Source organism: Emydura macquarii, unplaced genomic scaffold, assembly GCF_026122565.2.
Source record: "Emydura macquarii macquarii isolate MOO-44397 ecotype Brisbane River unplaced genomic scaffold, CSIRO-AGI_Emac_v2 contig_1288, whole genome shotgun sequence".
NCBI lineage: Eukaryota > Metazoa > Chordata > Testudines > Chelidae > Emydura > Emydura macquarii.
The window spans coordinates 1-70,057 of NW_027131425.1; the positions used below are offsets into that span (position 1 = coordinate 1).

Sequence of the window (70,057 nt, forward strand, 5' to 3'; positions counted from 1 at the left end):
CTGCTGGTGTGGGTCTGGGAAACTGCACACTGCTGCTGACGCTGTTTTGTGGATAACACGGGCCGACGAGAGGCTTCAGTTTCCAGGCAAGTCGCCATATCGGCCACAAGTTCCGTCTAGCCCAGAATCCTCCTCCTGACACGGCCAGCGCCAGATGCTTCCGAGGAAAGGAACAGAACAGGGCAAATATCGAATGACCCATCCTGTCATCCAGTCCCAGCTTCGGGCAGTCGGAAGCTTAGGGGCACCGGCAGGTTGGGGTTGCGTCCCTCATCATCTTGGCTAACAGCCATCGATGGACCTACTTTCCATGAACTTCTCATGCTTTTCTGAACTCAGTTATATTTTGGCCTTCACAAAATCCCTGGCAATGAGTTCCACAGGTTAACTGTGTTCTGCAGAGACGCACTTCCCTATGTTTGTTTTAATCCTGCTGCCTATTAATTTCACGGGGTGACTCCTGGTTCTTGTGTTATGTGAAGGGGTAAATAACACTTCCCTATTCACTTTCTCCACACCAGTCATGATTTTATAGCCCTCCATCATATTTCCCCCTCCCCTCTTGTTGTCTCTTTTCCAAGCCAAACAGTTCCAGTGTATTTTCACTCTCTCATTGTATGGAAGCTGTTCCACACCCAGGCAATTTTTCTCCCCTTTCTCCACCCCTTTTCAAATGCTAATAGACCTTTTTCGAGTGGCATTTACTTAAAGCTTAAGGGTCCTTCCTGCTTCATTCAGCAAACTCCCCACCCACCCGCCCTCCTCTTGCCAGGAGTGCAAGACATGGGCTGGAACTGTGGAATCCCTGCACTGAAGTGCTGGCTTTCATGACTGGGCTATTAAACCATCTGGTGCAGTGCTTCTCCGAGGGCACTGCACCGTGTCTCTCTAGCACCAGCCTCATTTATACGGACAGCTTTCCACAGCTCTACCCCAGGGAAGATTTATGTCTGGGGAGAACATTAGGCAGGGCCACATCGGAGTTAAATCCAGCTCACCCACCATGCGCACGGAGCTGCAGGGAGATTTATTCCACCTCTTCACAACAATCTGATTGTGCCAAATACAGCAAAATGGATTGACCTGTTCTCAGGTTTGGGGAGCAGTCACTGGGGAACAGCGCAATAAACCAGCAACTGCACACAGGGTGTCCTATAAATCAGAAGCAGACATTGATGTGCCGGGACCTGCACTTTCAAAATCAAACCCACATCAGTTCTGCTCTCGCTGCGCCTTCATGAGCGGATGACTCGGCGCAAGTCCAGGGCCGGGGTTTACTTTCGCTGCCTGTTTTTGTCAAAGCAGCGATTCCACATTGATAGACGGTTGGATCTTGGGGGCGGTGGGGGTGTAATGAAGGGGAAAAGGAGGGTGAAGTGCAAAGTCACTTGCTTGGAATCGGGAGATGCAGACTCAGTTCCTGGCTGTAGCCAGAGCTCTCCCCATTCCTCTACTATCCCCCAACCCTGCTGGGAGGCAGAGAAGTGTTGTTAACCCCATTCAACAGAGACTAAATGATCGGCCTAAGGTCAGACAGGGAGTCTGGGGCAAAGCAAGGATCTGTACGCAGACCTCCGGAGTCCCAGGCCCGCACCCTAACTGCTGGGCCATATTTCATCCCCTATAAACCCGTCATTTTCAGGAGTAGTCAATTCCACTTGTAAATTGAAGGGGCCTGTAAAGGGGAGGAGCCGAAAGTGAAACACTGCATTTGCAAAAAAAATGCATCAACACCAGCTGCAAAATGTGAAGTTAGCACCACTGATAAGACCCAGATGGAGAGGGGTCACCCTTCGCGAGCCCCCTGCAGGAGCCTGCTTCAATCTCAGCTGGAGTAGCAGGGAGCAGGCCCACACACCTAGGACTAGCCAATGTGGCCCCCAGGTTACTCCTGGGGGAATTCTGCCCCCCTGCCACTGCACAGAATTCATGCGCCCCTGCAGATTTTTTGTTTTCCTCCGCAGAAAATACATTCTGCTGCAGTTATGCCTTTCGCCCATGAGGGGCTGCTGTGGTGCCAGAACAGAGGGCAGCCGGCCCGTGGGCCATAGCAGGCTCCAGCCAATAGGGAGGATTCCTCATAACGCCCTGCCTGTGAGAGCAGGGGAGGAGGCACGGGCTATGGGGGGCAGGGGACAGGCCGTAGGACACACTGGGCTGCTGGGATCTCACATAGACTGGGGATCAGAAGGCTAGTGGGGGGGTGCAGACTGGGGTGGGAGCTGAATGGGAATGGGGGGTGCAGGCCACATGGGGACGCGGCCGATGTGCATGACTGAAGGGGCGAGGCCAGGGGTCTGTCAGGGTCTGCCTATTTCCTGGATCATTTTTCTCCTGTCTTGTTACAGACATACCTGCTGACAGGTGTTTTGAAATAAAATTACCCAAAGGATTGAAACTGGTGTGATTACGTGTTATTTTGACAGATAAACCATGCAGAATTTGCAGCAATGCAGACAATATCGTGGGGAGAATTTGTAATTTTCTGGTGCAGAATTCCCCCAGAAGTAACCAGGCGCACTGGGGACATTGCAGATTGTTAAATCCGTCCTAGCGCCTGGTTACCAGCTGCTGAAAAGCAACAACAATCCTGCAACACCAACACACCTGCGTGCATTGCCTCGCTATCACACGCTACCCTCCAACAACAACCCAACAGCGCGTGCAGCCCGATGCTAACGTACAACCCCACAACCAAGTGTGAGTGCCCACCACCCGCCTGGGTACACACAGCAAAAAAACATCCCAGTTACGGCGCCAGATTGCAGCACCCACCTCTGGGGGGCTAGAAAAATGCCATTGTAACCGCTGCTAATGCCTTGCTCAAGTCAAATGAATTGAATGAGGGCGCGTTCTAGGCTGCAACAAACCTGGTATTCCCGCCAGCATTTGAATAATGAAGTGACATGAACAATGTCCTTGGACGGAGACCAGCTTCCTCTGAAACCAGCCTGGCATTGGCTGGGGCTGTGAAATCAACAGCTGAGCAGTTATTACGGAGCCGTGTGGACTGCAGTGTGAAAGGGCCGTTCTAAGCATCCACTAACCACCCCCAGCCTTTGAGCAGGAGAGGCACAATGGCAGACACAGAGCATCTCGCTACCGTCCCCTGGAGGAGGATTTAGAAATGCACGCCTGGGAACACGACCCAGCCTTCTGAGAGATCCCGCACTACACTGGACAGGCTTCATTCTCCAGGGCCCTGCTCCACGCCCAGATAAAGCGGGAGGAGAACTTCGTGCCGGCGCTAATGACAACGCAATGCAGGCTCACAGCTCAGCAGTTCTAGCTCAGGGTTCCAGCGTTAGGCAACTCGCCCATCTCTGCCTGGAGTCCGTTTGTCCGAGGAACACGCTGTCTGCAAACCTGGTACCAAAGTTAACATCCCCCTTCCCCCCCCTTCTGTAACGCGCCAGCCAAGGGCAGCCACCCACCACTAGGCTGCCTCATGCTGAGAATCCAATCAACCCTGCAGAGAGCGGCAGGGCCTGCCACAATGGGCCGGTCAGGTTTCGGAAGGGGAGGCTGGCTCCACGTGACATGTCACTTTTAAAAGCCTTTCATGACGGTTTACACACAGCCACCCCAAAAGGAAACCTTAATTGGATTTCTCACAGACTGCGGTAGTGTCAGAGAAGGGCAGAAATGGAGGCTCTGACTGATCAGCCCAGGAACCCGCGTGCCACCATTTAATCTCCGCATCAATTATGTGACAAACTCAATTTCTCCATCTCATCTTCCTAATTATTTTTCTTTCACCCTCTCCATCTTTACTGACGCGGCCAAATGCATTAAGTGGATCATCACAGACACTAACAAAGCTGGAGCCAAATTTCCAGGCTTATAGGAACTGAAGGTCATCCTAGGTGGAAAAAGTTTACCCTTAAGTCACAGATTTGACCCACAGATTTAATGTTGAGAGACTATTCAAGGTTTGGGGCTTAGTTAGGTCTCCACCTTTCTCCTACGAGCAGTGGGATTTGAGGTAGCTCCAATCTCCTAGAGGTAAGGAGTCCCTCGGAGCAGGGAGCCGGCCGCCAGGCAAGCCTTGTCCCAGATCTTATCAGTGGGAGCGGGTCCCTCTAGCAGTCCTAGAAGGTGCTACTGTTATGGAAGGTCTTAATCAGAGAGAGGTGGTCCCTGGGGACGCTGCATGGAACCCCCAGAGAGCCATAAAGCTCAGACCATGACACCGGGGGCTTTCCTGGTGCAAGATTTCATGGGGGAGAAGCCAACAGTGTGACTGGGGCGCAGGGGAGATGAGTGCCCCTCCCCTGCAGCAGGCAGACTGCCACATCCTGGACCCGTGGAAGCTTTCTGGCAGAGCTTGCTTTCCCAGGTACAACACTGCAGTGAGCCAACCTGCAGGTCACTCACTAACCCCCTAACACCTTGGGGAGGCGTCCTCAGTGGGGGGAATCCAAGGCAGAGCGGGCGAGCGTCGCATCAGGGGAGAGTGACACTTGAGCTGGACGTTGAGCTCAAGCTGCCCATCTCGTGCTCACACCACACGTCCTCGGCAGTGCTGGCCCGCAGGTTACACGGCGGATGAAGTGACGCAGGAGCACAACTTGCAGCCCGGTGCGTGCAGTGGGGGTGGAAGATAACACAGCTCCATAGCAAGCCTGCATCCCCCACCTTCCTCAGAGAGCAACAGGCCTGTGCCCACGGCACTTGGAATCCCGCCTGCAGTGCAGGGAAGCGGAGAAGCCGAAAGGAGTCAAACGAATTGAGCTCAGCAAAGAGCCTCTGACGCTACCAGCAGCTGGAGGGGGTTAAATTAAGACGGGAAATTGAGAGGTGAATAGATCTTGCCTGGGCATGGGGGTACCCACTGGAGGGGCCGGGCAACTCACAGATTTGAGAGGGGTAAACATTCAGATGGGGAAGCAACCGTTGGTAGGTGGGGGACACATCCCTCCATCGTACCACCTGGAAAGAGATGCTAGCAACGAGGGTGGTATAAAACAGGATTACGCGCGGCAGAGACATGTAACACCACGGACCTTTTAGCCCAAACAGGTCAATTTCCTGCCACGGCCCCCCCCAAAGATGGAGGTCTACTAAACTACGTAAGTGTCTTTAAAGGCAAGTCACAGGGCTTCTGTCACTTAGGACAGGTCAGAGAGGCAGCGTGGTCTAGTGGATAGGACACAAGTGACCTAGGTTCTATTGCCAGCTCTCTGTCACTGAGCAGCCGTGAAATCTTGGGCAACTCAATTCACCTCCATGTACCTCAGTCTCCCTTTCTCCACATCTTGTATTGTAAGCTCTTTAGAACAGGGGCTAGCTATGTAATTGCACAGCACCCAACACGAGAGGCCCCAGATGAGATCTAGGTGCTAAGTACGCAGATGGAAAAGACCCTAGAAGTTATACTACAGAGAACAATCCTGCATTGGTGGGGGAGATGGACCCAGTCGGTCTGCTCCATTTCTAGAATCGTGTCCCCCCCCCCCCCACACACAGCTCAAGTCTGTGCTTTCACAAGCAGTCACTCAAAACCTAGTTTAAAAAATCCAAGCACCAGCACTGTGCTGAAGAGACTCGCAATGCGCTACTAATTTAATCCACTAAGTGCATTTCCAACCACTGCTGATGTGGCAGAGAATTTCCAGGCCTGGCTGCTGGAATCAGCGCGTCAGACTGCAGGAGCTAAGCACACCCAGAGCATCCCATCACTCAGACGCGTTAAGAGGAAGAACAGATTTTCCTTTTTGTGGAGGAGAGAACAAACAAGCGAATAAATACTTGATGTTTCAAAAAGCGAACGTTACAGAATAAACTTCGCTTGAGCATCAGGTATTAATTAATTGCTGTAAGTATCTAGGGCCTCCGCAGGGCGGTGGATTGATAGAGCTACTGCAAACATTTCTTAATTACTTATCTCCCGGGATCAGCAGCACAGCTCTCAAACGCCAGCCCCACACAGTTCTGGCTGAGCAGCAGATGGTGCAGAGAGCATTTCATCTGCAGGTGAATCAAGTGAAACACTGAGCATCCCCCTCCACAAATGGGGCAGCTGCCCAGATGTAACAGCTAGCACTTGTATAGCGCATCCATGTTTAATCACATTTCAGACGCTCGGCGCTGCCATCTGGGTGGTGACAAAGGGGTGGCCGAGAAAGGCCGTTAGAGTGGGGAACGGGCATGAAAAATAATGGCAGAACAATTAAAAGTAAGGAGAACGGAGAGGATGTTCTGAACAGGTCAGCACATCGAGTGCTGTCAGGCACTACAGAGCATTTGTCTGGAGAGGGGATGGAGTCTCAGGAGATTCCAGATGGGATGTGGAGCCTTTCATCTTTAGGTTGACATTTCCCAGTCTGGCTGGGTTGGTAGTTAACTCACGGGATCTCCCTTTGCACTGCAGTGGCAGAGAGGATAAAGGACCCCGGGCTCTCAGAGCACGTAAACCGAACGGAGTGAGGCTGGGAAGGATCGTCTGGTGGCACAGGAGCCAGGAATGCTCCCCCAGAAGGATTCCAAGGAGGAACTTCACAAGCCACCCAAGAGATCACTTTGCCCATGCCCTAAATGCAGCCACCTCTGGGGTAAAACAGGGCAGTCACTTAACAGCAAACATCAAGGCTGCAATTATAGAACAAAGCCATAAAGACCCTCGTTAACCCTACGAGGGGACGTTTTAGGGTTGGCAGAATGCAACAGTAGGCACAAAACAATGGCTTTTCAGCCAAAGCCCAGCTCTTGCATAGCTCACCCTGGGCCCCTGAATAGCCCCAAGACCCAGGGCTACAATTTGATGTCCTGTCAAAAAGACAGCACCTCCACAGTAAAGTGCCCCGTAGCACCAAGCTGGGGCACTGCTTCCAGAACAAGTAAAGGACAGAGTGATAAACAAACACCACTTCCTGCAGCACAGGGGGGTTCTCCAGAATTGCCCGTCCAAGCTTAGCAGAAAGTCCTTCCTAGGCAGAGCTGAACATGGAACCTTTCTGCCACTGGAAGCCTGCTTACTCAGCAGAGTCCAGAGCACACAGAGGAGGAGGAGGCGGTGGCTGTAGCAGAGTGAGAGACCTTTGATTCCCCTAAAGACGCAGCTGCATTTCCCAGCCCTTTACAAGGCGATCCAGGCATTGTTTAAGAAGGTTCCCAATCAGCCAGCTGGTATTTAAGCTGCAATTGAAGTTCCCCTTCACGCAGCAAAGCGAAAGAGTCATTGAGTTCCCTGGCAGAGCCTGCAGACAGCGAAGGGGGTTTAATCCTGTCCCCGCTGCTTCACCTCAGACTCCCTTTCAGCAGCCAATGTTTCCTGGGAGGCAGAGCTGGCAGCCTACATGGGGCTGCGTGAGGAATGCATTCGAGCAGACAGCCAGCAGAGTTGGCCAACTGTTCGCCACTCTCCTTTGGCCCATTGTGAAATCCCAGACCGCTAATTCCTTCAGCACCAATGCCCACAGAGGACGCTGGCGATTAGCAATGATGAGCAGCTGTCAGGCTGTCTCTGCACACAGTATGGTACATAAGTGCAGCCAGACGTGGAGAGAGGAAGGGGACTGGAGTGAAGCCTCAGCCAGTGGAAGCAGCAGAGCCAATAGGGCACGTTCCCACCAGGGCTACAGGGGTCCATCTACACGACCCAGGGGCTTTTCGGTGTAGGGCGGAGCCCCACGCAGCGCAGTACTCCAGAACAAGGGTGTGTATCCGTGTCGGAGGTAAGGCTGCTTCCCTCCCATGCCTTCTCCAGAGCGGCTGCACGGGGGGGATACAGCTAAAGCCGAACTCGACCAGGAAGGGAGATGCAAAATGCCCAAGTTATTGATACCACCTTCCATCTCCTAGGTGGCTACTTACAGAACTGCTGCTGAGATTTGCGATTGGTGAGGCAAGCCCAGGGCAGTGTAAGCATAATCACAACATTACTAAGGCATGAGAAGTGGAACAGAACAACCCACGTTACAAGTTCACGCATCTGATGGGGAACACATGCGATGAAGACGGGAGAGGAAGCCCCTCTTTCTCTGGGTTTGGGGTTAAGGTTTCCACCGGCCACCCATCCCATGGGCTGGGCGTACGCCTCTTTTACACCCCTTTCCCTTTCACCCACATGTCTGGGGCCAAATCTGGTTAAGTCTCAGCCCCCTGCCCACATCTGCTATACCAATATCAGGGTTCTGGCTGCCTCAGTAGCCACGCTGAGTCAGTGCATTTCACAGTGGTTTCAACACGTCGATGCAGTTCCAAATGCACCCAGACAGTACCTGAGAAATGCTCTTCAGCCCAGACCATTATTGCAGTTACTAGCTTTAATCACAAGATACATGTTGCTAAATCTAACTCTGCTTCAATCGCTCATGCAAACTCTTGATGCCCTACACTAACTGCTAGGCACCAAGCGTGCTGGCCAGCCTGTTTAAGACAACCCTCCACTTTGCACACGCCTACTGACATTACAGCTGTAATTCGTGAGTTCTTAAACATCTCAACATTCCCTAAAAGGCCAGGCCTGAGCCCAGATTATAAATTATCTCAGCTTAGGTCGGGTCATACTTTGAAGATCAGATCAATGTACACGCCTTCCGCAACTCACACTACTCCTTGTTTCATGATGGCCATAACTAAGGACCCGATCTTGAGAGGTGGGAACCACCCCTCGCTCACAATGAGTGCCAACACGAGTAGCGGGTGCTCTGACCTGACAGGATCAAACCCACCGTGGACAGGAAGAGAGGACTCTTCCAATGCCTCAAAATGAAAAAACAGAGCTGTTCCCAAAAGGCACCGGGGCTTTCAAACACACACATGGCCAACAAGCCTCCTAATGCAATGAAGTGTTAAAAATGCTCATGTCCATCCACGTCTGGCGTGTGTCACGTACCCCAGTGCTGGAGATTTCTCCCCTAGTGGTATCTGTAGGGCCAGCTCTAGCGCCCCCCGGGGCCGCTGTTATAGGGGGCATCATTGCCCCTTCCAGTTCCTTCTTGCCAACCACTCCGGCAGAGGGGTGGGAGGGCGGGTCATGGAATGGACAGGACTGACATTACGGAGAAGAACAATGACGACCGTCACTACCCGTTCTCTCTTCAAGGGCTTGCTCACGTCCATTCCATGTCAGGCAACTCAAGCAGTGCCTCTGGCAGTGGGCTTGGAGTTTATGATGTTTTCAGGACATAGTTGGGGAGAAAACACCCAACAGATACTGACATTTGCCTGTCTCACTCCTTCCCCCCTCCATCTCTTCCCCAGTCCCCGCTGTTCATCTCATTTAAAGGAGCAGGGATTGATTCCACGCTTTCAAGGGGATGGAAGCCGCTAACGGCTGTCCTAATGAGATTGTCAAGGCAGATGTGTGGCCCCAGCAGTGCAAGGAGGGTCTATTATTTAACACAGGTGATGACAAGCTGCTGACCTTGTAATTTGCCACTTTTCTGCACGCCCGCCATGTGTCAAAAGGAAAAGCGTTCTCTTCATCACCACCACAGGCTAGTGAGATAGGATTTGCACGTCAGTGAATGCAGATGAACCAACCAATTGGCTAAAGACATAGGATTTGCAGGACTGAATCAGATCGGGGCCCATCTAAGGAGTCTCCTGTCTCAGCGTTCAGTAACAAATACTTCAGAAAAATGGGCAAGAACTGCAGGGGTACAACCTATCCTTCCTCCTAACTCACGCCAACAAGCAGGTGGCGAATGTACCGAGGCATGACGGTTTAGATCCCTTCTTTGATCCTGCCTACTGGTCACATGATCCGCAATGATTATTGACTTTTCGTAAAACTGGTGGTACTCTGTTCTTGGCCTCAATAGACACCTAGTTACAGAGAAGTCTGCAGGTTAATTATGTAAAAAGGCATTTCTTTTCATCAACTTTACATCTTTGCCTTTTCAGTTTCTTTCGCTGACCCTTCTTTCCTATGGAGGGAAGGAAAAATAGGAGCACCCAGTTCATTAGCTCTACACCATTCATTGTTGTGTTACCAGTTTTGTTAGCTGTTTTATTACGGTTGACAAGAACCTGAACATCAGTCAGCAGTGTGCCCTGGTTGCCAAGAAGGCTAGCAGCATATTGGGCTGCATTAGTAGGAGCATTGCCAGCAGATCTCGGGAAGTGATTATTCCCCTCTATTCGGCATTAGTGAGGCCAAATTTGGAGTATTGTGTCTAGTTTTGGGCCCCCACTGCAGGAAGGATGTGGACAAGTTGGAGAGAGTCCAGCAGAGGGCAACAAAAATGATAAGGGGGCTGGAACACATGACTTATGAGGAGAGGCTGAGGGAACTGGGCTTGTTTAGTCTGCAGAAGAGACGAATGAGGGGGGATTTGAGAGCAGCCTTTAACTACCTGAAGGGGGTTCCAGGGAGGATGGAGCTAGGCTGTTCTCAGTGGTGGCAGATGACAGAACAAGGAGCAACGGTCTCAAGTTGCAGGGGGGGAGGTCTGGGTTGGATATTAGGGAAAATCTTTCCCTAGGAGGGTGGTGAAGCACTGGAATGGGTTACCTGGGGAGGTGGTGGAATCTCCATCCTTAGAAGTTTTTAAGGCCTGACTTGACACAGCCTTGGCTGGGATGACTTAGCTGAGGTTGGTCCTGCTTTGAGCAGGGGTTGGATTAGATAGTTCCTGAGGTTCCTTCCAACCCTCATCTTCTATGAACAGCTACCGAGTCCCCCTTTTATTCGATCTCCTCTGTAAACGTATCAATCCAAGTCTTGTCCATTTCTCTCCTTATGGACGTCTTCTCATGCCTTTTCTCATTGGCATCCTCTCTGTAGTGATGCTCTCTATATCCCGTTCCTCTGGAACCAGGACTAACACAATGAACTGCACCAAAACAGTGATGTTGCAAATTGAACACCCCTCTTCCCAGCACTCCACGGGGACCGAACTCCTTTCATTTGCAACCTTCATCCAAAACACCCCAGTGCAGCTCTCTGGACGTGAAAGGCTGGAGCAGCAACCTACTGAAAGCACGTCACTTCTACCCGAACCCAGGGGAGACAAAATGGCTGGTGTTTCCCTACGTTCTCGAAGAGTTTCGTCAAGAAACCTGGATGCCAAATCTCTTCCGGACTGCAACGTGGGCAAGTTCCTGCACGGATGACATGCCCCTTGAAAGACGTAGGGGACGCAGACAGACAGACAGACAGACAGACGCGCACTAGCTCTGCTCAGGCACGCACGCTACACACAGAAGCGTGGCTGGGCAGCAGTGCAGGTGACCTGCCTGAGTACAAACCAATCCGGATGTCCCCGGGTACGTGTCCGACTAGCCCAACCCACCAGCCATGCTACCCACAGCAGAACTGTTGTTTTTCATGCTCTTCCTTGAGCAAAGCTGGCGCGTCTGCCTACTCAGGCTGGGAAGCACCCTCACAGCATAGACACCCCCCCAGTGAGCCCAGGGCCATGTGCCCGTTTGCCACAAGCCTGCAATTCTTCACATGTCCTCCACAAGACAGGGACACCCTTCCCTCCAGAGCTGCACACAGCCACCTCCCCGCTGCCTCAGCCCAGGGACCATCTACTTCTGCAGTGAGTAAAAAACAAAGCCCAAGAAGATGCGGTGAGCCAGCCTAATGCACCGATGATCTGGATTAAACGCTGTAGGACGAGGGAAGAGACGGCAATCACTGACTCCATCTCCTATGCAGATGCAGCAAGATCATCCCCCAACAGAGGATGTAGCAGATATTAAACGAAGACAAGATTTGATCTTCGCCAAGAGACAGACTTAATTACACCATCCACTGCAGCTGCTCAGTGAGTCACCAGTGATCTGCCTTTCGTCTTTCCCCCCCCCCCCCCCGAGTTCAAGGTTACACAAGGTTAAGATTTACAGGCATTCCCAGCTCATTTCTGGCTTTCCCTTGCAACGTCTAATTCCCAGGGTCTGGGGTAGCACTGTCCGAGGAGGAACGAATGGGTTACAAGGAAGATACACGTCTCATAACAACACTTTCCCCTACGGCCCAAACCAACCCCACCATTTGGATTTGTGCATCTCTGTGTACTTGGCAAAGGGAAAATGTAAATCATGGGATTTCTCACCAGTTTGTCCAGGAAAACCACAAGATCCTGTGGGGGGAGAAGAAACAGAACCAATCAGACTTTTCAGCCACGATCACGCCACTTTAAGTGCCAGCAGGTTCCTGAAGCTATTTGCCTTCACTAAGAGGTCCTCAAATCACCTGTTCCCGGGAACCATTATGCCCTCCCAGCCCCAGAAGATCAAGGGCCTGTACTCCAAACCCTCCATTCAAGATTAGACGGGAAGGACGGACGGTCTGGTGAGGGAGGCACTGGGCTGGCATCCCGGGGATTTAGATTCAATGACCAGATCAGCCAAAGACCCTGGGTGACTGTGGGAAGTCACAATGTGCACTGAAGTTCCCCATCTATAAGATGAAGATAATGTTTTGTCTTTTTAGAGCATGAACTCTTTGGAGGCAGGGACTGGCTCACTAGGTCTGTACAGCTCCTAGCACACTGGGGCCCTGATCTTGGCCTCTTGGTGCTAACTCTTCCTCTTGATGAAGATGCAGCAAGGAGATCTCATCCTGGCACAAGGGAGTCTTTCCTTCAGGGATCTGCAACATCACAGGCAGCCTCACAGGTGAAGGAAGAACAAGCTTCACAGTACAATACCGCAGACCACTATCCAGAGAGCTGGATGTATATTGCACTCCTTGTCGGTCTAAATTCAGTCACTCAAGTAGCAGTTCCCAAGTTGGCCACCATCAGCCTGGAACTGACTTTGTTCTCCCATCCCCTCTCGTACTCTCTTCTACTACGCACAGAGATGCACAAGTAACTGGGGCGCTTGGACCAGGGTTCCACCATACACACAGACCTAGGTCACAAACAGAAACCAGGACACCAGCTCCTACCTTGCATATTTCTTCCTGGGAATATTCTTCTATGTCTGCAAACAAAAATTATTTAGGTCACTTAAGCGTCCTTCCACTTAATTTTTTAAGCATTCCAAATCTGCCATGTGACAGAGACAGCATGTACTATAACTTCCCCAGCTGAATTTCAGCCAGGACACCAGCAGCCAGAGCCGCTCAGACACTAAATGATGGACACCGCTATAAGAGACGAGGCAGATGAAAAAGATTGGAAAGTGCTGGGGGGAAAGGTCACAGAGCTTTAATGACAAGTGGGTCAGGCCTAATCTAGACCAACAAGAGCAGAGATCATGTGTGAGGGCACCAGACCCTTCAGAAACTAAAAATCATAGAATTGTAGGACTGGAAGGGACCTCGCATTCTCCTCCTCCTCCTATCAACCTTTTATCTATTTGAAAACGGTTCTCATGTCCTCTCCTCCGTCTTCTCTTCTCCAGACTGAACAAACCCAATTTTTTTTAATCTTCCCTCCTAGGTCGTGTGTTCTAGACCTTTCATCATTGTTATTCGTCTTCTCTGGACTTTCAAGAAAGATGTGGACAAACTGGAGAAACGTGGTGCTCAGAACTGGACACAATTCTCCAGTTGAGGCTTGATCAGCACAGAATAGAGCAGAAGAATGACTTCTCGTGTCTTGCTTACAACACCCCTGCCAATACACCCCAGAAAGTGGTTTGCTTTTTTTCCTCCCCCAACACTGTTGACTCGTATTTAGCTTGTGATCCACTATGACCCCCAGATCCCTTTCCACAGTCTTCCTTCCTGGGCAGTCATTTTCCATTTTGTACGTGTGCAACTGATTGTTCCTGCCTAAGTGGATACTTTGCATTTGTCCTCATTGAATTTCAGCCCATTTACTTCAGACCAGTTCTCCAGTTTGTCCCGATCATTTTGAATTTTAATCCAATCCTCCAAAGCACTTGCAAACCCTCCCAGCTTGGTATCGTCTGCAGACTTTGTAAGTGCACTCTACGCCATTATCTAAATCATGATACCACAGTGCATCCTAGACATCAGGACTGTGCTATAATCCCCAGCCCCTGCTGACTGTGATCCTAGGGAAACCAAGACCTTTGTACCCACCGCAGGAAGGCAATTAATTGCAGCAGTCGTATAGCAGCTGCTCCCCATGCACCAACAGAGGTTGGCTCCCCCACACCCACTCACCATTCAGATTTAAATGCCCTCTCGAAAAAAAAATGCACCGGTTCTGCCCGGCCAGTCCCTAGGCGGGTAGCCCAGATGTGTGGCCTGGTTTAAACACAGAGTGGCAGGACATTATCACAGGAACAAATGAGTATTTTTAACCAGATTAGAAAGGAAAGCGTCAGTTCACCCTCCAGGCTAGCCAATTGCAGGGCCATAAGATCTGAAAATTGGTCAATTTCACAGTTTCAGATGTTTTCATCTGAAATTTTCACAGTGGGATTCTTGGGGTGGGGGGGGGGCGGGGAGTCACAAACCTGTTGCCGGGGGTGACAGGATTGCCACCCCACCTCTGTGCCGCCTTCAGAGCTAAGAAGACGAATCTGACCTCCCCTGTGCTGCTGGGAGCGCCCCAGCACGGCCAGGACTAGCAGCAGGGAGGAGATCAGATTTCACAGGGAAGGGCCAGTTTCATGGTCCGTGATGCGTTTTTCACGGCCCTGACATCGGTAGGACCCTAGTTATTGGGTTCAATGAGGGAACCAAGCAGCTGGGGAGAATCTACAGCTGGAGCAGCAGAGCCGAGAGGGTCGCTGTTGTCCCTTCTGGCCTTAGATCTCCCAGTGTAAGGATAGACGCAGGCTGGGTGTAACTCGATGGGCAGATGCGAGTGGGATGGGAAGCAGGGGCTGCTCGAAGGAAGTGGGCTCGGGGTAGCAGGGGAAGAGGACAGAGGGCACTGGCAGTACCTAGCCAGACAGGCAGCTAGGGAGAGTTCATATGAAAAGGGAACGGAAACGGCCCATACCAATCACCCTCCGGATGACTTGCACACAGTACCTTCCCCCCACGCCCTTCTCTCGTCCGACTGCAAGCGCCTTGGGCTGATGTTCTCCTGTGCTTTGCTGGTTGGAAAGCACCTAGGGCCAGATTTAGGTGCCTGAAGATACCAAGAGGCACCATGTGGGATGTACGAAAGTGCCTAAGTGAGTTAGATGCCTCTCTGCATCTTTGGCCCCCTATTTAGGCACCTAATCTGGCCTCTGGGATATTGTGGGTACCACTGCAATGTTCACAGTGGAACAGTATAACTCAGAGTGCAAAGCTCTGCTGATGAAAGCAGCAGCCCTCGCAATTAGCAACGGCATTTCACAGGGCCTGGCACCACCAGCTCCCTGGTCCTTCCCCTCCCAGCCCCACCTGAGGTCCCCTCTCGGAGTGGCAGACAAATGCCCTGAAGCAAAAAAAGGAGGCGGCGCTGCACAAGAGACAGCTATCCGGCTTGACATGGATATTGCACAAAGCCTCGCCCAAAGCCCCGTTCGAACCAGCAGCCCTGGAGGGATCTGGGGATCCCAGCCAGATTCCCAGCCTCTGTATTGGAGCCAGGCAGGGGCAGACTCAGGCAGGCAGGGTAGGACAGGTGTCAGTAACAATCCCACTCAACCAGCTAGCCACAACACTCAGTGCCCGCTGCCTTGGGGTAGAGGAGCAGCAGCAACAGTGCAGCCCGCACCCATCAGGAACATGGTGACCTTTCCTGGTCACCCGGCATGGACGCCTGCAATAACCCCTAGTCCCCCAGGCTTCCAGGTAACTCAGGGAATCAGCTACAGGTTACAGAGCTCCTAGTTCGCTGGTTCAAATCCAGCCCAGGCTGGCAGCAACTGAGAGTCATTGAGATCTGGCAGCTTTTGGTAATTCACGCAAAGCAGCGTTGTGAGCAGCACTTCTAACCGATGCTCCAGGTCATTTCCCCCTTTGCACCATGTGAACATTGGGAGGCTTGTGTGTATTTACTTTCCCTGCTTCAGGGGGGTTTCAAATCCAAGCCGCTCCTTAGACACACACTGGAAGAAATAGCTTTCCAGCCCAAACTCATCACAGCAGGAGCTGGGGGAGGACAAGCGTGGGTTGGCAGAGATACAGAAACCGAGCGCATTCCAAGACAGTTTTGGCTGCTGTTCCGTTTCTGCCACACAGACGGAGACAGAAGAGACACGTCAGACCATCCAGTTCATCTCCCTGCCAGGGTGCAATTGTTCACTACAGTCCCATAGTCCCAGGAACTTTAGCAAAAGGACGGGACATTCTCTCAAGAATCAGGGCTTTCACCACCTCCCTTGGGAGAGTCCTCCACAGCCTAAATAGTTCTCCTGAATAAAGCGTGAATGCTACCTGATATTCAGCCTAAACTTCTCCCGGCCCATCTTCATCACGGTACTCCTCACTAGGACCCAACACCTTTGCAGACAAACAGACACGCCAGAAGAAGGCTAAACAAGTTCTCTGCCCTCTGTTGTTCATCCCCTTTAGGAGGGCCGGGGGAGGAGGAGAGCAGGGGAAACCCAACTGACCTGGGGGAGCGGTGGAATCTCCATAGCCTTTCATATCCAGAGCAAGGACCCGGAAGCCAGCATCTGCCAAAGCAGGGATCTAGAGCAGAAATAAAAGCAACATGTGACCTTGGGAAACAGACCTGAGTTCTCTGTAGCTCAGTCAACAGCCGGGACATTGACCTACACTTACTTCAACTATCCCATTTTAGTGCCCGTCCTCATAGCTACGACGACACGTCAGTCACAAACGCTAAAACCCCACATGAATTCCACACGCCGGACTAGAAGGGGCATAAGAACTAGAACAGACACTGCTCCAGCAAATTATCGTAGCCAGCCGCACACGGGGCAAGACAATCCAGAACAGCCGAGAGAACCACTGAGGAGTAAAGGAGTCCTTGCAGGGCATGCTGGCATTCAGACACAGGCTGGGGCAAATTCCAGAGACCGAGACCAAAAGAATAAACGCCGTATCAGTGCAGACTCCTCGGGGGTTAGAGGGGGCACGTGAACCTCACGCTAGACATTCAACCAGCAGGAGGGAAAGAAAGCCGGGGAGCAGAGCTCATTCATGCAGTCACCTCTTGGACATGGGTTCAGAGATGTGCTTTAGGTCATAGGCGACTGTCTGGCCTTATTCAGAGAAGCACAGGACTAGAAGAGACCTCAAGAGGTCAGCTCAGCCACTCCCCTGCACACACGGCACGATTAAGTATTATTAGACCAGCCCTGACGGGTGTTTGTCTAACCCGCTCTTAAAAACCTCCGATGATGGAGATTCCACAACCTCCCCAGGCAATGTATTCCAGTGATTCACTGCCCGGACAGTTGGGAAGTTTCTCCTAACGTCCAACCGAAACTACCCTAGCTGCGATTTAAGCCCATTGCTTCTTGTCCTGTCCTCAGAGGTTAAGAGCAATTTACTTCCCTCCTCCTTGTAACAACATTTTATGTACTTGAGAACTGTTCTGTCCCCCCTCAGCCTTCTCTTCTCCAGGCTAAACAGAGCGAGTTTTTTCAATCTTCCCTCCCAGGTCAGGTTTTCTAGACCCTGAATCATTTTTGTTGCTCTTCTCTGGACTTTCTCCAGATCTTCCCTGAAACACGGCACCCAGAACTGGGCACAACTCTCCAGCTGAGTCTAATCCAGTGGTTCTGGCAACAATTTTTTTGGTGGCCTCAGAGTGCAGCCACCTACTCCTGCTGCTGGCTGCACTGACAATGTTTCCGAATACGTTCAGTTAACGTTCAGAAAATCAAAGGAACATGCACGTAGCCATGTCCAGACAAGACGTTCTGGGTTTTGATGCATCAATGGTGTGGATCAGAATATTAGCAAAAGCTGGGGAGCGCTCTGAACGGACAGGCTGCCTCACACGCCCCACGCGCCTTTCCGCTGGGAGAGGTGAGTGGGTGCAGGAAGAACTGCAGCCCTGCCAGGCGGCTGGAGGGAGTTACTGGTTCCTCCCTGCAGGGCAGCCAGTCTGGCTACTTGTGCAGCACCTGCCCTGAGCCACCTGGCAGGAGGCAGGGAGGGGGCTGCTCGGGGGGGGGGGGACGACTGCAGCTTAGGGGGGGGGGGACTGCAGCTTAGGGAGGGGGCTGCTGGGGGTCACTTGCCAGGGTGGGTGCCGGAAAGGCAGGAAGGGGGTGGGAGGCGTGATCCCAGGCACTGGCGGACAGCGCAGGGGGAGGGGAAAGGGTCACTTACCTTGGCACTGCAGTCCGGCGGCAGAAGGTGCTTCTGGGGAGGGGTGTGTGAATGCAAGGACTCTGGAGGCAGTCGAGCAGCTGGCAGATGGAGGGAGGAAAGCAGGGTGGGTGCCGGAAAGGCAGGGAGGGAAGGGGTGGGTGGTGGATACTTTGACCCCAGGCACTGGTGGATAGCGCATCTTCAAAAAAGGGGGAGGATCCAGGGGAGAGGGTCACTTACCTTGGCACTGCAGCCCAGCAGCAGAAGGTGCTTCTGGGAGCCAAGGGCCAGGGGTTATTCACCCTGGGGGGGCTGCTCCCAACAAGTCCTGGCTTGTGGTCAGGTGAAACCTGGCAGGGCCGGGGCAATCCTTCCCCCTCCCTCCCTCCCCAGCTGCTCGTGGCCACATTCGAGAACCGTTGGTCTGATCGGCACGGACTAGAGCGGAAGAATGACTTCTAGTGTCTTGCTCACATTGCTCCTGCTAACGTATCCCACAACCATGTTCGCTTTTTTTGCAGCTGTGTGACACCATCGACTCCTGTTTAGCTTGATCCCAATCCACAGCACTGCTGCCTGCGCACCCATTGCCACTTGGTACGCGTGCGACTAAGCGGATACTTTGCATTTGTCCCCATTGAATTTCACCCTATTTACCTCAGACCAGTCCTCCAGTTTGTCCAGATCAGTCTGAATTTTAATCCTCTCCTCCAAAGCACTGGCAACCCCTCCCAGCTGGGTATCATCTGCAACCTTTACAAGTGCGCTCTCTGTGCCATGATCTAAGGGTACGTCTACACTGATGGCAGCAAAGTCGCCGCCGTCAGATCGACCTATCTGGATCGATTAAGGAACTCACCTAATAGTAGCTCCACCTAGGTTGTATTTCCCTAGTTTAAGAGAAGGTCATGTGACAATATTAAAAGCCTAACTGAAGTCAAGACGTACCACATCTACCACTTCCCCCATCCACAAGGCTTGTTCCCCTGTCAAAGCCAGCTGTCAGGTTGGTTTGACGGGATTTGTTCTTGACCAATCCATGCTGTTACTTATCACCTTATCTTCTAGGTGTTTGCATATGGATTGCTTAATTATTTGCTCCCTTATCTTCCCAGGTACCACAGTTCAGCTGACTCGTCTAATTCCCCAGGTTGCCTTGTTCCCCTTTTCACAGATGGGCACGATATTTGCCCTTTTCCAGTTCTCTGGACTCTCTCCCATCTTCAAGGACTTCTCAAAGATAAAGCGCTAAAGGCTCAGATATCTCCTCACTCAGCTCCTTGAGGATTCTAGGATGCATTTCATCAGGCCCTGGTGACCTGAAGACATCTAACTAGTCTCAGTAAATTTTAACTTGTTCTTTCCCTATTTTAGCCTCTGCTCTTACCTCATTTTCACTGGCAATTCGCTACGTTAGACGTCCAATCGCTACTAGACTTTGTGGTGAAAACTGAAACAAAACTCATTTAACGCTTCTGCCATTTCCACATTTTCTGTTACTGTTTCCCCCGCCCCCACTGAGTAATGGGCCTACCCTGTCCTTGGTCTTAATCTTGCTTCCACTATGTTTGCAGGATGTTCTCTTGTTACCCTTCACATCTCTAGCTAGTTGAATCTCGTTTTGTGCCTCAGCCTTTCTGATTCTGTCCCTACACACCTGCGTTGTGTTATTTGTTTATATTCATCCTTCGTGAACGGACTCCTCAGCATTGCACGGGTGGAGGCGTTGCAGATCACAAGTGGGGGAGGGTCACCATGGAGCCAAGCCAGGCAATAGCGGGGGCTGCCGGTCAGGACTGAGATGCTGCAACACGGTGGCCTGGCCCTTCAGGGCTGGAAGCCAACCCTGCTCGGTACCGAGGTCCTGCTGGGTCGGACCAGGTCATTCCTCAGGGGCAGGAGGCGGCTGCAGTGAAGGGAGAAGCAGGAAGTAGATGAGCTCCCGGAGGGAAGATCCCAATACCAGGTGGTTGGAAGCCAGAGCCAGAAACATGAAACCGCTGGCCGTGAGCTGGGGGGGCTCCTACAGGTGCCCCAGCAGAGCTGCCTGCAGGCCCGGGGCTGGGCTAGCAGCAGGGGGAGGCAGGGCAGAGGTGAGGTGCCAAGTGCGACGAGGGAAAGGTGGTACCTGGCGTTACGCCTTCGAGGGCGGCTCCCAGCCCCTCCCAGGAGGTGGGCATGTCAGCCAACACCCGCGGCGGGGTTACAAGACTGTGGCTGAGCAGATCTCATCAGGGCTTCAGCCCACATCCTATGAGCAGGGAATCTCCCAGCCACACACGGCAGATACCAGCTGCCGGAGCATCGCTGGGCCGGGACATCTGCTCACTGCTCTGCGTCTGTGGGGGCAAGGTCTCCACGCCGCAGCACTGACCGAGGGGAGGCCGCGGCTGCCATCGCTGCAGCCCTGGCCTCATCCGTCGTTTCAGCAGAGCAGAAGGGGTTGGGAGAGGAGCAGGAATCAGGGAGGCAACCGGACCGAGGGCAGATGTGGGGGAGGGAAGGGCGGGGGAAGAGGAAGGAAGAAGAGGAGGCAGAAGGAAGGAGCTGTAGGATGAAGATGGAAGAGGGCGATGGAAGACGTACCAGGAACAAGGTGGAGTCAGCGGCGCCATCCACTCCTGGCCATACATTCACACCTGTGTTAAAGCCCCTGCCCCAAACTAAACCCCCCCCCCCCCCACACACACACACACTTATTTCTTCTCACGCAAGTCCACACTGCTACACAACAAACCAACAACCCCAACACACCACCATGCTGCCACACGCTACACAGGGGGAGGGCAGCACCCCGACAACACCCTGCCGGCAGCTGGCCCGGCGTGGCATTACCTGGTACCTCCAGGAGAACCAGGACTCGGGGAAGCCGTGGCAGAGGCACACCACCGGGCCACTCCCCATCTCCACAAAGTACAGCTGGACTCCAGGCTAGAAGGAAGCCAAACGAATAGCACAAGTTTATTTACTGCTGAAAACCCAATACCCCCAGTCCACCCCCCGTGTTACACTCAGCAGTTCCATCCCCACACACCCCCTGTGCTGCGCACCAGCCACAGCCCTGGAACTCAGCCCCGCGGCTCATCGGCCTTCCAGAACGTTAGCCCCGGCTATGAACGCCCCACCTTCCTACAGCCCGGCCTGCTCGGCAGCAAAGACCAGACCCCGTGCTCTCTCTAGTCTTATCTTAAAGGATTTGGCTTCCACCCTGGCCTTCAGGAACAGCCTCCCATGGTCAGAAAACACCCCCCAGCGTCCAGTCTCGACCTGCTTTGCTTGAATTTCAGCCCCTTGCTGTGAAGTACCATCCACTGCTCCTCCTTCCCTTCAGAGACATGGAGAGAGCAGTCACTGGGTACTCGCGGCCCTCACACCCCAGAACCGGGACACGTGGCTATCCAGACAGGTTTCCACACACACGGTTAGTTGCAGCCTACCTTGATGGACACATAGCCACGGTTCACGCTCGCTGGGTCACACGCAGCTGGGCAAATCTCTTCCTGGCTAAGCAGCTGCAGGGTGAATAAAGAAAGTTCTCAGCTCTCCTTGTGGGCCCAGCTCACAACTTTGTCACAGTTTGTTCGCACCAGATTAGAACTTTCTATCGCTCAATCCTCCTCCTAAACCAGACACGTTCTTGGGGAAGCTTCCTTCATTCAAAGTGGTCCTGGCTCGGCCGGCCTCTAGCTGTTTGCCCTCACTGTGAAAAGCCCGTAAGATTTGGCAAGACCGGCAGGAGCTGCGGGGGAGAGAACCTGGACTGGTGAAGCAGAGTCCAGGACTGGGTCAGTAGTACTGAGTGCTGCCACAGCTCAGGAAAGAGGAATAGGCCTGGATGCCCCGTACTCATCCAATGCCATTGCTCGGTTACTCATTACAGACCTGACAGTTCTGCCAGGAAGCAGCTTTCAGACCCAAAACGGTCTTCATCCCTGCTTGGAGAGCACGTAGGCTGAAGCGAGGCACTCAAGTGTGAAGACACTGGGTACCTGGATCCATATTTAGGCAGGTGGGATGGGCTCTTCCAAAAGCACCTTACTTCTTTAGCCGCACAAGTCCCAAAATGGTCAGTGGGGTACGTCTAAATCACTTGGATGCTGCTGAAAGTCTCACCCTTCCCACCTTGTGTCAGGCACCTCCACAGATCTCAGCCACATCATGAGATTACAATTCTTTTAAATTGCAATCACTAATTATTTGTACTATTGTAGAGCCTAGAAACTCTAATTGTGGATCAGCGCCCCTCTGCGCTAGGTGCTGTACGCACACAAACATGCAGACTGTAAACTTTCTGGGACAGTCAAAGCACTGTAAGTGTACTTTCAAATAGCTGGAATGGGCCTAAAAATAAAATGGTCAAAGCACTGTAAGTGTACTTTCAAATAGCTGGAATGGGCCTAAAAATAAAATGGTTTGCAGTGTTGTAGCCATGTGGGTTACAGGATATGAGAGACATGAGGTGGGTGAGGAAATAGCTTTAGTGGAGCAACTTCTGTGGAGAAAGAGACAAGCTTCCAAGCTCAAAAGCTTGCCTTTCACCCGCAAAAGTTGGCCCGATAAAATATATTAATGAGAGAGCCAAGATGGGTGAGGTAAAGGTCAGAGTCACGATGCACTTCTGCAGAGCAAAGTCCAGCAACTGCTAACAGCTTGGTGAACCATTAACCATGGCAGACAATTCTGCCCAGGGTGAGAGAAAGGGTAAAAGCTACAAGGAACCATTTGCAGGGAGATAGGAGAGGAACCACTCAGAACAGAGCCAGCTTCACAAAACAGTCACGAGGAACAAGCATGGGAGATGGCCAGCACGGCTGTGTGTTAACCTATGAGCAAGGGAAGCCTAGAAAGCTGCATTCAGACTCTGCAAATGGGAACATGACTTGACTGGGATTAAATAAACCAATATCAGTCAAACAGTGCGAAGGTGAGAAATGTGGAGTAGAATTACCATCAGCAGCACCTTAACCAAACAGAAGCCTTCTCTTAGTACTGAGCCTCAGGGCATCACACGATTAACCACACTCATTAAAGTCTTACTCTGTTTCCTAGCGGAGAGTTCTTAATCCAGTACAGGGCTTTACCTCCTTATCAGATCCATCTGTGGGACTTGTTAAACGATCTGGCGGATACACTTCATTTCAAATCTTCTGTTTTGCTACCTTGGCTAAATAATTCCAACAGATCAGAGCAGCAGGATTTACCCTGACAAGAGCCAGACTCCTTTCTTCCCAGTGTATTACACTCCCCAGGGTGCTTTGGAACTGAGCAACTTTCTACTCTTGCTCATTCCGCTGTCAGTCCAGAGTAACTCCATCACTGGAACCCAAATTACTCTGGATTGATAGGGGTGTAACTGACAGCACAATCTGGCCCTCTGTCTTCAACAGAGATGGGCAAAATGAGGGCATTTTTAGTTTTCGGCAGCCTCATCTTATCAGGGTTTTGCTTTGCGAAGCCAGGAGAGATCTGGACCCGGGCTGCATTTTACCTGAACTCTTAAAGGACAAGCACATTAAATTTTATCCCAAAAATGCATTTTGAGAGGGATTTTGAGCCAGCTAAAAAACCAGGCCTCGGAATAAAATTACATGTATAGCATCGCTCGGAAAAATGCTGTGGAGTGGAGGGTAAAGAGAGCCACTCTACATAAACTTCTCTCTGCAGGCAAGGCCAGATCAGAAGTCCCTATCTACCATAGATTAGGATATTTCTGCAGCACCCAACTTTGTGGTATCTAAACATGGGTCTGTACTGGGACCAGCACTGTTCAACACATGCATAAACGATCTGAAAAAGGGGTAAACAGTGAGGTGGCAAAATCTGCAGATGATACAAAACTACTCAAAATAGTTAAATCCAAAGCAGACTGCGAAGAGTTACAAAGGGATCTCCCAAAACTGGAGGACTGGGCAATAAAATAGCAGATGACATTCAGTGTTGATATATACAAAGTAATGCACATTGGAGAATTTAATCCCAACTATCCATATAAAAATGATGGGGTCTAAATTGGGTGTTACCACTCAAGGAAGACCTTGGCGTCATTGTGGATAGGTCTCCGAAACCTCCACTCAATGTACAGCGGCAGTCAAAAAAGCTAACAGTGTTGGACTAGTTAGGAAAGGGATAGGTAATAAGGCAGAAAATATCATATTGCCTCTTCATAAATCCCTCGTACACCCACATTTTGAATACGGCATGCAGATCTGATTGTCCCATCCCAGAAAGATATATAGGAATTGGAAAAGGTACAGAAAGGGGCAACAAAAATGATTAGGGGTATGGAAAAGCTTCTATATGAGAAGAGATTAGTAAGACTTGGACTTTTCAGCTTGGAAAAGATACAACTAAGGGGGATATGATAGAGGTCTATAAAATCATGTCTAGTGTGGAGAAAAAATAAATAAGGAAGTGTTATTTACTCCTTCACATAACACAAAAACCAGGGGTCATCAAATGTAATTAATAGTCAGCAGTTTAAAACGAATAAAGGGAAGTATTTCTTCACACACTGCACAGTCAACCTGTGGAACTCCTTGCCAGAGGATGTTGTGAAGGCCAAGACTATAATAAGGTTCAGAAAAGTAGGTAAATTGCTGGAGAATAGGCCCATCAATGGCTATTAGCCAGGATAGGCAGGGATTGCTGTTTGCCAGAGGCTGGGACTTGCCAATGGGATGGATCATTGGATGATTACCTGTTCTGTTCATTCCCTCTGAAGCACCTGGCATTGGCCACTGTCGGAAGAAACAGGATACTGGGCTAGACGGACCATTGGTCTGACCCAACATGGCCGTTCTTATGCTCTCATTGAGCTATGTATTCTGTCTAGAGGGGGAGCAGACGGTAAAGGCACAGATTCACAAGGCATTTAGCCACTAAATACCTGAACTCCACACAGGTCCTGCAGTTCCTTCAAGGCAGTATCCGTGTCCTGGACAAGGATGGTGGCTATTTCCATTTCCCGGGCAGGCTTTAAGTTAGCTCCAACGTCATCCAGAAAAATAACCTGGATTCAGGAAAAAGTCAGAGCCTGGGTCAGTCAAGGGAGAGGAGAGTTTTGGGGAGAACGGGGGAGGGGGATATTGCTGGGATTCCCCAGTGACTTTGGCCAGGAGATTTCAGGTCAGTGTCTAGTGATTTTGGACACCCAACTTGAGAAGCCTGGTTCACAGCGGACAGGAGTGCTCAGCACTTCTTGAAACTCAGGCCCCTTTCCATACGTCTAGTTGGGCACCCCAAAAAAACCCACTGGCGGCTCTTGGCGATCTTTGCCATTCTCCCACAGCTAGAAGTAAATTGTGACTGCACCTCCTGCGGTTTTGCCTGCAGCAGGCCCAGCGCATGCTCGTAAATTCGAGGGTCCGGCTTCTTCAGACCGACGCGGCAAGACTCGACCACCAGATCAAAATGCCTCCTCAGCAGCGTGAGCCTGAGAGCCGTGATGTGCCGCTCAGGTCCATCATCTATCCAGTTATTTGTAAGGACAGCCGTCTTGAACCCTGTAACAGGACAGACGACTCAATGGACCGAGGGCTAGACAGCCTGGGAACGGTTAAGGAGAATTCTTCTCTTTCCACCACCCAGCTGTCTAGCAGTGATTACACATCTATACCTCCACTTCAGGATCTCAAGGAGCTTTACAAAGGGCCCAGCCTGGCCAGGCTCTACTCATGCAAGTTTTCTTTACTCCTGCCTCCTGTCAGGCAGAAGTCAGCAGGACCGCTCAAGTGAGAACTCCCTGTTGAGCAAGGGGTGCACAGTCAAGATCTTTTAACCGCTTCGGACTGGAAGGGACCTCCCGGGCCACCCAGTCATGGAATCCTCTTCATCAGTTCACCAAGCTCCATCTTAAAGCCAGTTCGGTTGTTAGATTAAGAGCACACAGCTTCTGTTAGACAACAGTTCGGGACAGGAAGTGAAGACGAATACCCTGTCCCATTGAGAGGGTTGGTGGCATTTAGGCTGGCAGAATGGAATCTGGCCATCAGTGGAGGTTGCTGTTTCTGGCCCTGGGCTGGAGGAAATTGGCAGGACTTCATTTTGGGAGACTGAACCATCCCACATTGTCATTCTCTAAGGCAGCCACGTCTCTTTAGAAGGTGATGGCTCAGTCGCTCAGGGCTCGGTAGCCTATTCCCAATTGGGGGATTTTTATTCCCAGTAAGTCCAGCTTTCCTAGTATTCATGCAAACCAGGTCTGATCCAAAGCCAACTTAAGTCAGTGCGACTCCTTCCCCTGAAGTCAATAGGCTTTGGGTCAGGCTCCTAGTAAATACAAATTTCCCCCTTCTCTGCACTTGTCATTGTTGAACCTCAGATTTTTTTTTGACCTAATCCTCCAATTTGTCTAGGTCACTTTTCACCAGGATTATTCTCTATTCTAGGTAGGTGACACCCCAAACAAGGGAGGACTGTGCTGACCCGAATGACCAGCTGTTGGCCTGCAGCATGGTTTCTGTACCTGGCTGTACCACCAGACAGGACAAACATTGGGCTGTCCTGTGGCATTGTTCTCCACCCTAAACTCCAGCACAGACAAGCCGGAGATTCTGCCTGCACTGCCTTCAAGCTGCAAGTCCAGGACTACATTAAGTCCTTGGATCAATATTAGCAGTCAAATACAGAACAGTGGGTCCACAGAAGGAAGAAGACCAGGTGGAGTCTTCACTGCCAAAAATAGCCATGTTTAAATATGGTTTTAGTCCAAGCAATTTCTTCTGTCCACACTGGTAAGTAAGCCCATTTCATAACCATGTTCTAACCTAGGGACATATCAGGGCTGAGACATGGCCCTTCAGTGAACATTTTTTTCTGTCCACCTAGGACAAGAGAAACCCTATGGCAATAAAAACGGGTCAGGATCACATCTGAACGTGGTCACTTGTGTAGCATAGCTGGGAGTGAAGGAATGCTAACAGAAAGCCGACCGCACTTACCATGGTTCCGGAGAGTGTCGGCAGCTTGCAGAACAGCAGTATTCAACTTTCCTCCTGTCACAATGTCCTTAAAGGCCTGTGCTACGGAGAACTTCTCTGGCAGAGAAACCCCAGAAGCGGCAGCAAACTTCTTGCAATCCTCTTCCAGCTCGGAAACCAGCTTGAAAACACAGGAGGAAACACACAAAAGGAGGAAAAGTGACTCCAAACTCTGAATCCCATCGATACACAGGCTCGGCATGAGGTTTAAGGTTTACCAGCACTAGTTTATTCAAGTATTACAACGATTTTCAGTTTATACAAGCGTTCAAACACAATTTTGGGTTATTCAACAATTTTAAACTAGTGTTCTAGACCCCACCCCTCCATCCCCCTGGCTCAAGAAAAGCAGGAATGAAAGCATTCAGACAGAAGGAATAAAGAACCAAGTACCGAGTATTTGAGCTAACGAAGGAGTGTTGGACAGAAGCCAACTAATTAATTTCGCTAGCACTGGCAGAGGCTATTTCTCAAGTTGACATTGCCAAACTGTAACAGACTGAAGCCCATCCTGAGGCCAGACTAGCTAAGTTTGAATCTACAAAGTCACCGTCGTCAAGATTCAAACCTGCCCCTTCATGGTCCAAAGGCAGTAGCGTCACACGGTGAGCCAGCAAGAAACCTTCTCCGAGCCAGCTCAGCAAGGCATCTGCACAGCTTGTGCCCAGCACAAGTCACACCCTGCCCCATCTACTCAATTCCCACCCGCGCAGGGCTCATTGAGATGATCTTACCTGAGACAAGGCAATCTCTCCTCTCAGTGCTCTAGCGTAGGGACCCTTGGGGCCTGCTCCAAGGACGACATCTTGCAAGAAGTTCCTAGAAATTAACGTACACATTACAGCAAGAAACAAACAAGCCGCACCTGGCTGTAGGATGCAGCTGTCCAGTTACAGCTCCTGAAATACAAGGGGCATGGGAGAGAAAGTCACTGACGGAAAAGAAGTCATCTTACTTGAGGCCTCCAACTCATACAAATTAGAGACAAAAATGACCCGTTAAACTACTGGGCCAGATTAATCACTGGTGCAACTCCTGTCACAGAATAAACTCAATCCATCCCCTGGCCACTGCAGTATTGCTCACGATACTCCTGGATGTTTTGTACACTCCAGAAGTACAGTTCAAGTGCTGAAGCTTCTACCCCTTCTAAGACAATATTGTCTGTCTAGTAGATTTCATGTCAGAGAAGATTGCCATGTTCATCTCACACATTCCCTTTGCTTTGTTCCAGCCCATCACTGATTTGTATTGGAGGCAGCGTGTGGCCTAGCGGACAGAGCACTGGACTGGGACCGCTGGGCGACCTTGGGAAATTCACTTCACCTCCCTGGACCTCAGATTCCCCCATCTGCTGAATGGGGGTGATAGTGGCCTCCTTCGTAGAATGCTTGAGATCCATTATTAATTGTAGCTGTTTCAGGATTGGGACCTCATTGCTAGAGCCCTGCGTGGATACAAAATTTGTATCTGCAGCTTGTTGGAGGCCCAGTGCAATTTGAGTTGCTTGACCTGTTTTGGGGCCTGGAGACAGACAGGAATACTGAGTAACCTGGCAGAAATCTCAGTTTCTGCATGCCACAGCACACAACAAAACAAAATACAGAACATGTGCTTGCAGCTGCATAGAGTTAACGGTGAAGGGAACAACAAGTTGTCCTTGAACGTCTAGTGGTACGTTTTTTCCACTGCCAAAGGGACTTTTTTTCCTCATTGCCCCTCCTATTGCCAAATGTTGTTCTGACAACACCAGTTATCACGGTGAGAGTGAAATGTAGTCAAGGGTAAAAATCGAATGTAGGTCATAAACTGTCATAATTCATAGCTAGGTAATGAGTGAAAGTTGTGCATAGAAAGGTATAAAAAGTCACCACTTAGTCAAAGGGGCATGCTCCACACTGTGTGTTCTTGGCTTTCCTGTCTTGCTCTGCAGCAACGCTTCTTTTCCCTAAGACAAAAGATCCCTGGAGTGCCCAAAAATCCTATGGGGTTTGCTCATGAAGGGGGTTACTGCTAGAATAATTGTAGAGTGAGGGGGAGGCAGCTGAGAAGTGCTGCTCTGCCTAGCCTATGGAGTCCAGGGCATATAAGGGGGGCAGCTGAAAGTGCTGTGTCACCCAGCCTGCTGCGTTCAGGGACATAAGGGGTCAGCTGACAGTGCTGATAGCCCAGTCCGCTCAGATGCACTCAGTTAACCTGGAATGTGTGTGTGTGTATCTGTGTGTGTGGGAGGGGGGGGAGTTATCTGAATCTGGTGTTGGAGGAACCCAGCTCTGAAAACCTTAGGTCCTGCAGGATAGCTCCATTGGGAGGGGACTTGTAGCCATATGAACACCCAAGTAACACAAGCAGTACGTTAATAGAATCTCACACCCCCCTTCCAGGAAGGTAGCCCTAATAAATGAGTCACCCCAAGGTGACAGGCAAATCTGGTAACACTTGTTTGTCTCTGTCTATCCTAGCGTTGCCAGCCCTGCAGGATTGTCCTGGAGTCTCCAGGAACGGAAGATCAACCTTTAATTAAGGATTAGGTGATGTGATGAAACCTCCAGGAGTACGTCCAACCAGAACTGGCAACCCTAACGTATAAAAGAGAAAACGGAGGGACACCTTTGTCTAGCTGAGGGAGCAGCAGAGACTCCCATTGCTGGCTCAGCGAGTACCGTCGTTGCAAGTATACACGTTAGTGTAGCTATAACCACTAGTACCATTCTTCATCAACAGTGAACTTGGCCCAGCACCTTCACCCCCCAAAGCGAGTTTGGGGTCTTTCCGGGCAGTACTATCAAGCTATCTGTGCAGGGCTGGTAGAGCATACTAAGAACACGCACACATCCCAGGTGACAACAAAACCCACTCGTTTCGATCTGGCACCTGGAGCCCGTAACAACAACAACTCTAACAGGTGACTGTCTGTGCTGTGGAGTGAGGCAGCTCTGAAGTTAGAGGTTAATTGACTTATATGTGTTCATACCTTAACAAAAGCCAAATTAAGTTAAAATGGGTATTCAGATCCCAGCTCTTGGAGTCATGTGACTACTTGAGAAGCTCAACTTGTAGTTTATTAGCGTTTCTAGCCCTCATGATTACACTGAAAAGCTTGAAAATATGCCTCCCCTCCAACAGCTACACCAGAATACAAATAACTCACCCAATTTGTTTTTTTTAAAGCCTCATGATTTTTCAGCCGAACTGATTTTTGGAAGCATGGGGTTGGGAACCCAGACCAGGCCACTGCTCACTTAACTCTAGAAGGACACACCTCACCTCCTCTTTGTAGCATGCTGTGAAAGGTCAACACCACATGCCTTCCCATGGGGCCAGTTGCTCCACCCACACAGGCACGACCCCATAGATATATTCTGGGTATAAGTTTGCATAGATTCTTCACCCACAGCTGGCCAGATTTTGCTCCCAACTGCACCCATGTTGCCTCGCTGAATGTAAAGGCTGGATCACGGGCAGAACAAATGAATCGGGCCCCACTCCAGGCTAGACACTGCGCCAAACACCCCCAAATATGCAAACCATGCAACTGAACAAGGCTGATGTGATCCCACAGGTTGAAAGCAATGGGAATGTGGCATGTTGACATGATTATGGAGCACGGGATCAGTGGTGCCAGGTTCTTCAGCGGGGGAAGGTGTGTAGGAGTGAGATGGGGTAACACGCCTGGATCTACTGTCCGCTCACTTTCTTGCATGCTACTAAGCTTGAAAGACACCAGCCATTTCATTCCACCTTGTGCTCTGTCTCAGCACAAGGGCTTTCCATGAGAGAAGCCAAGCCAAACCCAAACCAGTGCAGTCAATGGTGTTGTAGCAATTTATTCCAGCAAGGATCTGGCCCCACTGTATAGTGAGAAAAATATTCAGGAGAAGCTGGAGACATGGAAGGTGAGTTTACTGACACAGGAATCTAAAGATTAACTTACATTCCACAGGGGCAAGAGAAACAAGTTACTGGAAGGAGGGGCAGCCTTAATTCACACTGTCCTGTTGGCTGTTCCCCTGCTATGCCCCTCAGTACTCGAGCTGCATCATATGCTCCAGTTCAAACCAAGATCAGGTGGACTCAGTGCAAGAATCACTGGGTGACATTCTACAGACTGTTCTGCAGGAGGTCAGACTAGATGGTCACAACGGATCCCTCTGGCATTCAAAAAATAAAGTAAATCAAAAATATATAGATCTATCTAAACTTCTTTAGACCCATTCACTGGCATGCAATTTCTATATCATCTCCAAGTTTGGCTCATTATATTGGAAAGCTGCTGCCCTTATTCGAACTTTTATCCCCTCTCTCTTCATAGAAGCACAGAAGATTAGGGGTTGGCAGGGACCTCAGGAGGTATCTAGTCCAATCCCCTGCTCAAAGCAGGACCAACCCCAACTAAATCATCCCAGTCAGGGCTTTGTCAAGCTGTAGCTTAAACATCTCCCTAGGGAATCCATTCTAGTGCTTCACCACCCTCCTAGGGAAACTTTTTTTTCCTAATAGTCAGCCTAGACCTCCCCCACTGCAACTTGAGACCATTGCTCTTGTTCTGTCTTCATCTCCCACAACCCTCAACAGCCTAGCTCCATCCTCCCTGGAACCCCCTTTCAGGTAGTTAAAGGCTGCTATCAAATCCCCCCTCATTCGTCTCTTCTGAGGACTGAACAAGCCCAGTTCCCTCAGCCTCTCCTCACAAGTCTTGTGCTCCAGCCCCCTCATCATTTTTGTTGCCCTCTGCTGGACTCTCCCCAACTTGTCCACATCCTTCCTGTAGTGGGGAAGCCAAAACTGGACACAATACTCCAAATGAGGGCCTCACCAATGCCAAATAGAGGGGAATGATCACTTCCCTCGATCTGCTGGCAACGCTCCTACTAATGCAGCCCAATATGCCGTTAGCACAGACATTCAGAGACACGTTAGAGATATAGATTATGGGGATGGATCTAAATGTCCAAACCTGAATGTGGAATGAAGTCTTGGAAACCAGGATCCCACATTGGCCACACCCAGAAACCATGACCCCCACCTAGGAAGTGACCCACTATATCATCATACGGCCCCTAACATACAACAGGTACCACTGCCTGCCCATCTCCCGCAAGACCCCTGCACTCCTCCATCCAGACCATATAAGCACCCTGATTCCCTAACAAAACCCTTTGTGGCCGGAGGTATGGAAATCCTGAGCCACCCACCCATCCAAGCACCTTGCACTCCTCTATCCAGGACACAGCAGTGCAGGGCTGGAAGTAACAGACCTCAAGAGGTCATCAAGTCCAGCCCCCTGTGCGGAGGCAGGACCAAGTAAACCTAGACCATCCCTGGCAGGTGTTCGTCCAGCTTCTTTTCAAAGACTTCCAATAATGCAGATTCTACAGCCTCTCCTGGAAGCCTGTTCCAGAGCTCAGCTCCCCGGAGCGTTAGAAAGCTGTTCCTAATACCTAACTTCACTCTCCCTCGCTGCAGATTAAGCCCGTTACGTCTTTTCCGGCCTTCAGTGGACATGGAGAAAACCTGACCCCCGGCCTCTTCGTAACAGCCCTTAACATAGCTGAAGACTTCTCAGGTCCCCTCTCAGTTTTCTTCTCTCCAGACTAAGCATGCCCAGTTTCTTCGATGTTTCCTCATCGGGTAGGTTTGCATTTTCGTTGCTGTCCCCTGGACTCGCTCCCATTTGTCCACTTATTTCCTGAAGGGTGGCGCCCAGAACTGTACACAGCAGAACTGGCACCTCCGGTGTCTGACCTAAGACGCTCCTGTTAATATACCCCCCACACACACACACACACACACCACAGCCTTTCACAACTGCATCACGTTACTGATCCCTGTTCAGCTTGTGACCCACGCTAACCCCGGCTGGTTTCAGCCGTGCGAGCGCCTCGCCGGGTGCCCCCGTGGTGCAGCGCCAGGTGTGATTTGTCCCTTCCCAGGCGCAGTTCTCGTCTTTGCTGGATTTCATCTCGCTGACGTCAGACCAACTCTCCCATTCGTCACAGTCGCTGAGACCCCCCCCTTCACATCCCCACATCCCAGGTACATGGGCACCTGAACCTCCCACAAACGCATGCAGCCGCCCCCCACCTGCAGGTACAAGGCTGCCCTGGACCCTGCCCAAACACCCTATAGCCCCCCCACCACCCACCCCACAGTGCCCACAACACTCTACACCCTCCACCTCGGTACCAGGGTCCTGAACCCCCCACGTGCCCCACACTCACCCCTGGGCACCAGGAGCCCTAGACCCCCATGTGCCCTGCACCCACCCCCCAACCCTGGGGGTACCAGGAGCCCTAGACACCCCCCACGTGCCCTGCACCCACCCCCAACCCTGGGGGTACCAGGAGCCCTAGACACCCCCCACGTGCCCTGCACCCACCCCCAACCCTGGGGGTACCAGGAGCCCTAGACACCCCCCACGTGCCCTGCACCCACCCCCCAACCCTGGAGGCACCAGGGGCCCTGGACCCCCCCACGTGCCCTGCCCCCAGCCTGGGGCACCCGGCTCCCCCCACACGCACACCCTGCGCTCCTGACTGAGCCGTGCACGTGGATCTGGGGAGGAGGCAGACCCCGCGCGGGGGGCGCTGAGCACGCAGTGCGGGCGGGTCCCGAGACACACACAATTAACCCTTCATTTCCACGGTCCTCACTCCCCACCAACCGCAGATCAGGCTCGGGCGGGCAGCCAGGCGCCTACCTGGGCAGGGCCAGCGACGCCTCGTAGCGGGCGAAGCAGCCCTGCGGGCTGGGTGTGAAGAGCACCCCGCCCGCGTCGAACAGCAACAGCCGCCGCGCCATGGCCGCAGCGCCGCCTGCCCCGAGCCGCCCGGGAAGACTCGGATACTTGGAAGGGGGTGGTAGGCCCCAGCCCCCTCAGCCCCTCCATTTATAGAGCGCCGCCGCGGGCCACGCCCCCTCCCTCGGCCACGCCCCTTAGACTCGGGCTCCTCTGGGTCCTAGAGCCGGTCTCGCCCTTGTTGCTCTCAGGAGCCGCGGTCCGGCCAGGTGCGGGGCTGGGCGCAGTGGCAGGAGGCAGTATAAGGACCGGCCTGGCGGGGGGCGGGGCACGTTAGCGGGGGGGAGGAGTTAGTGGCGGAGGGAGGGGAATTTGGGGGGGAGCCTGCTGCTGCTGCTGCATGGAGAGGCTGGGAAGGGCCAGGCCAGCCCCGAGGAGGATTGTAGGGACCGGTCTGTACAAGGCCAGCCCCACGGTCCAGCTCGTCCCAGCGCCCTCTCTGCCGACAGTGGCCACAGCTAACAGGTGCTTCGGGGGGAAGAGCAGAACCGGGCTATTTTCCCGAGTGAACCACCCCTGGGGCCGGTCCTGGCTTCCGGCAGCCGGAGGTTTCAGGACACCGACCCCTGGGGCTTGCGTCCCTGAGCGCCTCGGCTAATAGCCACTGATGGACCCATCCTCCCTCGACTTCTCTCAGCCTCGTGGACAATGCCTCCCCACCCAGCCGCTGCCCGAAGCCGCTCCGCCTCTCCAGTCCCGGCCTCCCCACGCCGCCACGGGAGGAGTCAGCGGCTGGTTCTGCACGTGGCAGACCCAGCCCGGGACGGGCCCAGCACCGCAGCTAGCGCCCTCCAGCACCGCAGGGAACGCAGCATGAGGCCTGGTGCGGGAAGGGGTCAGCTGCACCCATGGAAAGCAAAAGGCACCCGGCCTCCCTACGGAGTAGCACAGAGCTCAGCTGGCCCGGGGGATCCAGGTGGCCCCCCCTCTCCAAAGTCCCCATCTCTCATGCCTCTTCACTCCCTTCCCTCAGACGGGGTCAAGTAGGAGGGGGGCTGACCTGGACCCCCTGTGCCAGGCTGAGCTGTGCACCACCCGGAAGGGAGGGTGGGCGACCTTTGCTTTCTGGGAGGCGGGAGCGCAGCCCGGGTCCACCCGCGCCGGACCTCACATGACGTTCCTTGCAGTGCTGGATGGCAGTAGCTCCAGCACCGGGTCCATCCCGGGCTGTATCTGCCCACTCTGCCGTGCGCAGGTTAGACGTGGCTGACTCTTCCCACGGAGAAATGTGGAAGCCAGGGGTGGAGTGTGGGTGGAGCCATGGGCGAGGGGGTGGAGCCATGGGAGAGGTCCGGTGCCCGCCCCCCAGCCTCCCCAAAGGCAGGCTTCACATGCCGCCCATGCTAATTCTGTTCTGAGCCCCATTATAGTTTTGGCTTCGTAACACCCTTTGGCATCCACTTCCACAAGCTAACTGTGCATTGTGTGAAGCTTTTCCTTCTGTTTGCTTTAAACCTGCTGCCTATGAACTACGTCTAAGGAGAGAAGCCCCATCAGATACCACGCGGCCTTGTGGGAGGGGTTAGGTAACCAGACGGGGCCGCCGAATCGCCCGGTAAGTGTAGACCAGGGCTTAATGTAGCAGGGAAAGGCAGAACATCTGGAAACTGATGCTGGAAAAATTCCAGTTAGCAATAAGACACGATTGTTTAACGGTGAGCATGATTCACCGAGGGAACAAACTATCCAGAGCAGTGGTGTATTCACTATCTCCTGATATTGTCAGCTCCCGACTGGCTGCCTTCCTGGAAGAGACACTTTAGTCCAACATGCAGGCCCCAACCTTGATTCTGTTATATTGTTTCTATGTGAAATACTCTTATTCTTTCAGTAAGAGACAAACCACCACAGCAGTTTCTGTGAGGTTTTGCATTTTGGCCATCTAGGGTGATCTCTTCACCATTGATAAGTTTGTTTGAAACCACCATCTGTTTGTCCGAAACTAACATCTGGTCATTGATTATCCTGTTTGTAAAGTTACCAAAGATCATCCTGGGAAACTGTTGCTATTGTTAAAGTACATGTGATTTAAGATCTCTGTTTAAAGTAACATTAGCAAATGTACTGAAACAGAAAGATTCAGTGTTAAATGAGGGTGTTTTGTAATAGCAGGGAATGTTTTAGATCAAAAGAAATGTTGCTGTTTCTGAAGGACACTTGCGCCTTCCAATTAAGAGATTAGTGTGTGACTAGATGAATGAGTGATGTGTGTATGTGAGACCAGGGAGGGACGGAGAAAGGCGCTAGTCTTGGATGTTTAAGGGAGTGAAGATAACTTTTATGACCCAGATGGCCAAAGAATGCCCACCCTGATGACTCTGGGGTCCACCTCGAAGGACGAAAACAAGATGAACTGTGATAAACAACAATAAAAGTCATGCTTACAAAACATGAGTGATTGATAATCCCACCAAGACGCAGATGCAGCATGACGAAGCAGAACCTATAGAGTGGCATAAGAGCTACCCCTATAAGAGGGGATGAAAAGATGAGGACTTGGGTTTGGTTCTACAATCATCCTCCAGGAGCATCGGTGCACATGGGCAGACCCCTGCTCCCTCCCTCCTGCCTTAGCCACCCGGCCAGTGGACTAACACGAGCCACTGAGGCCGGTAACTGTACTCCATCTTTGTAGAACTGTGTGAGTGTGAGTGTGAGTGTGCAGGCAATTGCTTTTTGAAATCTTTATATTCACAATAAACGTGGCGTGTTGCCTTGTCCCCCGGAATAAGATCCTGCTGTTTATGTTACAAGTATAACAACACAAATCATTGGGCGCCTGGGTGAAATGTGATGACCTGCAGGAGCCAGACTAGATAATCGGATGGCCCCTCCCGGCCTTACGCTCTGTGAGTCGATGCGGTAGAGCTGTGCGACTCTTCCCCCAAACCAGAGCGGGTTGAACTAGCTGCCGTGAGCGGTTTAGCCGCTGAACTCACCTGTCTGTGAGTATCCTCTGCTTGGCCTTTCAATGGCTCGTGAAACACTTCGTTCGCCCTGGTGCAAAGAGGCAGCACAAGGCCTGGGCACCGTGACAGGGGTCGCTCACCAGAGCAGCGCCTCCTGCTGGCCATCTCAGGAATTTTCTCTCTCTCAGCCAGTGTGCCCCCTCCTGCTGGCGCCCCATCCGCCATCGTCTCGGCCTGCAGACGCGCCTCACTCCACGTCCCGCAGCGTCCTCTTCCTGACCCGGCCCTCCAGCTGTGTCACTGTCCGTGTTTTCCCCCTGGCACTCTATTTGAACACTGTTTACTCCTGGAAAAAGGGGTAAACAGTGAGGTGGCAAAATTTTCAGATGATACAAAATTACTCACGATAGCTAAGTCCAACACAGATGACGAAGAGTTACAAAGGGATCTCACAAAATTGGGTGATTGGGCATCAAAATGGCAGATGAAATTCAATGGTGACAAATACAAAGTAATGCAAATTGGAAAACATAATCCCAACTATACCTGAAAAATGATGGGGTCTAAATTAGCCGTCACAACACAAGAAAGATCTTGGAGTCACTGTGGATAGTTCTCTGAAAACATCCACTCAATGTGCAGCGGCAGTCAAAACAGCTAACAGCATGTTGGGAATCATTAGGAAAGGGACAGATAATGAGACAGAAAATATCACAATGCCACAATATAAATCCATGGTACGCCCACCCCTTGAATACTGCCTGCAGCTCTGGTCACCCCATCTCAAAAAAGATATATTGGAATTGGAAAAGGTGCAGAGAAGGACAACAAAAACGCTTAGGGGTATGGAACAGCTTCCTTGTGAGGAGAGATTAAAGAGACTAGGACCTCTCAGCTTGGATAAGAGATGACCAAAGGGGGGATATGACCGAGCGCTTTAAAATCCTGACTTGTGTGGAGAAAGTGAATAAGGAAGTTCACATAACACGAGAACCAGGGGTCACCCAATGAAATGAACAGGCAGCAGGTTTAAAACAAACATAGCAAAGTATTTCTTCACACAGCGCCTGGTCAGCCTGGGGAATCAGCGGCAGGGGTTGTTGTGAAGGCCAAAACTATAAGGGGGTTCAAAAACGAGCTAGCTAAGTTCATGGAGGACAGGTCCATCAATGGCTGTTAGCCAAGATGGTCAGGGCTGCAACCCCCTGCTCTGGGTGTCCTGAGCCTCAGACTGCCACCAGCTGGGAGTGGACGACAGGGGACGGATCGTTCGACAGTTGCCCTGTTCTGTTCTTTCCCTTTGTAGCACCTGGCACTGGCCACTCTTGGGAGACAGGACACTGGGTAGCTGGACCACTGGGCTGACCACGTAAGGCCGTTCTCATGCAATGCCTGCGCTTTGCGAGGACTAACGGCATGTCACTGCCATCTAGTGGCCTCACACCTGAAGGAGCTAAAACCTCTCTCCACAGCTGGCACTTGTTCTCCCAGTCCCTGAGCTGGGGAGCAAGCTGGGAAGGGTAACAGCTGGATCTTGCATTGAACTGGCCCAGTGGAAGCCGCTGGTTTCAGGTCTGATGTTGGTTTTCTCCATTAGGATCAAACAAACTCTCCTCTTCTCTCCTTTCCCTGCCCTCCACCGGGCCCCACCCAGGACGAGAAGAACCAAATGATGACCACAAATGTCTGGCTGAAGCAGGTGAGGGCTCGTTAGCCAGCGGGCTGCTGAGCTGAGAGGTGCGGTTCGCAAGGGGCGAGGTTAGGAGTTTGGTGCAGAGACGCCCAGCTCAGCCTGGAGGCTCTAGTCTGGCAGCACCTCTGGGGCCCGGAAACCTTCCAAGAAGAGCCTTGGGTGCTGGATTTCAGCCGCCTCCCCCTGATCTGGGTAAAACCCAAGAGAAAGGCTGCCCCCGGGGCTTGGCAATGGTGCCTGGTGCATTCACCCATGTGGACATGGTTCAAACCCAGGCCAGGTGAGAAGTGGCTGGAAGCGGTTCCCATCGCACAGTTGCTCAGACTATGTGAACAGGGCCAGGGCCGGGTTCAAAGCATGTTTTGGGGACAGCCCGTCGGGAGCTGATGACGGCACAGCTTTGGCTATCCCTGCCCTATATGGCGAGGCCGGCACTCGGCAGGACCGCGGCCTGCGCCCTATCACCACCACTGGATTCCCACCAGCGTCCAGATGCGGCGGTGATGGGCACTTTACCAATGTGCCTAATTAAGACGTGGTGTAAAAGAGAAAATTGGCTCAGGAGGCATCTCTTTAAGCAGAGCAGTGACCCCCCCCCGGACCACGTTAGTTCATACGAGAGGGACCCAGGCTTCTGGAGCTAAACAGCCGGGGCTCAGCCCCTACAGGGGACCCGTGGTGAGCTTGTGACAAGAGGGGACTGTACCTCTCCGTGCTGCACCGGCTCCCTCTGAAAGCTGGATCCCCAGCCCTAGCTGGGTTGCAGGAGGTATCTAGTCCAACCCCCTGCTCAAAGCAGGACTAACCTCAGCTAAATCACCCCAGCCAGGGCTTTGTCAAGCTGCAGCTTAAAAACATCTAAGATGGAGATTCCACCACCTCCCTGGGAAACCCAGCCCAGTGCTTCACCACCCGCCTAGGGAAAAACTTTTTCCTAATGTCCAACCTAGACCTCCACCACTGCAATTTGAGACCGTTGCTCCTTGTTCTGTCATCTACTACCTTTGAGAACAGCCTAGCTCCATCCTCCCCAAAACCCCCTTTCAGGTAGTTAAAGGCTGCAATCAAATCTCCCCTCATTCTTCTCTTCTGCAGACTAAACAAACCCAGTTTCCTTAGCCTCTTCTCATAAGTTTTGTGCTCCAGCCTCCTTATCATTTTTGTTGCCCTCCTCTGAACTCTCTCCAATTTGTCCACATCCTTTTTGTAGTGGGGGGCCTAAAACTGGACACAATACTCCAAATGTGGCCTCATCAATGCCGAATAGAGGGAAATAATCACTTCCCTCGCTCTGCTGGCAATGCTCCTACTAATGCAGCCCAATATGCCTTCTTGGCAACCAGGGCACACTGCTGACTCATGTCCAGCTTTTTGTCCACTGTAACCCTCAGGTCCTTTTCTGCAGAACTGCTGGCTAGCCCATCGGTCCCCAGTCTGTAGCTGTGCGTGGGATTCTTCCATCCTAAGTGCAGGACTCTGCACTTGTCCTTGTTGAACCTCATCAGATTTTTTTTTGGCCCAATCCTCCAATTTGTCTAGGTCACTCTGTACACTTCCAGGGTACCTACCACTCCCCCTAGCCTAGTGTCATCTGCAAACTTGCTGAGGGTGCAATCTACCCAGTCCTCCAGATCATTGATGAAGATGTTGAACAAAACCGGCCCCAGGACCGACCCCTGGGGCACTCCGCTTGTGACCAGTTGCCAGCTAGACATGGAGCCATTGATCACTACTTGTTGAGCCCCATGCTCTAGCCAGTTCTCTATCCATTTTATAGTCCATTCATCCAACCCATACTTCTTTAACTTGCTGATAAGAATACTGTGAGACAGTATCAAAAGCTTTGCTAAAGTCAAGGTATATCACGTCCACCGCCTTCCCTACATCCACAGAGCCAGTCACCTCATCATAGAAAGCAATCAGGTTGGTCAGGCATGACTTTGCCTTTGTGAATCCATGTTGACTGTTCCTGATCATCTTTCTCTCTTCCCAGTGCCTCAAAATGGATTACTTGAGGACCTGCTCCATGATTTTTTCAGGGATTGAGGTGAGGCTGACTGGTCTGTAGTTCCCTGGATCTTCTTTCCTCCCTTTCTTGAAGATGGGGACTAGATTTGCCTGTTTCCAATCATCAGGGACCTCCCTCAGTTGCCATGAGCTTTCAAAGATGATAGCCAATGGCTCTGAAATCACCTCAGCCAACTCCCTCAGCACCCTCAGGTGCATTGCATCTGGCCCCATGGACTTGTGAATGTCCAATATTTCTAAATAGTCCTGAACCTGTTCCTTTAGCACTGCGGGATGTTCACCTCCTCCCCATTCTGTGCTGCCCAGTGCAGTATTCTGGGAGCTGACCTTGTCTGTGAAGAGAGAGGCAAAAAAGGCATTGAGTACCTCAGCTTTCTCCACATCCTCTGTCACTAGGTTGCCTCCCCCATTCTGTAAGGGGCCCACACTTTCCTTAATCTTCCTCTTGTTGGCAACATACGTGTAGAAACCCTTCTTGTTCCCCTTCACGTCCCCTGCTAGCTGCAACTCCAATTGTGCTTTGGCCTTCCTGATTTCATTCCTGCATGTTCGAGCATTATTTTTATAATCCTCCCTAGTCATCTGACCAAGCTTCCACTTCTTGTAAGCTTCTTTTTTGTGTTTAAGTTCGCCAAAGACTTCTTTGTTAAGCCAAGCTGGACGCCTACCATATTTGCTATTCTTTCTGCACATCGGGATGGTTTGCTCCTGTGCCCTCAATAAGGTCTCCTTAAAATACAGCCAGCTCTCTTGGGTTCCTTTCCCCCTCATATTAGCCTCCCAGGGCATCCTGCCCATCATCTCCCTGAGGGAGTCAAAGTCTGCTTTTCTGAAGTCCATGGTCCGTATCCTGCTGCTCTCCTTTCTTCCTTTTGTCAGGATCCTGAACTCGACCATCTCATGGTCACTGCTGCCTAGGTTGCCACCCACTTCTACTTCCCCTACCAAATATTCCCTGTTTGTGAGCAGCAGGTCAAGATGAGCACAGCCCCTAGCTGGTTGCTCCAACACTTGCACCAGGAAGTTGTCTGCAACACTCTCCAAAAACTTCCTGGATTGCCTGTGATCTGCTGAATTGCTCTTCCAGCAGATGTCCAGGTGATTGAAGTCCCCCATGAGAATCAGGTCCTGTGAACTGGAAACTCTCCCTAGTTGACTGATGAAAGCCTCATCTACCTCATCCTCCTGGTCTGGTGGTCTCTAACAGACACGCACCACGACGTCAACCTTATCGTTCTTGCTTCTAAGCTTAACCCAGAGACTCTCAACTGGCTTATCTCCAGTTTCATACTGGAGCTCAGAGCAATCATAGTGCTCTCTTACATACAGTGCAACTCCTCCACCCTTTCGCCCCTGTCTGCCCTTCCTGAACAGTTTATACCCGTCCATGACAGTGCTCCAGTCGTGTGAGTTACCCCACCAAGTCTCAGTTATTTCAATCATGTCATAGTTCCTTGACTGTGCCAGGACTTCCAGTTCCTCCTGCTTGTTTCCCAGGCTTCTTGCGTTTGTGTACAGGCACTTGAGATAACTGTCCGATTGCCCGACTTTCTCAGTGCAATTCAGGAGGCCTCCCCTGTTGCACCCTCCTCCTTCTGCTTCCTCCTGGTGTCCCACTTCCCCACTTACCTCCGGGCTTAGATTCCCCGTCCCCCGTCGAACCTAGTTTAAAGCCCTCCTCACTAGGTTAGCCAGCCTGGCTGCGAAGATACTATTTCATCTCTTCGTTAGGTGAATCCCATCTCTTCCTAGTAATTCTTCCTGCAACAAAATCCCATGATCGAAGAATCCAAAGTCCTCTCTCTGACACCACCTGCGTAACCACGCATTTACTTCCGCAATGCGATGGTCCCTACCTGGGCCTTTTCCTTAAACAGGGAGGATGGACTAGAACAACACTTGCGCCTCAAACTCCTTTATCTTTCTTCCCAGAGCCACATAGTCTGCAGTGATCTGCTCAAGTTCGTTCTTGGCAGTGTTGTTGGTGCCCACATGGAGAAGTAGGAAGGGGTAGCGGTCTGAGGGCTTGATGAGTCTCGGAAGACTCTCCATCACATCCTGAATCTTAGCTCCAGGCAAGCAGCACACTTCTCTAGTTTCCTGGTCCGGACAGCAGATGGATGACTCCGTCCCCCTTAGGAGGGAGTCCCCAACCACCACCACCCTTCTCTTCCTCCTGGGAGGGGTGATCATGGAACCCCCATCCCTAGGACAAAGCATCCAGTGCCTTCTGATCAACAGGGTCTCCTTCTGATCCATTCCCTCAAATGGGTCTTCCAAATCGTTCTCCGCCGTAGTACCTGTGCAGAGAGCCTGAAAACGATTCCTTACCTCTATTTGCATGGTGGGCATGTGGGTTCTTTTTTTTCCAGAGGTCACATGCTGCCAATTTCCTTCCCCATTCTTCAGTCTCCCCTGCATTGCCTTCTCTGATTCTTCCTCATGCTGTGCCCGCAGTAACAAATCATGTCTCCGATCGAGAAAGACTTTGTTTTCTTTAATGCAATGCAGGGTTATACTTGGGTCTCTAGTCCTTTAACCTTCTCTTCCAATATGGAAACCAGCCTGCACTTTGTACGGATGAAGTCGGCGCTATCCTGTGGGAAAAAGACAAACATAGCACATCCAGTGCAGGTGACAACAGCAGATCGCTCACTTTCCAAATCCTTCCTCTGAGAGCCTCTTCAGATGCTGTATTTACTGCTCAGCAAAGTCTGAAAGGCAAAAACCCTCTGTGGGCTCTCCCCCAGCGAGCTCCCAGGCAAACTCCCTCTGTTTGCGTCTCCTCTGTTCGCAGCTCACTTGGTTCACAACTGGCTGCTTCTTATAAGGCTGCTGGCTCGAAGCCTGTTGACCTGTTGGGATGATTCCAGAGAGACTTTGCAGCCAGCAGTTTGTTCCATCACTGCGGTGATCCTGAACTATGGACACTGAAAATCACTTGTATGTACACGCTCCTTTACCCATTCTCTTCTTTTCTTTTCTTTCTTTTTTTATATTATTAGACTGTTAGTTTTTAGTTACTAAAGGTTTGGCATCAGCGTGATTTATTGGGTGAGATCTGAAATATTCATTGACCCGGGGAGTCGTGTATTCGATTCTTCGAGACTGGTAGAACTCTAAGTATGGTGAAAAGAGTTTTCAGAACCTCTCACTGTATTAGACTTGGTTGGCTAGATGGGAGCCAAGGGCTGGAATGCCTAAAGAGGACTGTGTTTGGCTTCTGGTTAACCAGTGTGGTGCTAGAGGAGTGTTTTTGTTACTGGCTTGGTGAATCTAATGATAGAATAAATCGCCAGTTTGCGGGATTGTCTGGTCTATTTCCTGCAGTCTGCCCTGAGTGTGGCATCCTCCGTGTGGCCCATCCAGGCACCCGGTCCCGGCTGGTAACTCACATCTGCACAAAGCACCAATCATTGCACAGGCCAGGATCAGAGGCACACACGCAGAGAAAAGCAACCACCAGTAGAGAGAAGAAACAAGCAAAGAGGCAGGAGAGGAGGAATTCTCTGTTAGTTCTTCACTGGTTTGCTAGAAGCTGGTTAATTAGCATTATATCCCGCCGGGAACCCAGCCAAACTAACAACAGGGGATCAGACGAGAGAAAGGCACTCAGAGCTGGATTAGAATACAGTCCTTCTTGTTGCCTGGGACTCATTATGTCTGTTGTTACCCAGGGGCCCGCGCTGAGGGTTGAAAAGGATAATGGACTGGTATGTTCCATCTCCGTGTATACCTGTGGAGAAGCACGTCTATCGAATCCACTCCGCTGAGCTCTGACGGCCTTTCAGACAATTCACTGGGTCTCGTCTCCGACTTTACATTTTCCATGTACGGACAAACAGAACTCTTCAGTCTGAATGGCTCTGATTTTAGAGTAAGGGGGAAAAAGAACAAAACCAAACGCGTGCACAAACCAAGTGTTCAGGAGAGAGCACGGAGTGTGTGTCACGTGCTACATCAGAAACGAAACAGGAAATGGCCGTTACCTCTAGCAGACCCCCGGGAATTGACGGGTGCAGGACACAGAAACCCAGATTGCACCAGTTAAATGCTGCAAAACGTAGAGGGCTCAGAGAAGAGCTAAGAATAGCTCAGAGTGGAAAACGCTTTCCAAGGAGCGACTGAAGGAGTCTCTCTGCTAACGTAGCAAAAGCAGGTTGAGAGACGATTTGGTCACGGTCCTTGAGACCTACATCCAGAGAAGATTTCTGCTGGCAGAGGCTCTCTTGATGGAGCCGACAAAGGCACAACAAGCGTCACTGGCTGGAAGCTGAAGTTGGCAAAACTCAAACTGGAAAGAAGACACAGATTTGATCAGGGGAGGGTGGTGTCCATTGCAGCAGCTCACCTGGGGATGCGGTGGATTCTCGGAGAGGGAGATTTTCACAGGCACGAATGGTACTGAGGTGCCTAACTCTCCTTCAAAGTCAATGGGAGTTGGGCACCTCTCATTTGTACTGTTGAAAAAAGTCCCCTGCTCAGCCATTAAGCTAAGCCTGGCTGGATCTTTCTAGAAGACACGCTGTGCTCAGCCCAGGGCTGGAGAGGGGCAGGAATCGCTGGGTGAGGTTCTCTGGCCCGTGTTCTGCAGGAGGTCAGACTGGCTGGTCACAATGGGCCCTTCTGGCCTTCCCGGCTGTACCGGCACCTGTAGCTCAGGAAGGGGCAACGCGCAGAAAAAATTCATTTGTTCCATCCGGCCAATTGCATGGAAGTGGGAGGTGTGTCTGAACCGCTCTGATACAGAGACCAGGCTAGTGACGTCAGGCTCCTGTGACCCTTCTGGGGCTCCCTGGTCCTGGGCAGCGCCGAAACACACGGGGAAAGCACAGGTCGGTCTCTCCTGGGGCTGGCTCTGGAGTTTGCGTGGCCGTCGGTGTCAGCACACAGAGGGAGCGCTGGCTGGCTTTTCGTGGCTGGCGCTAGAGAGGACGGCCGGCCCCTGGCAAGGGTGTGAGTTGGGATTCGGGCAACCTGCTTTGCCAGAGACGAGCCGGGGAAAGCCCCGCAGAGGCTCTGTCTGTGCTTTGGTTCCCCATCCGTCTGTGCAATGGGGATCGTGGCCCTGCCCTTCCTCCCGGTGGGCGTGTGCGGGTAAAGACAGCAAAGACGCAGAGCATGGGGGGCTGGGTGAGTACCGCAGAGAGGCTCTTTCCTTTCAAGCTGTGTCACAGGCCTTGGTGGCTCCATGCGCCCTGCGGCAGGAGGCAGGCCAGCAGCACAGGTCGGCATGCCTGAGCTAGTTTGGATGGGGCTAGCGCCCTCAAAACAGCCGTGTAACCGCGGCAACACGGGTGGCAGCGCAGGCTAGCCAATCAAGCGCAGGCCTGCTCAGGACCCTGGGTCCGTACGTGGGTCGCTAGCCCGAGCCGCGGTGGGTACACAGCGGTTTTTAGCCAGGCAGCTTGTTGCGCCTACCCGGGCTGTCCCGACTGCCGTGCAGACATAACCTAAGATTTGCCACGCCACGAGTCACTGCCCAGGCCCATTCCTGTGACGCTCGTCCCGCCCCGCCCCCAGCTCTCTGTTGTTTAACCCCCTCCCATTGCGTCAGAGGGACACCAACCCTCCTGCTTCAGGGCACAAACCAAACTAAGTGTTGGGGGTCAGGAGGAAACAGCCCCCAGGGACAGGTTACCTGACTGCAGGATTTCTCTCACCGTCCTCTGAAGCAGCTGATGCTGGCCCCTGTCGGTGAGGAGGACACTGCCCTAAATGGCATTCGGGTCTGATCCAGTCTGGAAATTCCTGTTTCAATCCCATCTAAAATTAGGGCTTGATCCCCCAAGTGCTCAGTGTTTTCACTAGTATGCTCACTACGCTCAGTGGTGATGGTGGTTGGCCCCATGCCTGGGTGTGAGTACAGGCAGGATCTAGCTCTGAGAATGCCAGATGGGGGCTTCAATCTCTGCAGATGTGAAGCACCTGCCTCACTTCTGGGGCTGTGCTGAAATGTGCCGTTTTCTTGTTTAACCTCCATCCTGGAACAGTTTCCAAAGGTTTCAAGCAGGTCGCAGGCCCCATCCCAAAGAGCTTACTGGCTAATATATAAAATCATTTTATCCATCACTGCAAGGCAGCCCCCTCTGGGGTGAAGTGTAGCAGCTTTCTAACAAGATTCAGCAACATTGCGGTAGATTTTGATCCAAGAAGGGAAGAAAGTATCACAAAGCATTCTCGACGGACCTAGGCATTGATCATAGCATCTCGTATCCGAGTCTTCCACCTACTCCTGCCTGTTTCTTAGTCTTTACAGCTGGACTCCAGGGTTGCTAGCCGTCCGTAAATGTATGGACAGTCAATAAAAAAATGTAGACTTTTAACACTGTCCGTAAACCCGTAAATAAAGGCAAATGCCTGTGAAATTAGGTAGAAATAAAACACATGGTATTTTGACATTGATTGTCGTCGTTCAGAATCACTTCTTGTATCATAAAACTTTCTCAGTTTCCAGTTTTCTATTACTGCACACTCCCAAAGAACCCGATTGATCAATTAACTGCACCTAAAACAATTGGGTCAAATGCCTGTGCACAGAATATCACAAGTGAGTACACACTTTTTTGACATTGGTGCATTGTTTATGGTATTTTTAGCCGTGTCAGTAAAAAGTTTACCATTTCAGTAAAAAAAAAAATCAACTTCAGATCTTCATGTCAGTAAAAACTAAAATGCAAGGCTGGCAACCCTGGGGATTGACCTATCTAGAGCGTGGCACCCCACACCAACGGCTCACTCTGCAGGCATTGCTCCTGGAGTGATGAGAGAGCCGACCTGCCTGGGTCCTGCTTCAGCACCGCCTCCAGCTGCAGTGAGTTTCCAGCTGGTGCTGCAAATTGATCTCTGCGCAGGGGGTTGCTGAAGCGCAGAGCTTCAAAGCTTCAGGAGAAGCAGGAGCAAGTAGGAGGAACAGAGCGAAAACCAGCTGCCTCTGGATGGAGAGACGCCTGGAAGGGAGGCTGAGAAGCAGCTTCTCCAGCACAGATGAGGTAAGAGAAAAAGTGTCCTTAGTATGGTCTCTGTCTGAGGATTATTGCAGGAGGCAGAGTTGCTTCCTGGAAGCAAGAGGGAGAATGGAGGGGTTTGTTTGCTGGAACGGCCTCTGCTCAGCTAAGCTGTCCCTGGGGTACCTGTGCAGAATCTCACAGCTTGGCTCGTTTCGCTAGACCCTGACAAAGTCCTCGCCTGCTTTTGGGATCTCTGAGCCTCCTGATCCCTGGTGTGCGTGAGTGTGTTGCACACCTGCCCACCTTTACTACTGTTTATCTGCCTTACAGTCACACCCAGTCGGAGCTGGGGGGCCCCAGGTGCCACTAGCTGATGTGCAGATGCAGCAAAAACGCAGCCTCTGCCCCGAAAAGCTCAAAACCAGCTGAACCAGTCCCTGGGGAGTTGCCACTGCATCCCCTCAGCTCCCAGGCTGCCTTCAGGGTGACGCTCACTGGGGTGGAGCAGTAGCCATGCTGAAAGCAGTATTTCCCAGTGGCCAGGGCAGTGGCCTGGATCTCGGGACCTGGGTTCTAATCCCAGCTAGGACATCTTGAGCAATGGGTTTCCCATCTGTTTCCCCTGCCACTCTTCGTTAGACTGTAAGAGTTCCAGGACAGAGACTGTCTCTTGCTAAAAGTCATGGGGTGCAATGGTGGATTGAGTCTCTAGGCATTCCTGTACTATAAATAATAGTCACTTGAGACTAGGGTGACCGGATGTCCTGATTTATAGAGACTGTCCCGATATTCAGGGCTTTGCCTTATATAGGTGCCTATTACCCCCCAAGCCTCTTGCCCCGATTTTTCACACTTGCCATCTGGTCACCCTCAGCAGGTAGCTCCCATTTTAGGACAGGGGCTTTTGACTGTAAGCTCTTTGGGGCAGGGATCCCGTGTATCTTTGTCTTGTAAAGAGCGGAATGGCTAATGAAGCAACCCGAGACTGCTGTACCGGGGCATTTTAGCAGTCAGCCAGGAGTTTAAGCCACTGCCACTTATTGGGCTGGATGGCCAATTATTTTGCTTGCTGCCTTTTGCCATTTTTAGGCCTTTTCAGGAAAATGTAGTACAAGGAGGCAAACTGGGTGGGGGGAGGGGGTTATAAAGTGATTATGTGAAGTGGATTTGACTATTTGACTTTACGTTGGGAGCGAGAGAAGACGAGCTTCCTGCTCTGCAAAGCTCTCAGGCTAATTGTCTGAGGGTTCTCCAAGCTACTTTGAATCACAGACTTTTTCTCCCCTGCAATTTATCCTTCCCCCCCATCACCAGCTAAGAAGGAATCTCTAGCTGAAGGAATTGGAATAGAAGATTCCCTGCAAGGATGGGCTGGCACAAGCTGCTCCCTCTACACACCCATTCGTTTCTTCTTCGAATATTCCTCTCGGCTGCATCCTTCACACGCTCTCTCTGGATTTGCTTCCACTCTCTGCTCCTTTTCCCCCACTTGATTTCTGTCTCTCCCACCAGCTCTTTATCAAAGTCTTAGGATCTGTCTTTCATTCATTCTCTGCCTCCAGTCCAATTCCCATGGTATATATTCACTGATCTCCCAGCCCCACACACACTGCTTTTTGCACACTCTTTCCTTGGTGAAATTCAAATCCAAGTCAAACTCTGGAGGAAGCTTAAAACTGGATTTAAAAGGATTAGCCCATCCGGAATTGAAACGTCCAGGCAAAGAAATGGGGTTCTGCTGCCTCCTCCATGCTGCAGGTTAACTGTTCATTTGGATTACCATAGTGCCTAGAGGCAAAATAAATAAATAAATAAATGTCACGGTCTGCTCAGGGGTGATTCAGAAAGCAGGAAAAGGGTCTCATTCTGCAGGTAGATCCTTCCTGATAAATAGCTTCCCTAGAGCTTAAAGAGATTCATGGGCACCTTGTTTTCCCGGATGCCCTGATCTGCACTACAGATAAATATGGATAAACTGGACGGAGACTCTAAAATCCTCTAGGTTTTTTGTTCTCCCCACTCCCCACCCCTTAGCGTTTTGCCGGTTGCAGCAGCTTAGCTCAGTGCTTGCTGGGTGCAATAATTGAGACTCTCCAGATCTGCCCCAAACTGTACATTCATTTCATAGAGAAGATTCACCGCGACAAGACCAGCCAGAGAGGTACAGTGTGGCTAATTTTTTGCCTGATTGCAATGAAGGGAATGGTAGAACAGCAAAGACAATGCCTGTCTGTTTGATTTAACCCTTTCAGGTGCCTTCCAGCCAGCCCCAGCCTTTGCTCTCTTTATGAGGATCCAAGTCGTAGCCCCGCTGAAGGACACTGGTGGGCAGTCAGGCTGCCCCATTTCACGGCAGCTAACACACCCACAGGTGGCTGTTTTGTCCCTTGACTGCACTTCCAAGGGGTACTTCCCCAGGGAGTTGGGTGGGAATAACTCTGGCTGAAGGAGAGGCCGGATCCCGCCAGCGCAACACCCGGGAGGCAGGAAGATGCTCACAGAAGGTGGCTGAGGGACAGATTTCCCTGCCACGCTCCGTGACGCTCACCTGACTTGCTGTGGGTGACGCCAATCGGCCCCTTGCCATGGGCTGCGGGGGCAGCCGGACGGACGGCCTGGAGCCGAGGTATCGGGAGAGCTGGACCAAAGAGACGGAGTCCACCTGGCTGACAAGCACAGACGCCGACATCCCGCTCTCCTCCCTGCAGACCCTCCCTCCGGAGAGCTGCCCCAAGATGGCCTTTGGAATCGATAAAAGCACCATGAGCTTAGGTAAGAGAGCGGGCCCTGCTCCAGGCCAGGACGTGGGGGGCCTGGCTGTTTGCAGGGTGCTGGTTGCTCTGACTGGTCTCCAGCAGCTCAGCCGCATGGCAAGGAGCAGATATCCCTTAGCAGCTCATGCACGTGCTAACTGCTGTGGGTACGATGGCACCAGGCAAGCTGCGGGTGTCGTGGTAACAGTGGGGCAAACGCAGGCCTGGGGGGAGCCGGTCTGTGCCCACGGCATTGGGCCTGCTCTGCCCAAGGGCTGAATCTGTTCCCTGTCTCTCTGCTGCAATGCTTGACGGGAACAAACTGAGAGGCGTTTTTGCGTTTACACGGTGCCTTTCCTATGAGACCTGCCCACACTTATAGGTTCCTAGATTCCAAAGCCAGAAGGGACCACAGGGATCCTCTAGTCTGACCTCCCGTCTAATGGGGCCAGAGAAATACTTTGTGTTTGAACCGATGCCTGGGGAGTGGCTTGGTGAAAAGAAGCAGGGACAAAAAAAAAAAATCAAGCCTTTTTAAAGAAGAGGGGGGAATGAAGGGGGCTATAAACCCAATGCAGCCCCCTCTCGCCGGATGATGAGTTGTGCATTGCAGGGTGCCCCCTTTAGTCTGCGTTCCTCCATGAAATGACATCAGCCCAAAAAACCAATTAGAATGACTGATCTGCTGTGGGCCAGCGTTCCTTGTTGCCATGGATATAGCGTGGCAACCAAATTTGGTAGCCATGGATATAAGAATCCCTTGGAAAGTTGGTGAAATAAAACTGAAACTGGTCTCAGGAGCAAGAGGGGAAAATGCACCGGCCGGGAAAACGGTGACTATCAGGCCATGAATTTCAATGGGGCTCTGTTCTCATGTGTGCTCAGGGTTATTACATGCCCTCTAGTCTGCAAACAACAGTGATTTCCCATTGGAAAGCCAACCTGCTGGCCGTCTCTTACTTTGCTGTAACTCAGCTGCAGTCTGCACCGTGGTGAACTGGCAGGGGACCGACCTTGCACTCTCTCAGAATTGCTACCAAGATTTAAGGGCCTGAGCTTGAGAGAGAGCCAATTAACTGTCAGATGGAAAGCTCAGCATGGCCCATGTCCATGTATCTTCCTTAAGATGTCAAGCCCCCATTAAATTTTCTGAGTCCTGGCGGGGTGTGAGGGAGTAAGGCTGCTTTCACTCGAGCAGAAAGCCAGCTTGTCTACGTGCCAATTTCCCCCTAGATTTGGGTTAGGCGAATAGGGCAAGTTTTGCTAATCCCATCGCTCGGGGCATTTAGAACTAGACTGGATCAATCGCTAGCAGATGAGCAGCACTGCCCGATCCTGCATTGGTCCTAGGGAAAGGAGCAGATGAGGCCAGAGGTCTCGTCCATCTGTACATGCTCTGATTCCATGAATTCATTGAGTTCTGAGTGAGTATAGCGCAGGAGGAAATGCACAAGGAGCCGTAGAATGGAGGATTAAATATCCCTTTTAAAGCATCTACCATCAGCACAGTGCACAGATTTGACCATTTTAGGTAGGTCTGAGCTGATCCTTACATCTAATAAATAGCATAGCCAGTCCCAGCACATTCCCTTAGCAGCAGTAGCTGTTACAACAATTTTCACACCATGTTACGCCACATCCCGGTAGCAAAAGATTACTTTTGCTTATGATGGTTGCTCGAGTGCAGAATGTGTGAGTCGGTGAAGAGAATGATCAGATCTGCGAGATTTCACACTTAAAGGATTTCATGGCTTCTCTTCCCTGATCCCAGCCATAAAAATGAAATAAATCTCTAGAGACACGTTGCGTTCTATAAATTTGCTGCATGTTTGATTCAGTTCACTGCATCCATATACAGAGCAGCCATGACAACATCACTTGCAATGAGACATTATTGGTAAAATAATGTTTATATTACAGTGGCAGGGTGGGGCTCCCATTTCAGTTGTGGCCCCATTGTGCTAGGTGCTGCACATACGCTGCCACTGCCCAGAAGATCTTGAATCCGAAACAGAAAAAGGGTGGGAGAAGGGAAGCGTTATTACTATTTCATAGATGGGGAAAGTGACGCACAGAGCAACAGTGAAAATTTAAATGAATAAAAATAGGAAAAAAGCTTAAAATAAACATCAATATCTGTCAAAATTATATTTTAAAAAATCTGCCAAGCCTAGTCATCATTTTATTTTATTTTATGTTTTTAAATACAAAACTGGTTTGAGTTTCATTCTGTTTCCAACATTGTATGACAAACTAATTCCGAACTGGGGAAGATAAGGCTGTGCAAAGTCTTCACAGCTAATTATTTTTAAAGCCAAATCTGAAGCTTTCGGCTTTCTCTCTTGGTTGGGAGAGGGGTCCAATTTCACACCCAAACGGCTTTAGAGCAAAATGCTACTTTGGGGCTGAAAAACAGGGCCAGTTCTGAGTTTTTCAGAGGGGCTTGTTTTCACTCAGAAATGGCCCTCCGAGTTTTAACTGAGAACCTTTATTCTCCTTTGTTCTTTTGGGAAACATAACCTTGACTTGGCTCACGTTACTTTTCTTTGTTTTCCAGGAGCCGATTTCTTTGACGACGGGTTTCCTAACCCAGCACAGTCCTATCTGAAAGTTTGCTCTGTGATGTCTGATTCGTCCTTTGATGAAACCAAAGCTGCAGCTGGTGAAAGCCAAGTAACCAACAAGCCATTGAATGGAGTTCCACCCACTGGGACAGCCATTCAGAAAAGAAGTGTGCTCTGTACTGAAAAGGTAAAATTGCTTGATAGGATGGAACTGGGCTTCACCACAAGATGCACGGGTAACTTCCTAAGAGAGAGACCGTGGTTTTGTTTTTTCAGCAGGAAGCGCTCGTCACTTTATCAGCACTGACCCTAGTGCCCCAGCAGGCTTTAGGAACAGAGCCAAGGTGGGAAACGGTTTTCCTGTCCTGCAAAAATAGTCGAGATTTCAAAACTTTTTCAGTGCCACAATAGGATGAAACTGAGACGGTTTGAAATTTTTCACAAATGAGAGAGAGCCCAAAACACTCACCTGGATGTGATAGACCCAGGGTCAAGTCCCTGCTCTGCAGTAAGGAGTTGAATCTAGGTCTCCCACATGCCATGGGAGGGCGCTAACACCTCGGCTAACGAGTCAGTCTCCATGGGCCTGTCAATGCTTTAGTGACTCTTTGTAGAAATAGCCGCTCGGACAGGAGAGACGGCGAGAGAGTGACTGACCGTCGGTCAGGACGCTCACCTGGCCTGCGGGAAAGCTGAATCAGGGCACTCGCTGCATCTCCTGTGAGTGCTTTAACTACGGGCCTCTCTCTTTCTCTCTCGTGGATTTTGAGCAGAAATTCCATCTTGGACCCTTTTGCTGGGGAAAAAAATTCTGTTTTGAGGCACCAGCATTTTCCTGTGAAAAAATGTTTCCTCAAAATATTCTGGAGCAGCTCTAGCCACGGGGCACGGTAGCCAGGGGGCACGGTGCTGAGAGACGTTCCTACTTGCAGATGGGGCGGAGGGGGAGTGACCCTGTGCGATGACACAAGGGGCAGGGGAAGATTCTATCTCTATGGCGGAAGGTGGCCAAGCGCCTCTCTCTACGACAGCACATTTCTAGCCAGAAGTTTGGACCCCTCCGGGGCTATTCTGGGAGACGCAGCAAGCCCTGAAACATAAGCTTGTGAGACAACGTTCATCTCCACCACCTTCCAAATGGCTTCCTCTTCCAGATCTTTCCCAGGGTCCCACTGGAACGAGGCTGAGACATTTAAATCTATGCCAGGCAAAATGGGCAGAGAGCGAGAATCATGCAGTATCTGTAGGGTGGGAGGGAGACACAGAGAGAAAAGAGCTACTCTAGCAGCTTATCTACTCCAGCATCAGGGAGTCCCTTCATATTCCCACTTTACCACATCTGTCACGCAATCCCCAGCACCCCCTGATGTTCCAACCCCCCCTTACAGGTGCCTTCAGTCCACACCCCTTGCTTTTGTTATTGCCAGGGATATGCTCCTTCCAAATCCTTCGTGCCTCCAAAGACATCTTCCTCAACTTGCCCGCTTCAAAAGGAGGGTCATGCTAGTGGCCGACAGTCATGGCCAATGGAGCTTTCTTCTGTCCTTCAATCAGATCCAGCGACGGCAGCTGGAGAGTTCTTGGGAGAAGGGACCATCTTATTGTGACACATTTTCGCACAACGGGCTCCTTTTCCCTGACCACAGCTATTAGGTGCTACCATAATGCAAATAAACTAATACAAAAGCTCCCTGTGCCAGGGATTCTGACCCAGGAGGAGATGCATGGGAGGAGAGTTCGGTTTCCAAGGCACATTCATTCCTTGACACCTCTGCTGGGACTGCCGACAAAGAGGGCCATTTTGGGGCATGGTTTCTGTGAAGTGGACAGCTGTCTTCTAAGAACTGAACTGAGGCCAACATCTTGCCTAGGCCACTGAACAGCCATCAAGTGGGAGCAACTTTCAAGCACTTGTTTCCTATGTGCAATTTAAACCGTCTTCACTGGTTAATAGGAGAGCTCTTAAAGGCCCCAAAAGAAAGATCAGAGCCCCACTGTGCAAACACACAGTAAGAGGCAGCCTCGTGCCACAGTGAGCTCTGAATCGAAATAGGTAAGCAAGACGGGAAACAACTTGTCCAAGGTTGTGTGTCAGGTTAGGGGGAGAGCTGGGACTAGAACGGCTGTCTCCTGAGTTCCAGTCAAGTGCTAACCCCCTAGATCACACCGCCTAGTGCCTATGGGCTGCCACGCTCCATTACAAGCACTTTGGCAACCAGGTTAGTATTTAAAACAACCTTGACGAAATGGAGAATTGATCGGGAAGCAACAAGTGGAAATTCAGTAAAATCAAGAGCAAAGTACTTCACTGAGGAAGGAAAAAAGAAATGCACCACTAGAAAATGGGGAATAACTGAGTAGGGGGGTCATACTGCTGAAAAGGAGTGAGGGTTACAAATTGAATATGAGTCAGCAACGTGATGCAGTTGCAAAAAAGGCAAATATCCTTCTAGGGTGTCTGAACAGGAGCGTCAGACGTAAGACATGGGAGGTAATTGTCCTGCTGTGCTCAGCACTGGTAGGTCCAGTTCTGGGTGTCAGTTTAGGAAAGATGTGGACTAATTGAAGAGCGCCCAGAGGAAAGCAACAAAAACGATCAAAGGTTTAGAAAACCTGGCCTACGAGAAAAGATTTAAAAATGAGCATGTTTAGTTTTGAGAAAAGACCGAGGAAAGACCCGTTAACAGTCTTCAGATATGATAAGGGCTGTTATAAAGAGGACAGGGATCAATTGTTCTCCATGTCCTCCGAAGGTACTACAAGAAGTAATGGGCTGAATCAACAGCAAGGGAAATTCAGGTTCGATATTAGGAAAAATTTCTAACTCTAAGGGGACCCAAGCTCTGGAAAAGGCTTCCAAGGGAGGTGGTGGAAGCCCCATCACAGGAGGCTTTTAAGACCAATGTAGGACGGGCTCCTGCCCGGTCTGGTCCTTGCGGCCCTTCCTCGGGCCCAGGCTCGGAGGAAGGCCGCTGCGCCTTCCAACAAAAAGGGGATATTAGTGTCTGTAGGGCCGTGGTCCAGGACCTCAGGCAGAGCGGGCGAGCAGCAGTGTCCTCTAATTGGGAGAGCAGGGGCTGGTATTCACTCCCTGGGCAGCGAGGACGGGGGGGGGGGGGGGGGAACGCAGGCCCATCCAACTCCACTGCGTCCCAGCCCAGGGCCCTAGCACTGGCAAAGGCGTTGCCACTCAGTCGGCGGGGCTCCCACCGCAACATGCTGATGGGGCTTGCCCCTTGTACAGCCACGCCTATGGCTGTCCCTGGGCCACTTCCTCCCCGTATCCCCCGGTACCTGCGTCCTCTGGTTCCTCAGGGTCGCTGGGGTACACCGCCAGGGGCATACCAGCCAGTCCCTCCTCATCCACGGGCAGCAAGGCGGGGAGCTCCTTGGCAAGGGGCAGCTCCTCCAGGTCCCAGGGATCGGGGTAGGGCTCAGCCTCAGGCAGCTCCTCCAGGTCAGGTCCCGCCTCTGGGGGCTCGGCTTCTGGCAGTTCTTCCAAGTCAGGGCTGGCCTCAGGGGGGAATTCTCAGCCCTCCGTCTCAGGGGGCTCGACCCAGTTGCTTGGGCCCCGAGGCCTGGCCCAGTCCTTCGAGTCTGTAGGCCTAAGCCTGTCTAGAGGGCCTGGAGGCCATATCCAGCCCTTAGCGACAGGCCGCTGGGGTCTGTGCTGGAAGGCATTCGCCTGGAGCGAAGTCCCGGCCCAGTTTGGGCCTTCGCTGTAGCCAGCAGGACAGCACATCTGCCTCCGGCAGCAGCTCTCCCTCTACTGAGCAACGGGGCCTGCTTTTTGTAGTTACAGCCCTTACTGAGGCTCCACCCCCCTGCTGCCGGGTTGGTCGGCCGCCGGAACCTATCGGTGGCCGGCTCACCGGTTGCCGGGCAGACTGAGCTTCCGGCCTGTTCAGGGCCTGATCTGGTCCTTGCAGCCCTTCCTCGAGCCCAGGCTCGGAGGAAGGCCACTGCGCCTTCCTACAACCAGGTTGGACAAACACCTGCCAGGGATGGTCTGTCTCAGCACAGTGGACTGGACTTGATGATTTCTTGAGGTCCCTTCCAGCCCGACATTGCTATGATTCTATCCCATTAGCACCTCCCAATGCCCCAGTATCTCCAGTCCCCACCGCCTCTACCTTTTGCTTATTTGTTTGTAACCAGAGGAGACCACTGGTCTGGCTGAGTTCTCTCCATAATACACTACATTCCAGCCAGGTGGGACCACTGGGCTAAATCGGTGCCAATCTTGTGGAGCTGGACTGGCATGGCACCCCTCATTAACCGTCCCTCTCTTTCCTTTCCAGACCAAGTGGCAATCCAACCGCATGGCCAACAAGCAAGTCACCATCATGGTGACGCAGAGCATCCAGCAGATCGACACTCCAGGGAGAATCTTAGGCACCTCCTGCACCACCTATGGGCTGGCAAACCTAGTGGGGGAGAAAGGGAAAGCCTAACGCTGACCTCACATCCATGGTTGTACTCTGATAAGCATCTTGTGCGTTAGCAGCAAAGGCCACCTGCCTGGACCCAGCAGAAGATACATTAACACTTCTTTCATCTTGATAGGCTCCGATAATAATCCCTCCCGGTGTTGTAGGCTTTGGTTCAGGCCCCCCAGGCCAACTCATCCTAATGCTGTGGGGGGTATGTGCAAAGACTGGTATGATCTCTGTGTAACAGGGCTTAATCATAGAGGATTAGAGTTGGAAGGGACCTCAGGAGGTCATCTAGGACCAGCCTCAATTTATCCCTAGCTGACTCCGTAAGCCCCCCTGCCTTTCGAAGGACCCAGGAATGATCCTTGGACGGGTGGACCAAGGGAAAGAATCTCAGTAGTAAGCTCTGCTGCTGACAGCCATGCACCATCGCATGGCCAGCTCTGCGGTTCTTCTGCTTGCCAGGGATATTGGGGGGGGAGATGACCACCAGGATAATCTTTCCCTCTATGGTTTCCCTTTGCAAAAAGCGAGGAAGAGTCTATCCCCTTCCCCAAGGGAAGGGGGGCAGTTGGTCGCTGGGGATTCAAACTCCAGAGGCTTTAAGATGGGGGGCTCCATTTTGCATCACACGTCACCAGCAGCTAAATTCTGGCTGCAAATTCGATGCTCGAGAGGAGGATGTGACAGAACACGGCTGGTTTTTCAAACTCCCAGTGGAGACTGGCTTGTAAACGGAGCCAACCGGGCCCTCCACGCTAATTATAGCACCTCCCCCAGCAGCATTGCTCCAAAGCCGCTCTCCTCACTGCTCCCTCATTTTAACCTTTCGCTCGTCAACATCTGTCTGTAACCGAGGTGTGAAAAGCTGATTCGCATGCCCTCAGCCCTCGGGGGCCGGATCTGCAGCTGGTGTAAATTGGCGTCACTCCCCTGCAGTCCGTGGGGCTTTGCAGCTTTGCACCAGCTGAGACAGAATGACTGGCTTTCTCCGCTCTGCAGTCAGTCCCTGCTCTATTAGGATCTCGCCAGTGTCCTAGTCTACATCAGAGGGATGAAGGCTGGGGCTGTCAAAGGGAGCTAACGTCCCTCCCAGAGAAATTCAACTCCCTTAGGCCCCCCGAATGGCCCAGCCAAGGCCCCTGCCCCAAGCATCATACAATCAAAGAGCTTGAACCAGCAATCCCTGTCCACCAAGCACAGTGCTATGCGGGGTCTCCTGGATAGCACGGTGTTCCTGGAGTCAAGCAGCGCTGGCAGTAAGGACCCTCTGCAGGCCAGCCCTAAGGATCTAGACGAGACGGGTGGGGTGAGAGTCAGGGGGGAAGGAGAATGCGAATCGATAAAGCATGTGGATGTAACGTGCACATCTTGGTGTGTCCATTCGATATGTGGCAGTGGATCATAAATAGAACTCGGTCCATTTGTATCTGGGTGACAGAGCCACCTGCTAGGCAGCAGCTCCCAGGCTTGGAGACCTGGCGACACAGGACCCGGAGAGAGCAATGTCTTATTCTCATGGGGGGATGTGTTGGGCCAGGGGAGAAGGTAGGAGATGATGATTTAACTGGAGCGAGGGAATTGGTGTCCACTGTTCAAGAGGGATGTTGATAAATTAGAGAGGGGTCAGAGAAGAGCCACAAGAATGATTCAGGGATCAGAGAACATGCACTAGAGCGATAGGTTGAGCTCCTTGAGTCTATTGATCTTCACCGAGAGAAGGTTAAGGGGTGACCGGATCACAGTCTGTACGTAGCTACCTGGGGAACAAATATTTAATCATGGGCCCTTCAGTCGAGCAGAGAAAGCTCGAACAGGATTCAATAGCTGGAAGTTGACACTAGACAAATTCAGCCTGGAAATAAGAGAGGGAGATTGGATGGGTCAGAGGGAAGGAAAGGGAGATGGGTTGGAGGATGTCGCCACAAACAGCCAATCAGTAGAGAGGAAAGAGTCTCCAGAGTGCTTAGGCAGGAAGCAGAATTTGGTGCCATCCCCTTGGGTTCAGGAGGCTGTGAAGATGCCTCCCCCGCCATCCTTTGGTGCTGCCACCATGAGCTCCTGTTGGCGGAAGATGGGGGTGACCCTTTGATTACAAGGGGTGGCTTCACCCCACCAATAGCTGGGAGGGGACAGTCAGGCCCTGGTTCCCTGTTCCCCCAAGCCCTCCAACCCATTTCACGCGACCATCTAAATATCCACCTTTAACCCCCCACTGCACGTGTGGGATGGGGTTTAATAAAAAGCAGCGCAGGGAAATAAGAGACGGCCCTACCGTTGAGATCTGAGGTTGGGACGAGTCAGCAGATAGGGTTAAAACCCAGTAATTCATGGGACTGAGGTTGTTCAGAGTCATGGTACCAGATCCTTTCAGCCAGACTGGTTTGCAGCTCCCTGGTTTGCATCCCCCTTCGCCCTTGTATTCATTCTGTGCCTGCAAAAATCAAATCAAGTCAAAAGAAGGCTAGTCGTTTTCAGCGTAGCGCGTTTAAAGCAGCATCGGGGGCATGACACTTGCTTGACCTATTACTCTTTGGACATAGTGATAAAGGTTATTTCTCCATCACGATCAAAGCAGGCCAGTGTGGACTTTGTCCAGGTGCCAGCAAACGCTGGTACCGCTCTCGCTCCAGGGGTGGCGTTTCATGTTGCCGGGCTCCAAATCGCCAGCAAATCGCGGGAAGTGATTATTCCCCTCTATTCGGCATCGGTGAGGCCGCATTTGGAGTATTGTGTCCAGTTTTGGGCCCCCCACTACAAAAAGGATGTGGAGAAGTTGGAGAGAGTCCAGCGGAGGGCAACAAAAATGATGAGGGGGCTGGAGCACAAGACTTATGAGGAGAGGCTGAGGGAACTAGGCTTGTTTAGTCTGCAGAAGAGAAGAGTGAGGGGGGATTTGATAGCAGCCTTTAACTACCTGAAGGGGGTTCCAGGGAGGATGGAGCTAGGCTGTTCTCAGTGGTGGCAGATGACAGAACAAGGAGCAATGGTCTCAAGTTGCAGTTGGGGAGGTCTAGGTTGGATATTAGGAAAAAGTTTTCCCCTAGGCGGGTGGTGAAGCACTGGAATGGGTTACCTAGGGAGGTGGTGGAATCTCCATCCTTAGAGGTTTTTAAGCTGCGGTTTGACAAAGCCCTGGCTGGGCTGATTTAGCTGAGGTTAGTCCTGCTTTGAGCAGGGAGTTGGACTAGATACCTCCTGAGGTCCCTGCCACCCCTCATCTTCTAGGATTCTCTGATTCTATGACAACGTGTAGCTCCTTCTGTGAAGTTTCTGTTTCGGCATGGAATACTTACTTTGCTCGTTCATTTGTTGTAGCTTCCTAGCCATCAGGAAGGATTTGGGACCAGGGCCTCAGCTGGTGGGGCTGAGCTGATTTCGGCCAGCTGAGGTCATCTGGCCCTTGTTTTCATTGCTGGGAGAGAAGTCCGTGCTTGCCGGCTCAGGATGTTTGCTCCTGCTCTACCCTCATGTTCAGTCTGCACATCGCTCTGAAATGGGGAGGACACACAGCAGCAGTAACAGCAGCAGGGAAGCTGCATTCACTGGCCGCTTAAAAGCAGCGGGGTTCTAAGCACTCTGCCCCGGGGTCCTAACTGCCCCAAATCTATTAGCAGCCTTTAAGGACCTGTTCCTTGGCTGCCACGCCAGATCCCCCAGACCCTGCCAGTCAGCCTCGGGCTGAACAAAAGGGAGCCACCCGGGTGGCTTCAAAAGTAGCATCTCAAATCTGCTTGTGACTTCTCCCAAGAGCCTCAGAGACAACCGGTGCAGTAGAGGCCAGAGTGGCTGGCAATGGCTGTCTCAATTCACCCCTGCAAAGAGGGAAGAGTGGGGAACTCGTGCTTTTTTTATTCTATATGAAGAAAGCTGGAAAGTGTTGTGGGGCAGCATAGGGGGGATTCCCACGCATCCACTCTCTACTACAGGCCCTGGGACCCTAAACAAGGGGGCTGCCTGCCCCGTATCCCAGGAGAAAGCCATACTGGAGGGGCAGTGAAGATCTCTGCCCCGAGGGCTGATGCTCACAGGTCTGCTTTACTAACGGCAGCAAGCAGATAACCACAAGGAAAAGGATCCAGCCTATTCAAAGAACTGGGCACTAGCTGCTTGGTCAGCTCAGAGTGCCGTGGTGATGCTAATGCCAGATCAGCAGTGCATGCATTAAATGCCTAGGATCTGTGTACCTTTCAGTACTGAAGAAATCTGTATGTGGAATACTCTCATTTTTTTGTTGTTGTTTGCCTGGTATTTGCTGTATTGCTGTAATGATAAAAGCACACTCAGATTTATGAGGACTCTAAGTTAACCCACAGATTGTCTTCTTATAAACAGAAAGATTTTTTTGGTGTGCTCTGTACTGAGAAATTTCAGTCTGGTTCGTTGCCCTGCATAGATAAGAAACCCACACAGGAATCTGGGCAGTCTCCAAAGCTTTATTCTGCAGAAGGTCAGTCACATAGCCACAGGCGGCCAGTGAACAAAAGAGCCTGAAAATAATTGTTACTACATTTTATACAAGCATAAAACAGAAGACACCCATGCACAGTAGCTTAACTTACATAAGCATACTTGGCACCCTACAAGGCTACAAGAAGAAGATAAGACTATTTTGCACGAGGTGATTGGTCCCTGTACTAGTTCATTGTTTTAATTTTTGCTGATACTTTACTTTGCCTGCTAACTGGAACTATCCGGATCTGGCAGGGCAGTTCTTCTTTAGCTGATAACAGGGGCCCTCTACAATCCTGGGTTACTTGTGGACAGCTAGACAAAATGGAGTTACTTAGGCTAACTAAAAAATCATTGCTTACAGGTCTGAGCAGCTTTACTCCAGTGTGGTGTCTTTCCTCCAAACTGGAGCAACTCAGAGCACGGGCATCCCCAGCTGTCCCAGTTTGCAGATACTGAACTCACTCAGTATTCCTGCAGGAAAATGGAATTATTCTGGGGACGGGTGTAATCAAAGTTCAGGGGGGTTACACTCAGAGGGGCTCCAGCTCTTTAACAAAGCAACTGACTCTGCTGTCCCGGGAGCCTTTCCCTGCCTGAACACGGGTTGCTCCTACAGGGCCGGCTCACCCTGTGACATCGCTCCTGTCTTTCCATACAGACTCCACAGCAGACTGGAGAACTGGGCGGGATTATGACATCACAGGTCTCAAGGCGACGGAACGGCTCTAACCCAGTAGGTCAGTGCCCTGCAAGGCCTGCCGTGGCTTTTAAACTTTCCCAGGGAGATGTGGAGACATGGTCCAGTTAACCTGCACTCAGGGTTAACAAGAACTCAGCTGCAAGCTGCCTGTGAGGAACTCATTTTGATAATGATGCCCCTGTGTCAGCAGACCCGCAGGTCACAGGTCAAAATGTGTAACTTCAACAATGTCCTTGGAAGGGCCCAAAATAACAACCACACACCACAGGGCCGTATCAGCTATGCGCTGTTACTTCAACTGCACTGTGACCCAGTGGCTAGTGCACTGGTTTGAAACTTAGGTGCTAGTCCTGGCTTTGCTACTGTCCTGCTGGGCGGCCTTGGGCAAGTCACTTTCCTTCTTAGTGCCTCAGCTTCCCATTTCTAAAAAGGGGCTAATGATACAGACCTCATTTGTAAAGTACTTTGAGATCCCGTGACAGGAAGCTCTAGAGAAGAGGTAGGAATTTTTATCATCTCAGGATATATGGTGCTTTTCTTAAAGCTCCCACTGCTGAAGTCAAGTGATTTATTTGAGAATCTCTGCTTTTTCTTTTAATTGATAGATAGATAGATAGATAGATAGCAAATGTCAAGCCTTCGTGGTTGCAGGCTGCAAAGAGAACTTGGAAAACGTGAAGTGAGTTCACCCGAAGGCTCAGACCCCAGAAGGCAAATGAAGTCCCCCAGATGAATTATTTTTTTAAAAGTCTCATTATTTTTAAGCCAATCTCATGATTTTTTTTGCGGGGGGAGGGGGGAAACAGCTCATGGTTTTGGAATGCTTGGCTGGTGATCCCACGACAGTTTTTCTGCATTTGTAGCGCTAGATTATCACTTAAGGGCCGCTGCTCCCGTCAAGCTGGGAGATTCTGACTCAGTCACAAACTTTCCTTGCCTGGGGGTTTGAGGGTCATAAAGCTCTGAAAAGACCCAGGGTTCCCCGGGAAAATCTGTTGCCCTCTCTCCTGCCTTATTCTGAGTGCTGCAGCTCAGCCCCCGTGAGCTGCTGCCCCATCCTATCTCCTGATCTCAGTACAGCTTTTACAGCTCCCAGGCTGGAGGGTGATGACAGGAGGGCAGCCCCATTCTGACCCAGAGACGACATCAGCACCTGTCTGATGCCAGAGCAGCAGCCTGCTGGCAGGTGGAGCCTGGGTGTTTTTTGCTGGTCTGAAAGTGTCTGTGGTTCTTTGTGTCTGAGCCTGGGGAAATGAGCTCAGTCCTCCTATATCTGAACTGCTCCTGCTGTCTAACCATCATGAGAGTCATGCTGCTGTTTCTTGTCTTCTTTGCTGTGATGAGGCTCGCCAGATCTGAGGTAGGTGAGAATCCTAGAGAGATGGAAAGGCTGGGTCGCTGCTAGCTGAATGCAGGAACCAAACATAAGGATTTTTAAATCCGCAGGCCCGGACCATCTACACACAAGCCCCCTGAAAGAGTTGGTTGAAGAGGTTCTTGGCCATTGACATTAATTTTTAATAAATCTAGGTTTACAGAGGGAATTACAGAAGACTGGAAGAGTGTTAATGTTGTGTCCATATTCCAAAAGGTACAGGGCGCTTGACCTGGCTAATTATTGGCCAGTTAGCCTGAAATAATGGGAAAGCTGATGGGGGAGTTAGTCAATAAAGAATTAAAGGCTGGGAATATATTTAAAGGCAGTTAACAAGATTTTATGGGAAATAGGTCATGTCACACAACCCTGATTTCATTTTTTTTGCTGAGATTCCATGTTTGGCTGATAAAGGTAACTGCAGAGATGTAACAAATAGAGCTGTCAATTAATCGCAGTTAATGCCTGTGATGAACTGAAAACAGAATTAACCCGTTACATCCAAAACCATTGAAATAAACGGTATTCTATTATTGACGAACAGTGCGATTAAAACTGCGATTCATCACAATTAACTTCTTAAACTGCTTGGCAGCCCTAGTAACAAACTCAGGCTTTTGTAAGGTGGTGCTTTTCATAGATGCCAAGGAGAGAAGGGCCCTTTGTGATCATCTCGTGTGACTTCCTGTACAGCGCAGACCAAAGAAATTCCCCCAAATAATTCCTAGAGCAGATCTTTTATAAAAATGTCCAATCTTTATTTTAACATTGCCAGTGATGGAGAATCAATCCACCCTGATCCTTGGTAAATTGCTCCAATGGTTAATTACTCTCAGTGTTAAAAATGTACATCTTATTTCCAGTCTGAATATGTCTAGCTTCAACTTCCAGGCATTGCTTTGTGTTAGACCTTTCTCTGCTAGATCGAACAGCCCATTATTATATATTTGTTCTCTGTGTAGGTACTTATAGACTTTTAATCAAACCACCCCTTAACCTCTTTAAGCTACATAGACTGAACTCCTGGAGGCTATCATTATAAGGCATGTTTTCTAGTCCTTTAATCCTTCTCATGGCTCTTCTCTGAATGCTCTGTAATTTATCGACATCTTTTTCGAATGGTGGACACCAGAACTGTTGAGATTCCCCTGTTTATGCATCCAAGTACCCCTTGACATTTGAATTAAAAATTAGCACTATACAATATCAGTGCAGCATAGGTTAAATGAATTGAGAACTGGCTAACTGACAGATTTCAAAAAGTAATTTGCAAAGGGCTCATCGAATGGGGGCATTAGGCCTGATGCTATTCAATATTTTTATCAGTGACCTGGAAGTAAATATGAAATTGCTGTTGATGAAAATTTGCTGATGACATGAAGGTTGGCAGAACGGTAAATCCTGATGCTCATCCATGAGAGGACTTTCCCTCTTATCCCATGACCTCTTACTTGGATTAACAGCCTTTGGTGAGGGATCTTGTCAAAGGCTTTCTGAAATTTAAGGTACACTATATCTCCCTTGTCCACACGCTTGTCGACCCTCCTCAAAGAATTCTAATAGATTGGAGAGGCATGATTTCCCTTGACAAAAGCTATGTTGACTCTTCCCCAACAAATCCTGTTCATCTATGCGTCTAATGATTCTGTTCTGTACTATAATTTCAACCAATTTGCCTGGAACTGAAGTTAGGCTGACCTACCAGGAGCGTCCCTGGAGCCTTTTAAAAAAAATCGCTGTTATATTAGCTACAGTGCTACATTACAGCCGTCTGGTACAGAGGTCAATTTAAGCAGTAGGTTAAATAACACAGCTAGTAGTTCTGCAATTTCATATACGTGTTCCTTCAGAACTTTTGGGTGAAAAGGGAGTGCCTTCTCTAAACCAGTCATTTAGTCAAACCCAAGTGATTGGGCTCTATACAGGATGAAATTTTCTGGCCTGTGGTATACAGTAGGTCAGATTAGATTTAATGGTCCATTGTGGCCTTAAACACTATGAAGCTATGAATTATTTTATACCTCTAGCATATCCCCTCTTGAAATAGCTCCAGTCTTTTCAATCTCTTTGTATACAGGAGTCTTTTCAGTCCTCTAATTCTTTTGGACCCTCTTATTTCAGCTCATGACAGGATGCCCCTCCCCTCCTCACCAACCCCATAAGGGGAGGTTAAAGTGATTTGGAACGCAGGAAAAGTACCTTCCGTACCCAAAGGGATGGTCCCAGTTGAGAGCTGGGCCTGGGTAAGGAGCTCCTTAAAAGGAAGCTTTTGGGGGAAGCCGTGAGGGAAGTCCTTGCCTCCAAGGAGGAGCACACTCAGTCCGGGTTGAGAATGCTTGTCCTACAGAAAGAGCAATAGAGTAGAGCAATAGACTCTGAACTTAGGGGGTTTGGAGACCTTAGGACTTTCTTAACAGTCTCCGGTCAACCAGGGACACTTTGTGGCGAGTTAATGCCCCAAGAGGGTGAAACGAGACCCGCAGTGGGGATGTAGCTACGTGTTCATACCCTAAAGTTGACTGACCTTCATGTGGTGGCCCTTGTGGGATCTACAGGGCACCATGCCCCGGTGGTGGCCGCTGTGGTGGGCAGAGAACTAGACCCAGCAACCCGCACTTCCATTCCTTTGACAAACGGCATCATGGCAGCCTCAAACGTCCGATGGCAGCTTTCTCCAGTGCTGGGGCCGGAAGCCACCCCGACCCTCAGGACTAGCCCAGTACTGGCCACCAGAAGCAGCACCACTAACCCAGATGGTCCTGATGATGATCCGAAGGCTACCATAAGAGCTCGTCAGTGCTCAGCAACTCCTAGGCCAGTGGGCCCCGTGGCCGAGTCATGCCAAGCCGTTTCTTTGTTGTAAATCAGCTGCCGTTTACGGACGACACAGGGGTTTTATCCGCCCTTGTGGGGGAGATTTTGCGTAACCCATTCAAGGCCATCCCACAGGCATGAAGATAAAGCCCCTATATCATGCATTCCCATATAGGAATGCTGTTGGCCGGCTGTTGGATTTCTCCCCCACGATCTGAGTTCAGTGCATGGTATCTGTGGTTAGTTGCAGGCTCTCTCCTGCGATGCTTATACACCCTGCAGGCTCCTGGCACCATCAATCCCTGTTTATCCAACCCCTGCATCAGTCCAGGGTCCCCTCTTATGGGCTGGGCCGTGTGCCCAATGCTGGCTGCGTTGTAGGAAAGCATAATCCCGACCCATGATGCCTTATGGTGCAAGACTCTCCCATGAGGAAAAACGTCCCTCTGGCCCCCCTCCCGGGCAGTCAGCTGATGCCGGGGGATTGGTAATGCTGCTCACTGCTATCCGGGCATTAATGAGGAGCTCTCCGGTAACCCTGCTGCTTTCTCTGTGCATGGCAGGGTTCCCAGAGGAAGACGAGGCCGAGAGACAAAAAGGAGGAGCTGAAAGGTAAGCAGCCCCTCGACCCCCCAGCTGTTGTGGCAGACTCAGGACCCATGCACAGCAGAGAGCTAGGGTCTGTCCCCTGCCCCCCCCTCCAGCCCCCACTCTTCCTGCGAGGGCACAGGCACACCCGGAGCTGCGCAGAGGCAGTGGCTGGGCTCCGTTCACAGGCTGCCCCTGAAACGCGGGGCTCTCGAGCACTAGGGCGCGTGCGGTGCCCACGCAGCTCAATCTCTCTGTTCTGTCTCACCTCTGGCAGCTTTTGGACTCGGGGAGGAAGAGCTGGAAGAGGCTTGTGCATCCCTAGAGACGTGGTAAGCAAGGTGCCCCCCGCCATAAACCTGCAGCGAGTCAGTCCCCACCTCCAGTTTTATGCAGTTCATCTCCTCCCACCTGGGATGGCATCCCTGTTAATCCCTCCCCTGCCCCACCCCATGTAGCAGGCAAGCAATTATTCTCCTTTAGCACTGAGCAATTCATTCCCACCCTGCAGAAGCTGCCACCTCTAATCCACCCCCATGCACCGTGCAATGGGTCATTCCCTTCCTGGAGCAGCATGCAGCTCATTTAACCCGGAATGGGGTAGATTGTGGGACTGGCCTGGCCCATCCTCCCCTCCCAAGGGGATGAGAAAATGCTCTCTGGAAGCAGCCCAGTGCACACCAGGGATGTGAAGTGGAGCGTTCAGGGAGGAAGGCAGGCCCTTCTGGGACTGTGGGTAGGGTGGGGCTTTAGCCTATTCAGGGTGAAAGGGACATGGCAGCACTTGTGTAATGACCTTTCCCCCCAGAAAAATTAGAACCCTGGACCTTCAGCATAAAACACCCATTAGAGCTGAAGAGGTAGCTCCATCATTTGGTAGCTGCAGTAGGCCGTTATCCTTTATGTTGATCAGCCTCTGTGGAAGGAATATGACACACGCTGCCATCAGGATACACTCTCACCTTATCAGCACTCGGCAGGGACCACCTAACAAGCCAGCTAACCCAAAACCAGGTGTGGACCGAGGCGTGGATAACCACGACCGAGGCCTGGATATCGCAGGGGACAGGGCTGTCTCGGGGGAGAATGGGACAGGGAGCCTGTCAGTGCCACACCTCTGGGTAAAAGAGGGCCTGAGGGCAGCACCTATCTGCTCTCTCTGTTCCACAGCTGCCAGGTGCCCCTGGAAAAGCTCACCTTGGCTCACACCCTCAGGGTCGTTGAGAGGAGGATACAGTACGTGGCCAGACACCTGGATGAAGTTCTGATACCGTAAGACAACTGAAGCGGCGGGCACCAGACCTGGGGGCTGGATGGGAGGGGGTAGTGAGTGCAGAGAGGAGGAGACAGGGAAAACCAGACCCTGCAGGATCCTAAAATGACAGGGACAAAGCTGCTAAGAGACTTTAGCTTCCAAGGCGAGAAACCAGTGCAAGTGAGACGCGGGGTCATCGGAATTGAAATGCAGAGACAGCGGGTGGGGTTTGCGAGTGTAACTCTTCTGCCAGTCGGCGTTGGCAGCAAGAAGGGCCGGGTTCAATATCTAGGGGTTCAGTACGACACATAACTGGCTCTAGTCCCCACCCAGTCACCTGGGACAATTGCACACCACCCCTTGGGCGCCGCTAGAGGCAACGCTGCCCCTCTGGCAAGCACAGAGTGTCGGAAAGAGACTTTTAATAAAAGGGGGCAAGTCACCCGGCATTCGCTGGGGAAACCGCTGCACGCAGGAGTCACACGCATACAGCCGAGTACGCGGGGCAGTTTCCTTTTGCTTCAGGTTCTTGAGTCCAGCAACAAGACGCTCCTTTGATGTGCCCCTCCCTTCACAGCCCCCCACTCATAAGTGTTGTCCTTAGTCAGGGCAGACCCAGAGTCTAGCGGTGCCGCTGCGGAGCTCCCCTCCCACCCTGTCTGCTGGTGGGGGGGAAGAAGGCACCTTGCTTCCTCCTCTATCTGGTTGCTACGTTCCGGCCGCCCTGCCAGCCACCCTGCTGGCCATTCATTGCTCCACGGGCCGCCAATTTGGCTATTCATTTCTCCGCCGGCCGCTCCGCCAGCCGCCTTTCACCAGCCCCTCTGCTGCACCCCATCACCTTCCGCTACCATCTGCTTCTCCACTGTGAGCTCTGTGGGTGGGTCTCTTGAGGCTCCACCCAGTTCTCTGATTTTCAGCCCTCACTGATTTCAGCTCTGAGCGGGTGAGCCGCGGGGCTGCGGCTGGGCAGGAGCTCTGTCCCACACTGGAGGAGGTCGGCTCCAGCCTTTTAACAAAAGAAAAGACTCCTAGTGAAATCTTAATTAGCTCTAGCTATGGTGCCGGGGGGGGAGGGGGTGATGGCTAAACCAGGCCTCTAGAGCTAATCCCCAGAGTGATCAGAGGGGGCACCGGACAAGTATTAAGTGGTGCTTCCCGTGATACAGCCGAAACATAGATCATTAGTTGGGTTCAGACACAGGACTTTCAGGATCATAGCACAGACCTCCACCACTGGAGCTAAAGGAGAAACTCCATTAGCTGGTATCAGTAGTAGGTTGTTATCCTCTAGTACATCAGCCGCTAGCGGAGGACAGTTTTCCATACGCTCATATTTTTCCCACCCAACCCAAATTTTTTGAGCTAATCTCTCTGTTAAAACAGCACTAGGTCCCCAGATATGCTCAGGGCCCTGTTCTACCAGGTGCTGCACGTGTGCACGTGAGAAGGGCTTATCGTTACAGGTAAAGTGAGTGCCAGCTCTCCCTCTCCGTCCCTCAGTCCTTCGTCATCCAACTGATTTCCTGGGGGCAGAGTGGGATGTGCCATGCATGCCTTGGTACTGCCCCATTGCAGCTGCCCTCCTTTGCTCAGCAGGGCCATGTCCCATCTGTCCCTGTCTGCTCTCTCCCGCAGGCCGAGTGTGATGACGCTGGCGGAGAGCCGGCACTCCTTTTCCTTCGTGGAATCCATCGCCTCTTCCCTCTGG

The 70,057-nt window shown here is 51.4% G+C and overlaps 2 protein-coding genes across 10 annotated transcripts; one reads left to right on the top strand and one right to left on the bottom strand.

Moving 5' to 3' along the window:
* Positions 1-913: 913 nt before the first annotated feature.
* On the bottom strand, positions 914-33,889 carry LOC137154698 (bifunctional epoxide hydrolase 2-like). 8 transcript variants are annotated; one of them, XM_067550452.1, is made up of 11 exons: positions 33,728-33,889; positions 27,762-27,846; positions 26,989-27,148; positions 25,361-25,551; positions 24,936-25,058; positions 21,487-21,561; positions 20,885-20,980; positions 16,375-16,453; positions 12,851-12,885; positions 12,012-12,038; positions 914-1,152 (listed from the first exon to the last, which is right to left on the bottom strand). In XM_067550452.1, exons 1-11 carry the CDS (start codon positions 33,826-33,828, stop codon positions 1,090-1,092), a joined length of 1,035 nt encoding a protein of 344 aa, XP_067406553.1. In that variant the 5' UTR covers positions 33,829-33,889; the 3' UTR covers positions 914-1,089. The 8 variants fall into 8 exon arrangements, with proteins under 8 accessions (XP_067406553.1, XP_067406551.1, XP_067406556.1 ...); XM_067550450.1 differs by lacking the exon at positions 914-1,152 and adding an exon at positions 1,156-1,332 and having other exon boundaries at positions 12,011-12,038; XM_067550455.1 differs by lacking the exon at positions 914-1,152 and adding an exon at positions 1,611-1,675.
* A 13,477-nt stretch (positions 33,890-47,366) lies between these two features.
* LOC137154699 (brain and acute leukemia cytoplasmic protein-like) lies at positions 47,367-58,551 on the top strand. 2 transcript variants are annotated; one of them, XM_067550459.1, is made up of 4 exons: positions 47,367-47,448; positions 49,659-50,178; positions 52,717-52,910; positions 57,025-58,551. In XM_067550459.1, the coding sequence occupies exons 2-4, from the start codon at positions 49,992-49,994 to the stop codon at positions 57,175-57,177; spliced, it is 534 nt and encodes a 177-aa protein (XP_067406560.1). In that variant the 5' UTR covers positions 47,367-47,448; positions 49,659-49,991; the 3' UTR covers positions 57,178-58,551. The 2 variants fall into 2 exon arrangements, with proteins under 2 accessions (XP_067406560.1, XP_067406559.1); XM_067550458.1 differs by lacking the exon at positions 57,025-58,551 and adding an exon at positions 54,151-54,906.
* Positions 58,552-70,057: the final 11,506 nt, after the last annotated feature.

Coding starts and splice junctions, on each gene's coding strand:
- LOC137154699 (XM_067550458.1), top strand. CDS start 49,992: ATGGGCTGCGGGGGCAGCCGGACGGACGGCCTGGAGCCGAGGTATCGG. Junction 50,179..52,716: donor TAAAAGCACCATGAGCTTAG/GTAAGAGAGCGG, acceptor TTTGTTTTCCAG/GAGCCGATTTCTTTGACGAC. Junction 52,911..54,150: donor GTGTGCTCTGTACTGAAAAG/GTAAAATTGCTT, acceptor TGTTATTGCCAG/GGATATGCTCCTTCCAAATC.
- LOC137154698 (XM_067550449.1), bottom strand. CDS start 33,828: ATGGCGCGGCGGCTGTTGCTGTTCGACGCGGGCGGGGTGCTCTTCACA. Junction 27,149..27,761: donor GAGAGATTGCCTTGTCTCAG/GTAAGATCATCT, acceptor TGTGTTTTCAAG/CTGGTTTCCGAGCTGGAAGA. Junction 20,981..21,486: donor GTGGCTATGTGTCCATCAAG/GTAGGCTGCAAC, acceptor GCTTCCTTCTAG/CCTGGAGTCCAGCTGTACTT.